The 71901-nt window shown below is 36.7% G+C and overlaps 3 protein-coding genes across 4 annotated transcripts; 2 read left to right on the forward strand and 1 right to left on the reverse strand.

The window, feature by feature from the left end:
* Positions 1-890: 890 nt before the first annotated feature.
* LOC584535 (thyroid hormone receptor beta) lies at positions 891-31149 on the forward strand. 2 transcript variants are annotated; one of them, XM_030973851.1, is made up of 9 exons: positions 891-1391; positions 7520-7567; positions 15041-15156; positions 16904-17045; positions 22351-22559; positions 24139-24255; positions 24886-25144; positions 25813-25940; positions 26313-31149. In XM_030973851.1, the coding sequence occupies exons 1-9, from the start codon at positions 1373-1375 to the stop codon at positions 26433-26435; spliced, it is 1161 nt and encodes a 386-aa protein (XP_030829711.1). In that variant the 5' UTR covers positions 891-1372; the 3' UTR covers positions 26436-31149. The 2 variants fall into 2 exon arrangements, with proteins under 2 accessions (XP_030829711.1, XP_030829710.1); XM_030973850.1 differs by lacking the exon at positions 891-1391 and adding an exon at positions 3162-3373.
* Positions 31150-35310: 4161 nt separating this feature from the next.
* Positions 35311-41179, reverse strand: LOC100893013 (transmembrane protein 41A). The gene is made up of 5 exons (XM_030974786.1): positions 41030-41179; positions 39392-39545; positions 38603-38764; positions 37561-37699; positions 35311-37059 (listed from the first exon to the last, which is right to left on the reverse strand). Exons 1-5 carry the CDS (start codon positions 41038-41040, stop codon positions 36881-36883), a joined length of 645 nt encoding a protein of 214 aa, XP_030830646.1. The 5' UTR covers positions 41041-41179; the 3' UTR covers positions 35311-36880.
* A 3431-nt stretch (positions 41180-44610) lies between these two features.
* Positions 44611-65574, forward strand: LOC581443 (rab3 GTPase-activating protein catalytic subunit). The gene is given in 29 exon segments (XM_030974547.1): positions 44611-44692; positions 44804-44856; positions 50529-50604; positions 51184-51346; positions 51563-51641; positions 52170-52289; positions 52705-52775; positions 52778-52869; positions 53133-53148; positions 53151-53231; positions 53684-53837; positions 54143-54216; positions 54642-54734; positions 55472-55656; positions 56425-56517; positions 56966-57113; positions 57116-57137; positions 57757-57811; positions 58230-58476; positions 58535-58581; positions 59194-59376; positions 59886-60023; positions 60989-61101; positions 61235-61265; positions 62133-62283; positions 62286-62327; positions 62868-62968; positions 63414-63647; positions 64112-65574. Coding segments are annotated over 29 exon segments (3156 nt in total). The 5' UTR covers positions 44611-44674; the 3' UTR covers positions 64388-65574.
* The last annotated feature ends 6327 nt before the right edge of the window (positions 65575-71901 follow it).

A 71901-nucleotide genomic window follows, 5' to 3' on the forward strand; every position in this document is an offset into this window, starting at 1 on the left:
TTATCACAATATGCCTACATGAGAATTGTTGCTATCTTCAATAGTCATTAATTAATACAATTTGAAATATTTGAACGAATTCTTGATGTTGCCCAAATAGTCCTCAGAGAATAGGAGTGATCATGCAGCCAATGTCGTGTGCCTAAAATAAAAGTAAGTGATGAAAGAATTCATATTACAAGTACATTAAAATCGGTTTTATCTGGTTTGCAGAGAAATAATATATCTTTCGTGTTGATATTGTAATTAATGTGTTGACAGCTTTTGATCAAACTGTCCTAGCTTGCCTCCCATTTTCTTCGCCATTTAGACATTTCCAAATGAGAAATAGATAAGACCTAAACATTATTTCACAACGTTAAGTGGTAGTTGACTAGTTGTATTAAAAACTAACTGATTTCTCAAAGTAGTTTGATGAATATGAAAGGGGGTTAAAATAATTCATAACTATCTAGTTACTGCTATCCTCAGATCAGTCGAGAGCCTAAAAGGAAAGTTGTCTGTATATAGACTACAAACGTAAACTATGCGTTAGCAGAGCGTGAGGCAGTTACGTAAGATTACGCAATAGGGAATTTACCTCAACACAACCTTTCGGGCCATGCATGATTACTAACTCGAAACCGAACAGTTTCAATTCATTTCAGCTCAGCTCATGGGGTGAAGACAACGAAATGAGGGACTAAATGAAATAAATTGTTCAGAAAATGATAATGATGGATTGAATTAAATTAATCGAAGCATACAATAGCCCAAGTGTAATTTTTTAAAGTTCTATATAGCTATTTTGTGTCATTTTAAGATTAAATAATATGAACTTATATCGCACATCTAAAAACTCCTTCCTTTTGATAATGGACTCGTCTCCATCGATCTTTACAATTAGTGCCAGTGAGTTGCCGTATTGACAAAGGGTATACCGGTAGAGCTGGCGGGCGCTGAGCTCTGGAAGAAGAGGATAACTTTGGCTGGGCTAGATCTCGATTGACCTGAAAGTAGGCAGGCCAAGCAAGGGAAACTGTCGGTTCTGAAATGGATGCTCATGCTCAGTGGTGAAAGTAAAATATATTGACTCTTTCAATTCTAGTTTCGCAAGATGTGCATATCATTTCGACCTTTTAACCAGGCAGAAATAATTGATGCCGTTTGGTTTGTTATCACCAATGCACCATTTCAATTGATTTGGCATTTATTTTGCTGAATAAATGAACTTGGAAACTCAAAACTTGACAGGAGCAACAGAATTCAAAGTACACCAGCGTTTTTATCATCATCAGCATCATCATCACATTCATTTCACCGCCTGCTTGTCCACATATATTTTCGTCAGAAACACGTCCTTTTTTGACAGATCCTTGAGAAGTCGTTCGACATGTCAAAGTTAAAATTCGGTGAGTTATTTGACAAAACTATTTCCGTAGTTAACGGTTCGGATGTTTTCATGTGCATGAATTAATTACATGAATGAGAGAGTGCAGTGCAGTGTGAGTGAGATCGGGTGTTGTCCTGATTCAAGGACTGTAATGTTGTGTCCTTGAAATGAGTTGAATGTTAACGAGCGCGTGTCTCGGTAATTTTCTCTTTGTGTTGACCATGGTTTGACAGAGCTTTTGACAGGCTTACACAAAATACACCAGTTGTGAAAGAAAGTGTGGAATCAGAGATTATCATATAATAGATTTTATGATAATAACAAAAATTAAGGTAGGAAGATAATTGATCAAATTGAAAATGAAAGTGATTTGGCCTTAGTCTTAGCTTTTATCTGACGTTTGTTTGTGTGTGAAGATTTGAAATGAATTAGGGCTCTTTCTTCACAATTATCATAAAGTAACTGTATTGGGTGGAATGCCTAGCTTTCTCTAAACTTTGTGCATGGTTGTTGTTTACTTTTCATGAACTTCATCATGTTATGATTATTTGTTTGTAATCAATTGGACATAATTGCACAACACCTGTTTACTGTTAGAACAAACTTCATTGAAATGTAATGCATTATGTACTTCTTCTTTCATGTCCATCATGATCTGAGCTTCAATTTCTGCCAGGCTAGTAAATTTTCTGTAAGTGATAGGGTATTCAATAAGTTAAGCTGCAGCTGATGAATATGATTTATAATAATAATTTAGTATATTGTGTTTGCATATTCACAGATTTGAGTAATGTATTGTCCTTTCTTCAAATTGTGAATGAATACAACAGTTCAAAACCTCATTTTTATTGTACTCGAGATTTCACAGAAATTGGAATTTCCCCCATTTTGTCTACTTTTATGTCTCTATAATTGTATACAAAAACTACTAATTTGTAGTATATATACATAGCCTCCCCCACCTCCCTCTATAAAACTGGTGTACAGTGTATTTATGATTTGATGTTGCAACAGACCTGTCTTCTATTATGTTCTAATTTACAAAATGCAATACAGTTTGTTGATGTTGAAGATAGGAGTAGCCCGGCCCGACAATAAGTGAGTTTTTTCTTTTTATTTACCTTTTTGTTTGGTCTTTCAAAGTTTCAAGCCTAAAATAAAGAGAGCGTTTTTTTTATTTGAAATATGACAGAATGCTATCATCCTAATTGCCAGCTAACTGACAAAAATTCATCTTATTAAGCTGTTCTAATTTCCAAATGACTTAATTATTCCTTTTATGAAGTAAAATGGTTGCATAGCTAGCTGGTAGATGAAGCGAACCTACTTGCAACACCCAAGAGCAGTCTTATTCTGTGAAACATACATAGTTTGAAAATTATATGTGTATCTCTCTGACAATTTAAAAAAAAAAAAATTAAGATTTTTTTTTTTCAACTCACATTTTACATAGTAGCACATGCAGAAAAAATATGTAAAATTAAAATGCATTAAAAACAGTTTTAAAACACTTTATAAAATACATGTTTATCAATTCCTTATAGTTGTTGACACAAAAACATTCCACTTTTTCCTATGTAATTTTATCAAATTACTTTAACGTAATTATTACTCTTTGACAAACTTGCAACTGTTCAATTTAGAACCAAGCTTGAATTCTTTCCTACTTTTTAGAAATTTTGAGCATATATGTGGTCAGAAAAAGTCACAAAATTCAGCCAGATAATACAGATTAAACATACTAAATGAGATACCTCACAAACTGTTTTTGTGACATTGATTTGGGGTCTGTTTTCTGAGACTACTTTTTCTAAGCTCTCCATTTCTGAAGCCCTCTTGTTTGTCCTTTATGGTGAGGGCCCCCTGTTCATACAAGAGCCATAGGGACAACCCAGGTCATGTGAAGTGTGGCTGGTTACTCAACAGTGGATTGTAATCTGCTTTGTGATGCAATGTTATGCAATGAGGAAGGTGATGGACTCTGGGGCTTATTATTACAAGGTTGGTGGGTACGCTCAGTAGTCTAGCGCTCAGTCTCAATTAATATGCAACAGTTTCATACAGTAGAAGATTTTTTTATATTATTTGGATTTAATAGGGGAGTGTTGAAGCATACAGTTCTTTAGTTGACCGCTTAAAAAGTGGTAAGTTTGGCATCAACTTTCCATCTCTGTCCAAATTTTACACCTCAAAGTCTCATACTTCATGTTTTCTAATATCAATCCTGTAAATTTGTAAAAGAGTAATCAAGGTATGAATAATGAGACTAATTGGCAGGTGGAGACTTGAGTAGTCCAGTAGGAAATCGAACAGAGTTCTGTTTGTTCATGATTCGATGCCATGGTCCACGGTTTGACCAGTCCATTAGATGACAAATCAACATTGAATTTGTTTCCAAGAATATTTAATGGTTGTGGTGATATAACTGGTCATTATATGTCACAATATGTGATTCAGTTTTTTTATTAAAAGAATGTAGGGTGCTAATGATAGGGGCTTTTTACTGATCAAAAAGCCTTCAGGATCATGGAATGTTTTTGTTCTGTTGTGACACTCTATGACTTTAATATTGGTGGCATTGTTAGCCTATGGCAACAAAAAGATAGTACATGTAGTAGTAGTAGTACATGTATTAGTAGTAGTAGAGGTAGTAGTAGTAGTAGTAGTAGTAGTAGTAGTAGTAGTAGTAGTAGTAGTAGTAGTAGTATATGTAGTAGTAGTAGTAGTAGTAGTAGTAGTACATGTAGTAGTAGTAGTAGTAGTAGTAGTAGTAGTAAATAGTAGTAATAGTAGTAGTAGTAGTAGTATAGTAGTAGTAGTCGTAGTATAGTGAATAAGATTTATATAGATAAAGAATTGTAAGAACTAGACAAACTATATTGTTTAAACTTTAAAGGGGACCCACAATATAGGCCTTTTTACTTATTTCCCACTCAAACTTCACATGCACTGACCACATAAAACCATAGATCTTTCTCTCTTCTTTTTGAACCCCCTACCATCGACCTGACCGTGACCTCGGCCAAGACCAGGACCCAAACATAATCCTTTGACCCCATATGAGGGTAAGACAACAAAAGACCAGACTGGACATGATAGACAATTAGTCCAAGATTAAGTGAAGATCTTTTTTGTATCCATCCCTTACCACAATCCCCTTTGTACACTCCGAGGTGGTGAGGTGACTGGTCCTGTGAAGAAGACTCTATTGGGGCTTTGTCCCAATATGAGATATACCTCTCTAGTCTTTATTATCAAACCTCAGTGTTACATCTTTGGACTTCTCTTATTTATTCAACACAGAAACTGTGAATCTCAGCTATGAATGAGATGTAAAGTTTTACCTTAATCTTGATTGATTTAATTTCCTGGAAAGGAAACATAATTAAAACAGAAATCAGTTGAATGCTGAATTGAGGAAAAGATGGGATAAATAGAGAAAACTGTAAATCACTGTATACATCATAATTGTCTGAATAATTGTTGTCTGTGCTTATATCATAAACAGATGTTATGATACAAAACATAATAAAATCCAATCATATCAGTTCATAAGAATGATTAATCTACTTCATTAATGACTCATATATTGACAATCAAATTGAAATACAAAGCATCACTTGCTTCAGTCATAAAGACAGATAAGCATTCATTATGTCATTCTTTGCTCTTGGATTTTTGCAATTTGAACAGCCTGCAGTTTAACCTGTGCAGTTATCATTTTGAAAAATATAGCTATTTCAGCCTTTTAGGGGAGGTCCCCCCCCACACCCCCCATGTTTACTGTATGTGAAGAGGTCTGTAAGAGGAGACTATCTTATTCTTGATTACGTAATCTTATTTGCATGCAAGACCTCCCTGTCTCTCATAATGGAGAAGTTCAGCTTGCTGCTTTTGTTAGTCAGACATGCATTATTGATCTGGTGCAGCCCATGACAGTATTCTGTGTTAGATATTTATATTTATAGGCTTGTAAATGCCCAGTTTTTGTGCTCAACTCTGCATTGCGAATTTCCAAATGATTTCTCTCTACTATGCAATTGAAATTACAGAGCTGCTTGTGTTTTAATTTATAAATTAAGTTAGTCCATGTAGTGAACGTCTTTTCAAGATTCAATATTCAAGATTTATTTATTTCAATATGTCAAGATACGAATATTGAATACATGTACAATACTTGAACAATGATGTTTTCTGCTGAATATTTATTGAAGCTGGTTTTAAAATTAAAAAGAATGGAAATCATGATGCATCATTCAATTTCATTATGTAGCTACAGTTTGATTGTATTTTTGTATTTTGCAGTATCATTTAGGAAACTGAACACTTTCAGAAGATAGAAACGTAATGTTGGAGACTGACAGTTGTTTATGGCACTTGCAACTATGTTCGATAAACCCAGAAAATCAGAAGTTTTGTTGATAACAAAAACTTGATACAGTTTATATAGAGTGGGAAAAGCATTGCTAAACACAAAACTGTATATTAAAAGTTTCATAAATTTCTCCTTAAAGATGAAGTTGAGTTCTGGTCATGCGATTGCATTGTAAAAGAAACGGTGTGGAATCGATAAGAAAAGGTTGATCATCTAGCATATAAGAATTTGTGTGTATTACAAGGTTCTGGAATCATCAAAATGATAAGAAATTTGGCCAAGTCTTGGTAAAGTTACAAACACTGTACACAGAAAGATGTATATGGGACTACACGAACACGCGGCGTAAAAATCCTACCCCCCCTCACCCCCCCCCCCCCCCCGAGTTTTACGATGTTATATGAAGGCATTTGAAGAGCCATGCTTTTCAGGGAACATGTCTTATCCGATGTTCTTCCACACTTGCATAATAAGAATGATAACGCTCACAAATTATTTTTCACCTCTTACCAGAACTCAACCTTCTCTTTAAACATCCTTTCAAGTAAAAAAAAATGTTGCTGAAAAGTGAAAACATATTAAACTAAACGTATATATGGAGACATACATCATGTAGTCCTGCATGTAGTACTGGGCTATGGCATTGTTTTATGGCACACTGTAATCATAGGGCCATGTTTATTCTGATCATACTTTAGCCCAGGACAAACCTTGTATGCATTTTCAGTGCAATAAATCAACTTCAGTTTATAGTAGTAGTACATTCTTGGAAGTGATTATATAACATTGGAATGCTCTTTGTAGTAGATAGGAAATTATACACCCTGTGGGGGTACTACATGCATGTGACCTGAATGAACCGATTCAAGGACATTCCCTTCCTCTATGTACACATTACAGCAATGTGACATTCAGCCTAGTCTTTCAGATCAGACCCCATACATGTATGTAAGCCGTAGGGTACAGTATATGAGTTGGTTGGAGTTGGTTGGATTGGACTTGGAGTAGTGGGTTTTTATGCGACTCCGTAAAGTCTTCACCAAACTATACCGTAGTTCACTAAATCTGCATTGTTACGTCTTGTTATTAGGAAATATTAACTTCATGCAAATTCTGATATGATTCTTTCCTTATATTATGAAAGTGTAGGCAGTAGACTGTAGTTGAAACAACAACAACAAAATCAAAATATTGTTGCTTGAAGCTTTCCAAGTGAGAAAGAAAACAATCTTGTAACATTTGATTTTGGTGCAAAATGAAGCATTTAGCATGTAATTTACTTGTAAGGGCATAAATATTTGTATTACTGAATGATTTGCAATTGTAAATACTGTATGATCTAAAATAATTTAAGTCAAATACCGGTAAAGAATATACAAATTGCTAGGGGAGACCATTTAACAGGTGAAAGTACAAGTGTGAATCTTCAAAAGAGTTTTATTGTTCCAATCCCTACCATTCAGGAAGTGATTTAATTTGCAAAGGGAATGACTTCATGAAGAATAATTGTCCTTAACATTTGCATCTTCTCTAGCTTTGACCTAAACCAACAACATCCTGTATTATGTAACATGATCATTGCTTGTTTAAAGCTAGACATAAACCATGTACATGTATAATATATTGCTTGTAAAACATGTAGAGTTATTAACATACATGTATATGCAAAGTAAAACATTACCTGTTGTCTAGTTTTTTTACAAATGAAATTAGAAAGTGAAGACATTTGTCATTTATTATTTCATTTGCTATTTTCTCTTTTTTTAATACAGAAGAGAGTCTACATGTAGGTGAAGGGCGGGCAGATGGTGAAGAAAAGAGTAAGTAATTGGACAATAAGTGCTCGAAATTAACAGTAACCTTTTTATCATTTTCTAAATCGATTGAAATCTTAATCAACTCTATTTAAAATGGGTAAAGTAATATTGCCTAGAATAGATGACATAAGTTTGACTCTTTTCCTACAGACAAAACATCATTTATCAGTTATCACATGTTGAAGGTAATCCAATAAATCAAAATCAAATCGAACATGTAACAACAAATAGAATCTTATTAAATCAGTTTGAAACTTGATGGGGAAAATATGAAAATTTATTTTATATTCTGTGAAGAAGATCTTATTAAGGACTTGGTCATTTATTTGGATTTAATCAACCAGTGGAATGATGTTGAATTACTGAATGACTTTGAACATGGACCTTTGTGTTAGGTCGATGTTTTGATAGAGGAAGAAACTGAAAGCAGAATCATGGCTCCCAATCTCATTAGAGACAAAGGAAGCCATACTCCTAGGAACATAAACCTCAAGATTGATAAAGTTGGTGGAAAATGTGAATTGAATCACAATTTTCCCAGAAATGTTGTAATCTTGACCAGTCATCTTGGGTCATTGCTCCCTGTGTTCCGTTGACCATTGATAAACACTCATGGATTCTTGGAAATATGAAAAATCACTTGTTTTGGTCACTTTCAGTTTAGTCTGACCAGGTCATTATCTTTGTTCCATTATTTAGTATATTTTTAAAATCTTTTAACATGAAGGAGGCCTTGCTTGCAATCTCTCTCTCTCTCTCTCTCTCCCTCTCTCTCTCTCTCTTCATCTCTCGTGGGCAAGTGACTTTTTTGTACAAAGTAATCCAAAGGGGTGGATTTCCTTGCTCAAAGACACCATTTTCTGCACTAGGAAACTAGTCTGACCAATGAGTCACCAATGAGTGAGTGACCAATGCGTAGGTGTTGTGCTGACCAGTGGATGTTATGTTTTCCTGGTTGTATGGAGTTTCATTTCTTGGCAGGTTTCCAGAAGAAACCTAACATGAAACGTCATGTGGGGGTGGGGAGAATAGGTCCATTTACACATCCCAAACACCAGTTTGAAAAAGCATTGATTTTGGGGTCTACTATTTACACTCCTGGAAAAACTCAGAAAAACCAACAAAGTTTGCTCATAACGATTTTTAGGTGAGTATACTGCGCATGCCCGACGCTGGTGCCCTGCATTTGTAAGCATGGAAGCGAGGAGAGCCATGTGAGCAAAAATGGGCCCATAGCGTAGTTTGCTTTCACCCTGCAAAAAATCAGTGAAACTTCAGCAGGCGTTTAATAAAACCACACTCCAGAGGTGGATTTTTCAATTTCGAGAAATGTTTCTTGATAAGATATTTCTCCATTTTTAAATAGAAGATGTTTAACAACCTATGTATTCTTTATCTGGAATGAAGGAGGCCTGTGTGCACATTAGTTTTCAAAGAAACTTCAATCAAAGATAATTTGATAACAAATTGTTAAAATTACTTTCTTATATTTTCACAAAAAGTGGAATGAAATATGATGAAATAGAATGTAATGTTAAATTTGGTTTAGGAATTTAGTTGAATTTTTATGGTCCTTCATACCACACCACACAAAAGGAAAGGCAAATTGTTATGCAATGAATAAGTTTGAAATGGATACTGCCAAAAAGAAAATTGTGAGAGAATGGAGTTTCAATATGACTGCATATTGTCCAAGTTCTATCAGTAAAATGTCATGAGATGAAAATATTTTCATGTATACTGTAGGAAATGCATGTAGGCTCTGGGGCATATTATGAAAGTTCTACATCTACAGGTAGATGTATATTAAATGCAGGATATTTTCTTCTCAGCCGCCAGCATATGGATACCATGCACTTTTAAATAGTGGATATTACCTGTAGGCCAAAACGTGGAAGAACAGTGTTAGAAAATAAATGCAATTAGGCTGTTAGTCTGTTGACTTTGGAATAATTTCACCTCTAGCTGTAGGCCAAATTTTAAAGAGAGATTGTTTGATGGTTTAATACAGCATAGGTAATGGCAAGGTAGTCATGGAAAATGATGAGGTAATATTGCATAATATCAACACACAGCAGATGTGAAAATTACTGGCAGGTATTTGGACTCGCCCATGTGATTACAGTTTCGTTGTCTCCATCTTCAACACTACTTTCGGTTGTTGCCATTTTATCTGTAGTTGAATAGCTTTCAGAGTTTCTCTTGCTTTACTTTCTGAAGCTGTTTTTAAGCTTGCTTCACAGCACCTGTGTAATTTTTTTTAATTTTCCATTCATATCTTATATTTCATTTGCTGTTCCTCTGAATGATTTCCCTACTTGAACATTCTTCTTTACATTTTTTTTTTGTCTTCATCTATCATAGCTTTCTCAAACTATCGTTCACAAAGGCTCTCATGTTTTTAATTGTGCCATGTATTTTTGTATAATGTACTAAATAATAGCAAATAGGGATGAAAAATGTAGCTGCTGTAATGAAGGTTCTTCATAAACTCAATTATATTTGTGTTATGAGCTACTATTAGTATTAAAAAGTGAAGCACAATGCACAAGTAATCAAGGAAACATTTGGTGAATTCCTGCATTTTACCATGACATTTGTGAACAATTAAGGCTGCACTACACATACCATTTAATCTAGTTAAACCGTGGACCTAATAGGTTGAACTCTTAGATCGAGTACCTATGGAGTTAGAAGACCTATAAAGATTAAGCTTGAATATTATGTACATGGACCAAGGAGGATCTCTTTGCATGGACTAATCATTTCCTTTGGTAGTTATGTAACTCTCTCTCTCCCCCCCTCTCTCCCCCCCCCCCCCCCCTCAGGCTCTCTCTCTCTCTCTCTCTCTCTCTCTCTCTCTCTCTCTCTCTTTCTCTCTGTCTATCTCCCTGAGTCAATGTTAGTAAGGTAAAGGTCATTGAGTCTTAGTCTTTCACTCTCAATTGTGCAGACTCGTAATACTAATAATTACAATTAAGCTTCTTGTTATCAGGTGTGCATTTGCAATAACTATTGTATTAAAATCATTTTGCATACTGGTGTAAAATGATGTTGAGATTAATTCCTTGAATTATTTATAATAATAATGACAATAATAATAATAATTTTTTTAAACCGATACTTGTATGGTGCATAATATTCTTAAAACTGCAGTGCTGTGGGGCTGAGTTTTGTAAACAATAAAAAGTTAAAAGGAGGATTTTTATTATTCTTCTTGTTTTTACAAGGGTATTGTGGATTTCAAGATTACTAGAATTATTTCATCATGCATTTCAAAGTGCATGTGGGATGAAAGGGTAAAATCTGATGAGAGAAGCATTTGAACATATATATATATATATATATTTGTTTTCATCACTCGTAAATTTCATGTTCCAAATATTTTGGATGATTGTTTTAAATACTTGCTCATGAATGTTAAAAAGTACCTTTAGGGTAAGGATTACTCAATGCTCTCCTGCAGATTTTGCTGAAATATATTTGTGAGTAAGAACCTGTCCTTTGTAGTATTTGTGATTAATGACAGCATGAATAATACTGTACTACTAGCAGGACCCGTGGAAAATCCACGGGATTCTAGGGGAGGGGGCCAAATAGATAGATAGATAGAGGCCTATGTGCTATCCAAAAAAAATTTAGATTATCTTTATATATAGAGAATTTTTATAATATATGCTGTTTGACCATGAATGGCGCATCGTAAAACAAACTACCGTATTTGCCGGCGTAAAGGCCGCACCGCCGTATAGGCCGCACCCCCGATTTTGACATTAAAAAAAAAAAAAAAAAAAAAAAAAAAAAATCGTTTTTTTTTTTTTTTTTTTTGGTTGTTGTTGTTGTTTTGTTGCCGAAAACCCACGCGGGGAAGGACCTTCATTTAACATCGAGGTGCAGTTAAAGGCGCTGATTTGTGCTTGTAAACTTGTCACAAAATAATAGTAACAATGTCGTTTTTAGAAGAATGTGTAAGATCATTAATGTGAATTAAAAACAAAAGAGTACTAGGTCCTAGGATAGTACCTTGTGGTACACCATTTGTTATATAAAAAAAATTGAGGAATTATTATTATAAACTACATATTGAGATCTATTAGAAAGATTACTTTCAAACCAAGATGACAGACAAATTTTAGTGTTGTTGTAGTTTTCGAGTGGTGAGTCAACACTGATTACTGAGCTGGGAGACATTGCCAGGCATAGCGCCATAAATCAAAACTAAAAAAAAAAAAAAAAAAAAAAAAAAAAAAAAAAAATCTTTTTTTTACTCTTTCGCCGCATAGGCCGCACCCCGACTTTTTGATATTTTTTCTTCCAAAAATACTGCGGCCTATACGCCGGCAAATACGGTATGTCAGATAGGATCTCGATAATTACGATTTATTTGCATTATTATTGTTGTGATTTCAATGTAGTTTCATGAAAAGACTACATACATGTATGCAGAGGCTTGGATTATGATTATGTTGGCATTGTTCACAAAATGTGTATAATTATTTTCAAAGGAAAGATTTTACGTGAAAAATCGGACGGTTTGTGCACAAATTGACTCGACTGTGTGTGGGACTGTGAGCGTAGAATCCAGTGAAAGATTTTTTTTTTCGGGGACTCGATCTATATCAAATTTTGGGAAAATTTTGGGGGCTACTTTTTTTTATCTTTCGAGGGCTAATTTTTCTTGGGCTAATTTTTCATTAATTCATTTAAAGATGCAGTTTGTTTAGTTTAGTAGCGTAGTGTTACGTAAAAAGGCGTACTTTCTGCGTCAAGTTTCTACGCCGAAAGTATGCGAATTTTGTTAAACATATTAAATTGTTTGCGTCCATCTTGCGTACTTTTTTGCGTCCCTCAGGGTATAGTAACGTAGGCCAGCGTACTCTCAGCTCAGTGTAGTTGGTACGCAACTCTACTATGGACCCCACGCCAATTAGTGATCGACCTGCCAGTGTCACAAATAAGGCATTAAAAATATGCTCATCTGACCGTAATGCCTAAAACCCCTGAGCTTTCGGGGGTTCAGCCCTTTGTACCCGTGGACACCACGCCTGCACTCAAATCGCTTTGAGTTACCTGACCCCCCCCCCCCCCATACTTTAAAAATTGATTTGATGCAAGAACTGTATCATACTAAAAGTATTATCATGTTTTTAAACGACCATGACGACCGTCTGATTTTCTTGTGAAAACTTTAATTTGAAAAATGATTATCGAAATTCAGTATACAACTATACATGGCCAGAATAATCACAATCCAAGCCCAGGTTTCATACATCTATTCACGAAACTATATTGAAATCGGGGCAATAATAGCAATTTCAAAGTGTTGTTTAGACTCTCCTCACACCACGGACAGACCTGGCTACTCCGGTCACCGCTACTCCCTGCTCACACACTCAGCTCCGACAGCACCTCCGACAGCAGCGCTCAGCTGCCGTGGCAATACACTGTGGACTCAAGGCAGTTTGTAACTGAACTGTCACGTGAAGGCGTACTATCACAGATCTATTTGCGCTATTCTTGTTGTGATTTCGATGTAGTTTTCATGAAAAGACCAATAAAACAGAAGCTTGGACTATGATTATGTTGGCATAGATCACAGAATTTGTATAATTATTTTCAGAGTAAAAATTTTACGTGAAAATAGGTCCATGGTTTGCGCCAGTTGTCGCAATCGCCTCGACTCGAATCGACTGTGGTGTGTGCATGTGTGTGACCTGAGAGCGTGTAATACACGTACACTGTGGGCGCCTGGCCTTCAAAGCATATCCTATAGAAAGACGCATAACACGGGTAAGCCGAACCCGTGAGAGCGTGCATATTGGCTACATCCCCTCACCCGGGTGAGTCGTCTGTTGATATGTATTTCTCTTACATGCTACAAAGCATATCCTACAGCAAGAGGCCTTACTCGGTATACGCCGCAGCCCTTTACAATGAGACTTGCTACACCCGTTGACGCGAGTGGATTCTCGTCCATCGTGTGTCTCTTCGTCTCTCTTTGATAATTAGACAGAGGGCGGGTGCACGCCTTGCCGACTCGCTCTCGCGGGTTCGTCGCCTCCTCGCAATCCACGACGCCCGCCGTGCTCTCGTCCGCCCGTCCTCCCCGGCACCCCGAAACCGCGTTTAACGGCATGGACGTCGATCGCGGGGTCGACGTGGCACGCGGGTTACGGGAGACAGACCTCGTGGAATTGTGCCGCCCTCCCCGCGCCACGGCGGAGGCGGGCGGGGTCGGGGAAAGACGTTTTTGAGGAACCGTTTTGTACCCGTTTGGACCCCCCGCGGCGATTTTGCGTATTAGTAATATAGATGTAGTACAACACGGGTGGGTACCTAGTTATGAGATCCCACCCAAATGGAGATCCATAGTCTTCAAAATCAGACATAATACAATTAGTGATTGATTTCTGAAGTCAGCAACTCAACATACATGTACATCAAAAAATTGGCTAAATGTCTCTGTGATGTAGAGGCGGACAACTTTCCCAATTGTTCAAACAAACATAATGACTAATTTTTTCAAAAGTGTATGACTCAGGGGGTCATTTCTCTTTAGAGGACATAGGCCTATGGTGATTTGTTATCCATAATATATTTTGTTTTGAGTAGTGCCCCCAAGGGGGAGACATTTAAGAGAGAAACAGAAATCTCAAACATTCATAACTTTCTCATTATTGGTCAGATTTATTTCAAACTTTCACCATCTTATTTTCTTCTGCCATACACATAAATTTATTTCAAGGGTTGGATCGCCCTTTGATTAGTTTTATTCACCATTGCAATATTTGTCAGTCATTTACCACGTCATACGTTAATAGTCTTCAGGATGTAATGAGAGAAGATGTGGAAGTGACCTACATGTAAACCATGGACAGAGTTCACCTGATATATACTTTCCTTTGATTTGGACTAGGGTCAGTTGTTATGCAATCTTACATGATAACCTGGTACTTCTTGAAGTGAAGTCATGTAAGACTTTCCTGAGGGTAGTGTTATAATCAGCTCAATATGGCCTTTCCTTAAAGGCTTGTTGGCAGTGAACCAAAAGTGTTTTTCTTTTCTATACCCTTGTTTTGCCCGGATTTCTTAGATGAGCTAGTTTTTCTCCGAAATTGCAGTATTATTCTTAATTGTACCTGAGCCTAAATCACTGAAGAGGTTCATCTGTTTGGTGGTAGAATTTAGCTCTTTCTTCAAAATCAGTGATTGTGAAGTAATAACTATAAGTTACATTTTGTATATTCAACATTTATCTGAGCTTGTTTGATCTTCATTCACTTTCCTACACTACCTGCATGTAACCGAAATCCTAACCCTGAACCGAACCTACAAACCCATTGCAAACTTAACCCTAACCCTATACTTATGACGAAATATAGCCTGAAGCACTTGTTTGAACACTGGTTTAGCCGCTTTAGGTTTATGTAGCCATGACAATGATAGTGGTGGCATTGTTTGTTTTATTTTGTATAGAATCACCATACATACCAAGCTACATGGATCTGAGTAATGGTCCTGAACCGTGTGTAGTATGCGGAGATGCTGCTACTGGCTATCACTACAGGTGTATGACATGCGAAGGATGCAAGGTGAGTTAACTGTAGTTGGTGCTTGGAATTTAATAGGGACTTTTAGATTTGCACATCAGTCGACATAGTGCACTGCTACGTGTGACCTCCTTTTAAGGCACCGTGACATCCTTTTAAGGCAGTGCCTTAAAAGGACGTGACACGTAGCAGTGCACTATGTCGACGTGCAATAGTCCCTATTGATGCCCTCCCCTCAGGAAACAATATACAGCAAAAAAACGGAGGAGGAAAGAGAAGAGAAGAGAAGAGAAGAGAAGAGAAGAGAAGAGAAGAGAAGAGAAGAGAAGAGAAGAGAAGAGAAGAGAAGAGAAGAGAAGAGAAGAGAAGAGAAGAGAAGAGAGAGAGAGAGAGAGGAGAAGTGAGAGAGAGAGAAAGGGAGGGGGAGGAGTAGAAGCAGGAGAAAATTGTCATAGTGCCTTGATACTTGCTGATAAGTAAAAAGATCTTTATTTAAATGTTCAATAGTTTCTCAGGAAAAAGAACAGTAGAAAATAGAGAAGAAGTTTGATAATAGTTGATGAATAAAAGGATGTAGTTGTAAATGGTCAATATTTTCAATTTTTTGTGGGTTCTCATACAGCATACTAAAGCCGTAAGATATACATGTGGTGGATTTGGTTTGAAGATATATGTTTAGAGTCTACATAAAAACTGATTTATTTTGATTAAAATGCTATACTTTTAACTACAGTGTACTGACTGATTTGGCCCGCAATTCTGTGAAGCCCACCACACACTATACAATCAAATTTTTGAATATTTGCAATATAGCATTGGATAAATACACATTCAAAATTCTAAGACCTTAATGATCAAGGATCCAAATGGTCATATGATTAATACAATCTTAATTTCAATGATTTTCATGCTTCCTTGGAGGAGGTAAAGCTATACGGCTTAGAATCATAGTAACATCAGCATATTATACAACTTGATATCGATTCAGCTTTTATTCTGACTAAAAGGTGTAAATACTCTATAATTATAGTTATCATTATTCAGAACACTGATCAGGAAGAATATATCTGTTTACATTTCCATATCCTGTGCAATTTCTTTGAAAAGTATGTTACAGATGGGTTGTATAGTGTGCAGTGTGCATTTGTGGAGTCTGTAATCTGAGACTATGTCTTGGGTAAGATTAGGCAGGGAAGATCTAATGAAGATCTTGACATAGACATATATTTGTAAGATTCTTGAAAACATAGAACGTTATTCAAATGTCATGGATATCCATGTAGGTCATTGTAGGGTTTTGGTATTGTCAGAAGACTGAACTTTGACGAAAAATGCTCCAAGTCTAGTAGAGGTTGACCAGGTACACAAATTGGACATGATTCAAAGATAATCTTGAATCTTGAATCATTATAAATAATTTATGCAGTGTTTTACAAAAAGTCAGTGAATAACCTAAAAACTAGCCAAAGATTGTATATTGCAACAATGCAAATGGCTTATATACAACATGGAGGACAGTGTATTGTAAATGACCAGTTATAACTGAAAATCTGAAGTAGACCCCAAAACTCACCAGGTGAGAATATTTTTCATAAACCAAACTTTAGATGAGAACATACACATCTTTGACTTCGCTATTTCACAAAGTAGGATATCAATTAATTGATTTAAACTGGAAAACTTGCATGGATGAAGAAATGGTGATACACAGATCTTCTGATCTTTCAAGTATGTAGCATTTAAGACTTTCAATTATTCTGAAACCCTTCTTCCTGTCCTGTCTACACAGGGTTTCTTTCGAAGGACGATTCAGAAGAAGTTAAGCTATTACTGTAAATGGAATGAAGAATGCATCATAGACAAAACAACCAGAAATCAATGTCAGCAATGCCGTTATAAGAAATGTCTTAACGTGGGCATGGCACCAGATTGTAAGTAACTACCATTTATTTTCTTATTTAATATGCTCAACTCGTTATTAAAAGTGCTGGATTTTTCATGAACGTTGTTTGTCCCTTTTCTCTCTATCCTGTACATTTCACAGAAGTTGATTTTTAGTTTTTACATGATAATTTCAACATATTTTCAATTGTTTTTTTTTAAAATGTTTTTTCTATAAGTTTCCCCTTTTATTTTATTTCTAATGTACGAGCTCAGTCAACATGTTCCAACCAGCAAGCATATTTCTGTATAAGCTGTTTTCTTTATTTTGTTTATTTTGTTAAATACATCTCTTATAAGACTCCAATTGAATACATTTAATGATATATAAGCAGGGTATTCATTAATTTGATTGAATTTGATGAATGCCTAATCCTCCAATTCAATTCCCTTGAGCACAAGGTTGAAAAAATAAAAATAAATCAGTTTTGGAGAAAGTTTTTATTGGATAAAAAGAGAAATCCTGGAATGTTTCGTCTGTTTGTTGGCTCAATGCTGCATGATTTATTTTTAGAGGCTTCTGTTAGAAATTAAGGTAAAGCATTTGTGAAAGTAGAATGTCTAATCCTCCCATTCAATTAATTGGGAAGAATTTTCTCCCTTCTCGTTTTTTTGTCTACTGGTAGATTTTGATTATTTGTATGTAACCTTGTTATCCTTCAGTCAGCATGCTCTGTCTGCAATCTTCTCATTATAGAGCTGTGAATGTTCCAATAATTCTGTCCTTAAAGGTATTATGTCCCATTTGCAGGCCCAAAAAATGAAAAAGTTAAATTCCAACTGCATTTGAAAGACAATACTAATTTAGAACTTCCCTAAAAAGGTGGGGCTTGAAAATGTCTTAAAGTGGGAAAATAACGAATATTAGTTGTCAAATCGACTTTAGGGCTATAGAGCCCAAAAGTAATAGTCTTGATTTCCAGACAATTGTACCGAATGGTCATACGTTTTATGCTGCGCAAAGATTCAATCAGTTTAATCTTGGCCATCACAAGAAGTGGGTTATTGATGTAGACAAATGCTCATGTACCCTTTACAACTCTTTTCATGCATGTTATTACCAAAGAAGTAAAAAAGCCCGTCAGTCACTCAATAGTGTCTGACAGTGAAGTCTAGCAAGTACAAGGGTTTCCTTGCATAATTTGAATATGAGGACACTGATAACGTTTAAATTTCACAGATAGGACATACATGACATATTCATAATTCCTGCAAAGTTCTACAGCATTTGAGGTTGGCTGCAAAAGGGACATAGTACCTTTAAGGCCAAACAGAGATCCTTTCTCTGGCTTCAATTGTCTAATTTTGAGCCAAATTCATCATTTCTTTAAGAAAGAAAAGCTTTGGTCTATCTGTCTGTCTGGGGTGGTGTAAGGTCTTCTCGTTCCATTGAGGGAGGCAGGCAAACCCAGAAGTGAGGTCAAGAAAATGGCAAATAGAGCCCAGGACAAAGGGAGGGGGAGAGGACGGTCATTTTGGGATATTCGGAAGTGTTTACGCTGATGTGTTGTGGAGTAATGCATTGAAAGGCAGGATTATGGGACCATCAGTCTACTGTATTGGATCATGAGGTCACATTACTTGTGCCTTTGTTACACCAGGTGAAAGGATGAAAAGCTCTCCCTGTCAGCAGGGACAGGTTGCTGACAGTTCTCTTGACATGGATCTTCAACCAAACAAATGTGAGAGAGAGAGAGTGAAAGAAAGATTGGTTGCTGAGGACAAGATAGCGAATGACCTCTCATCCTAAGGTCACGATACTTCAAGAAATGAGACACTTACTTTGTATGAGCTTGTCAGTCAATGAGAAAAAGAAGATCAAGCACCTTTTCTGTCATACATGTTGTTTTCATGTAACAAATTATTCCTTTTTATAAGTCTTTCCTTGTGATAACTCATGATTTAGCATACACCCCCATAGTAGGATTTCCCTTTTTAAAATGAATTAAATGTAGAATAAATAACAAAAAATGGTGAGCTGTGAATTCGAGAAATACTGAATAATTCATACTTCTAGGATTCTTCTGAATCCATAAACAAGAATAAATTGAACCTTAAATTCATTAATTTAACAAATGAAGTCTATATAAATACAGTGAAATATTATTTCAGCACGTGATGTGGGACCAGTCATTGTCTGAGTTTGTTGCTATATAAGGCAAGGCTTTGAAAGCTTGTGGGGTCCTGCAGAGCAATCTTAAAGTGTTGACAAATGAATGCAGGAAGACATCAATAGTCTTATTTTAAATGAGATCTCTATCGGAATGGTTATCTTTTCAAGTAGAAAATGTGTTTATCTACAATTATGCTCAATTACATTATAATAAGGGCATGCGAATAGAAAGAAAAGGGGTTGCAATCCACACACAATTTTTTTCTGTACATCTATTTAGTAAATACATGCATACATGTATGTAGTTTGATGTTGTATGTTAGTATGTTTTGCACCAAAACAGCATTGGTTTTAACTGGGCTGAGGTTAAATCATGTCATAGAGCCCATGGAAGGAGGTTAGATAGTAAAGAAAAATACTTTGTAATGTTGTATAATAAAAGTGATAAGCCTATAATAAGAATGAAAGGCAGTCCTGGTAGAACGGTTCTCTTCTTGGCCGATGGATTAGGAGAACACTGCTGAGGGCAGTCCTACATTGTTTGTCAAATCAACAGATGAGTAGCTCCTTTTTTTAAAGAATTATCCTCGTCGCCTTGCCTTGGAGAAATTGTATAATAATAATAAGCCTGTTTTCATCAGCTCGAGATTGCCAAATATCCCGCTATTTCAACTATCCTGCCTGCAAATTATCCAGTTTATTTGCATCTTCATCAGCCCAAAGGTGCAATTAGCGGGATATTTGGTCGAGGTAATCATCCCAAGATATCTTGGACTAGATTGCAAAATATCACACTATTTGTCCGGTGCGTCCTCACCAGCTCGAAGACTTGCACTATGTGCCAACGCTGAGCAAAATATCTCGAGTTTGGAGGTCAAGTCTCGAGCTGATAAAGACGTGATTTGTAACTTCAGGATTATTTCCCAAATCAGAAATAGCGGGCTATTTGGCAATCTCAAACTGATGAAGACAGGCCTAATAATAAATGAAAGTCTCTCAAGGTCTTGTGATAAGCTCTTTATGTCACATGAGAAATGGAGAGGCAACTATGGAAGTAAAATGGCAAAGAAAGAACACAGGCAATATTATAAGACTCAATACAAATGTTGTTCCCTCGCTAATTACAAGGTATTAATATCGTTGATGATAGAGAGTTTGTTCATTTTAAGGTCTGCATTTTCATGACAATGGAATGAATGGATAACCTTTATCTCAGAGCATCCCCTACCCAGCAGCTCAGAAACATAGCAACGCTAAGCCAGGGCCAGGAAAACAAAAATAGCAAGCGAAGAAGAAAATATATTCTTGAAGTAACATGAATAAATTGTCACGTCTTCGGGCTGGCCGAGTAACCTTGCTCCATCTTTACCGCTGTGTGCATTGAGCCAAAGAGCCAAAGGATGTGAATGTATCTTTTAATCAATAATGTTGAAAGGATATGTAAGGTGATGTGGGGTTACGCAACCTGTTTGTAATCGGTTTTCCTTTGAAGTTTTACCACCAAGGCATTTGCATGGGTATCTTTTGTGTTGACTGAGGACATGAAGTATCTCAAACAAGGACACGTAAGGACAAGAGCTGCGGCTTAATGGAGAATGAATTAGAAAAGAAAGATGGAAATGAAAAAATAGATCAGGGACATCTTGTTTTTCTATCTACTCTAAGGTTGAAATGCTTCTTGTTTTGACATACTTTCAATTTATCGTTCATCAAATAATTTCCATTTCCATTTTCCTCCAGATATTGTAGGAGGCCCACTTGTAATGGCCTATACTGATATTTATGTTTAAACTTATTCCATGTTTCTTTTTATCCCTGTTTTCTTCTTGCTGTCATTCATTCTTTCTGTACAGTTTGCATGGTCTCCATTTCTCTTCATAATTTTCTTTCTCCCCCCCCCCTCCTGTGTTATATAATACATTTCTTATGGTTTGCCTGTTCACTATGCTGCTCTCCCCACCCCCCCCCCTTCATGTTCACACTTCATATTTTCTTTTCTCTCACTCTCACGTTTTCTTCCTTTTCTTACCTATGTACCTGCACCTAATATTCTGCTTTACTCACTCCATCTCCAATTATATCTTCTTTCTTTAATGTTCTCTTCTCATTCTCAGATCTATTTTCTCACCTATGTAGCTTTTATCATATTTTCTTCTCTTTTTTTCCTTCATATTTCTTTATTATCCTACTCATCACTCTATTTTCTCACCCATTTCTATCCAATTTTCTCATTTTTTTCACACATTCTCTCTCTCTCTCTCTCTCTCTCTCTCTCGCTCTCTCTCTCTCTCTCTCTCTGTGTCTCTCTGTGTGTGTCTCTCTCTCCCTTCCTCCCCTCTTTGTCCCTCTTTCTCTTTCTCTCTCCCCTCTCCATTCATGTTAAGATTTAATCCTTGTTGAATAGAATCAATGATAGTAAGGTCATAAGATGTCCTGAAGGGATTAAAAACTAAGGTCAACCCACTGAATGCTATTGCTCGACAAACATAAACCTTTTAAGGAGGAGAATAGTCGGCCTCCTCTTTCTCTTTACACCATCTCTTCTGTCTATGTTTTCCCTAAGGGGAAATTAGAAATGATCTGCAAAACATAGTTCCATCCCAATAATTCTTTTATGTGTATGTCTGATTCAACCTGGAATATGTTATATGTGTGCAATTACTCAGAAAAAATCCCATAAAGATTGAATTTAGAAAGATACTTTTCTTGATCTTTACAGCCATTATGAATACAATTTTCCAATTTTGACAAATTAATAATGGAAGCATAGTAAAGTAGCGAAATTCTTGTTTTTAATATGAAATGATCATCATTTCGTTTACAAACTTGGTATTCCTAAGACTTTCAAAAGTGTTTAACAATATCTTTGAAATAGTGACAAGTGTTTGGATCAGAGTTTGCCTTACTTGAATGTTTTGGGAATGGATGTAATACTATTGAAATATAAGCATTATTTCAATTAGTTTGCAATTGTCAGATCGCGTGCATGTATGAGGATATGATAGACCTCTATAACACATGTAATGGCAATCAGTGGTGAATTCATAATTATGTTATTGTAAGAAGTTATAAATGATGCACAATTCTACTATGAATATGATAATAACGACAAGACTTGGAGATCTGATGTGTAAAATGCTTTGGCTTTAATCTTAATTTTGTCTTGTTCTCTATCTCTATAGTGGTACTCAACGAGAGTCAACGCAAAGCAAAGAGAGCGCTGATACAAGAGAATCGTGAGAAGCGAGGCAGAGAAGAAATGTTGAGACAGACTGGTCTAATTGCTAATAATCAGCTAACAGATCATGAAGAGGCTTTGATCAGAGCTATCTTAGTAGCTCATAAACAAACAAGTCATATGTACAGGAGAGAATCTAGCTCAGGAGAAGAGGTTTGTATCTTTAATATATAATAATTCTTTGTTATACTATATATAACTACCACAAACCCCCCCCCCCCTTCCCGTCTGTTTGACCTTTTTCCTTGGTCCTTTTTGTCGAAATATCTCAAGTTAAATGTAGTCCATCCCCTGTGTCAGAATTTCACCTACGTTTATAATCTGTAGGCATAAATAGTGACATACACGAAACGAGGGTCCAACCATTGGGGGAGGGGGCACTGGAGTCATGGGGATGAGGGGAGGGGGGGGGGGGATCGGGGAATGGGGTGGGGGATCGGGGAATGGGGTACTGGTCTGATAAGGTGGATAATAATGAGAGGGGGAGGAGGTTGTGACTTCGTCTGTATCATTCTCCCCTCCTTTCTATCTCTAATTTATTTCTTCTTTTATTTTTTTCCATTAATGGAAAAGGTTGGTTGTGGTACCCATTGTATTTCTGTTTTTAGTTGGTATTAAATTCAATATTGTCATACGAAACAGTAATCTGATGAGGGAGCTTTTTTTTAAAGTAAATACTCTTGGTGCGGAACCTAGAGGAATTCATGTAAAGAAGGATTCCTTAGTCATTTTGATAACCCAAATAAAAAATCCAATTGAATTCCATTACTTCGATACCTACTTTCACTTCACCACAGCTGTTGCCATGGTAATTGAATGTTTTCATCAGTTCACAGATTAATGTATAGATTGATGTTACCTTAGAGACTGTTTACATTGCTATACCTATCATCTAGGGCCACATGTTAGCCCACAGGTTTACCCTAGGGATTGTTTGCATTGCTAAGCCTGTCAGTTCAGGCCAAGGCAACATCACACATGCTCATGTGAAGTTAAAGATATTTATGTCATCTTAAACAGCTCATAACATCCCCCATTCAAACTGGATATTGAGCTATGTGGGGGTTAATGTCAAAAAGCAAAGTGACCATGGGTCATCAAAAATACTACAAGTGTAACTTCATGAATTCTTTTGTTTGCTGATTTTCATAGCATTTATTAACAGCGCTACATTTTACCTCCCATATTGAAATTGATTTTGTTGACCTCTCCAGAGGAAGTTCCTAGAATATATTCTAAAATCAGCATTTAGAATACTTGTTTTTCTTCATTCTTGTTTGATACGTATTAGTCTGCAGAATAACAAACATCTCTCACAGGAGTAGATTCTTCCTGAGTTAATTTCCTTAAAATAGGTGAGATGACCATTCTAAAATTGAAGAATTTCTTGACAACATTCATGTAGCTGCAATGTAACCCTATTTTCATTCTTACTTTTGACTCTTGTCAAATCTTTTCATCTGGGATTTCAAGTATTCTTTAGGGATTACAATTTACAAGGTTTTCCTGATTATTAAGACCCTCTCCATTATAATCGGCGATCCTACATTTACTCCAGGCTTTATTTGTAAAATGATATTTGGGAAGGGCTAGGGTTCTAATTGGACATACAGTAACCCTGCAAGGGCAGGGGGGGCAAAATTCACCCCCCCCCCCCCCAGCTCGACATGCACAATAGATTTCAAGGATGATTGCCATCATCATCATCAACATCTTTATCTCCTACATATAGAGTGAACCTGATAGCAAGAAACAGAAGTTGGAAGATGAGAAACCCTTGTCCGAGATTATGACGCCCTCTATAGTCAAAGTGGTGGAGTTTGCCAAGAGAATACCAGGATTTACAGGTGTAAGTAGCATCTCAATGTGATGTCAAAGACAGATGATATTTGTTCATGTAAAGTTTGCTTGTCTACAAAATTAATTGGACTCCATGGAAGAACAGAGCCATTAGGTTAATGGCTCTGAAATGGACTATCCAACCATGTTATCACTCTATTATGTTATATAAGTCTTTGATTTTATATATTGTGTTATTGTTTTTGATCATGATTCTTGGAAATGAAACAAACAAACAAAAGTTACAAAAGTACAAAAGCAGTACAAAAAGTGTCAGGTAATGCATCACACACAGAAACTAGAAATTGTGAGCAAAATATTGATCGTTTCATAGCTGTTTAATGAGGAAAATACAATTTACTGCTTTGAGTATGTTATTTATCCTTTTATGAATTGTTTCTTACAGCTAATTCCAATAAAAATATTTTATAATAATAACATTTTTTGTAAAGAGAGATCAAATTGTAATTTTTCAGTAATGTCACCAATCTTTATATACATAAAGACAGTATCGTCTAAATCATAAGTAATTTTTTTCACACGTTTTGTCCGGGTGTGTGGGTCACAAATATTGTTAATGACCATGAAATCATAGGATTTAGAGAGTAATATATGCTTTTTCTAAAATGCTCTTTTCCAGCTCCACCATGATGATCAGATCTTATTACTAAAGACGTGCTGCATGGAGATCATGTGCCTCAGGGTAGCACAGAAGTTTGATCCAGACAGTCAGAAGTTGATCCTATCCAACGGTCTCAGGGTCGGCAAGTCCGACATGGATCATGGTGTCCTCAGCGAGCTCATCGAGCCCATCTTTGATTTTGCAGTCAGTATGTCTAGATTACAACTCACAGAAACAGAGATGGCCCTACTAGCTGCTGTATTACTGATTGCAGGAGGTGAGGAAGATAGAAACTATGCCATTTTAACATTTTAAATTCCACTGCTCAGTAACCAATTACCATTGAAGTATCCCTAGGTTTCCATCTATTGATATTGGCAATGAGAAATGCATTTTATACAAAATTTAATCAATCCCAACTTGTGAACATTTTTTAATAGAAAATTCTTATCAAATCGATATGGGTAGCAAGGGTGCCAAAGATATATAACCAAAATATTGAATTCTTCTTAAAAGTCATTTTACCGAATCTCTTCAATGTATTTTTCCAAACATTTTGAAGTAGCCGATGCATGATTAAAATAAAATAAAAGACGTCACACAAACATTTTAATGATATTTATAAATGTGAAATATAGCTATTGCTTAAGCCATAGTCAGAATTCATATTAACTGGGACCTACCTAATACAAGCTTTTTGATTGATTTATATGATTGTATCCTCTGTTCTAACTATTATCATGTACATTATGTTCCTATATTGTATGTCTAGTTATAGTTATTAACAAGTTCATTATGTTCAATTATGTTATCTTCGATAAAGGGAAGTAAATTAACTTGAAACTTGAATACTGAGATAACAGTGACTTTTAAAGATTTATAATCTTCCACTTTGCAGTCAAAATCAATGAATATTCTTGATATGCTTGATCTCCTCACACACAGACCGACCAGGTTTGAAGGAGGCTAAGTTGGTGGAGACATTACAGGACAGCTTGCTGACTGCCTTTCAACATTTCATCAATGAATCCAGGCCTAAGACACCTGTGCACTGGGCTAAGATTCTCATGAAGGTAATTTAACAAGATTTACAAGTATATTTTTGGCAATATACATACTGTAAATACAATAAGACCTATTAATATCTGTTTTCCTAGTAATTTGCCTGTCATTTGGAGGCCTACAGACATATTGACTTGTAAATATGTCTGTTGCAAAGTACCAGTCATTTGATGATACCACTTAAATCACATTATATCACTGGGGAAATAAATATGTTTCAACAGGACAAGATATTTCACTGATACAAAGTGGGATGTTGTTCTAGGGTTTAGCTCCAGCTATCAGAAAATATATTTCAGTTGAGTATTGTCTTGATTTAACAAGTACAAATCAATCTTGATATGGATAAAATATTAATCAAACTTGATCTTTGTACCTTTCAGATAACTGACCTGAGGACAATCAGTGCCAGACATGCTGAGCGCATCATGTGTATCAAGTTGGACCGACCAAACGAGATTCCTCAGATATTCCTGGAGATGTTTGATGATAATGCTTTGGTCTGAGTCACCCTATTCCTCCTACCTCAAATCCAACCCTTGAAATAGATAACCAAATCAAGCAGAAAGCAGTCTGTCCTCTTCATTCTGCATAGAATCTACTACATGATATCCCTGTCACACCTTCAGACCTATGGATAACCATCTAAACTTTAGCTACCGGTATTCAGGTTGATTGGAGTTTAAGTTTGGTCTATCGTAGCAATCCATGTCGGTCTCAATGTTGTGACCGGAATAAGAAGGATGAAGCAGGATCCAAATCAACTCAATATTGCAGGGAAGTGTGAACCATTCACATGCATCCATTTGTTGTTGAAGGAGCAGAGGGTATTCCTAGGTATGACTGCTCTATCCAGGATCAGGTAGGGTTGGGAGTGGTCTTTGAGAGTAGATGATGTGTCTGTTCTACCATTGCTGCCTATCCTTGATACCCTCTCCTCTTACCTCAACGGTCGTCATACTACTCCATCCACACTTGATTCAAGTTTTCTATATTTAATTCTGGTTAAATATTCTTTTCAATTATTCATGTTTTAGGTTTTATGAAAGGATATGTTGGCTAGACTCATGCTTGTAGATATGTAAACACGTTAGTCTCAGGAATATTATGTTTATTATTATAATGTATTTGGATGAGAAGACTCCATGTTATCAAGATGTGAAGTAGTTCCATTACTCCATGTGGTGTATACACAAACTTGTTTGATGGATGAGCCACGTGAGAAGTGGTATCTCAAGAAATATCTTCATGTGTTTTCGTTTACTCTAAAGATTGTTACATGTATATCGGTAATCCTTTCCATGCCAAACAATCCCCTTGTTCATGCAGCAGTAATATAATAAAATTTGCTGAAATCACCCACATCCTCTTATAATTTAGAATAATTTGATCATACATGTGAGAAAATTCTTGAAAAGTCTTGTTAATTTAAAATAAGTATAAAGTAGGTTCCATTATGTTTCACCATCATAATGGAGGGACTTGTATTCCTTGCTAAATATCTTTATCCTTGTTTAATGTTGATATGTAGATTACAAAAGAATCTTTTCAGGAGTAATACCCTGTAAGAAGGAATGAGTAAAGGAGTACAAACAGACAGCAACTATAAGCGCTGCTCAATGCAAGAAGGATGTTAATTCCTATCATTGAACACAGGTTTGTCTCCTTTCTTGCTCTCAAGAGACAATTTACTAGAGCTGAATCAGACCCTCTGTCACTGGCGTGGTTAGGATTAACCGATGAAGTATCTCAGGAAAGTTATATTCTTATCAGGTGATCAGATGATATTATTAGTTTCCATGGTAACCTATACCTCTCAGGGAGTGGTCAGTTTGAAACGATTTCTGATCATACTATCTGCAGAGAACCAGAAGGATGTTAACTTTATGTAAGTCACATCAGCTAACACCCTTCTGGCTCTCTGCAGAGAACAGAAGCATGTAAAGAAGCATGTTGTATGAAATATGAATAGTATATACATACTGGTGGTTGTCACAAATTGTATATCTTCTGGTGACAATATTTTGGTGATTTGTATTTAAACAAAAAGTAACAAAATATTGGATGGTTATAGCAAGGGGATCATTTATTGTAAATTTTGAACTACTCTATATTTATAAGTAATCTTGCCAAATAATCCCAACTGTTAATTGTTTCAAGTTCAAAGGGCAAAAAACAGGGTTAAACAAAAACAAAAACAATATTTGAAATGTTTATACATGTAGGTTTTGCTTGATGGAGTCGTTTTTTGTGGGCCACTGCCCACAGAACGGCAGGCTCCGCCTTTGGATTTGGGAATATTGACTCGATTACCTTCGCCAAAGGGGTGTGACCAGATTTCTGAAAGATCCGGGCCGATGCCTTCGCTCGGAGTGGAACTACCCTAGGGTTTAGGATCAACTGCAAGGGCCAGTCCTCCTTACCAAGAGTGCAAAGACACGAAGGCCAAGGTGGAGCTCCCTGCGCAGATGCCTTTCGCCGACCCGGGCTGCCGGTCCCGAGCACCGCGTCAGGCCGCCACGATAGACAATTCATCCTTTTTCGTGTGATCCCATTTTGATCAATCGTGTTGCAAGGTTCTAGGTATGATGGATATAGAATAGATCATTAATGTTAAAATGTTACACCCAAACACCTTGGGTGAAAGTGTAGAACAGGGGTAACATAATTAAGTTATTTTCTTGCCATTTTTAGGCGAACAATATATTCATCAGTGACATGAAACATGTTTTTGATTGGGAAAGTGTCAAACATTTGTGTAAATATTATATTATCTATTATATATTATTACATGTATCTTCATGAGTGTTCTCACTCGTACAAATGAAGAATAAACTTCCAGTGTGTTGTGTGTGAATAGTTTGTTTAAATATAAATATATAATCTAATCTCTATGTTTTGACATTTGAGATAAGAAAATCAATCATAAAAAAAAACAATTTTCAGGGATTAATATCTTCTAATTTTGCCTTAACATTCTATAAGTAGTTAGTATTATATGGAGATATGCCTCTAGATACTTACTCAAAAACAGATTCGTATGGACAAAAAAAGCAATTTTATGAAAACAAAATATAAAACGGATTGATACTGGGTATGTCAAGTTTCTTACATTGTGTGCTAGGTTTAAAAGAGCTTCATGTATATAATATGTAGAATCTTTGATTTGTATTTACCATTTTTACTCTTCTGTACAAAGTCTAACAGGAGAGCTGTAAGCATGGATTCAAAACAGCAGTATACAGTGATGTAGATCTTCTTAAAAAATATGAACCTCTGGAAAAGATATTGAATTTTTTTTTTGACAAATATAAAGCGGATTGATTCAGTAAGGTTTCATAGATGGCTTTTAAGCCAATTTATCATGTAGGACATTTTAGTTTGGGCTTCAATGGAATTACTTACAATTGTGATTTTCTATATTCAAAGTTGGTAACCATTGCCATCTTAAGATAATTTGTTTAAATTTTTTGGAGATAACGATGTTAAGTCAGAACACACCTACATGTAGTAAGATTTGTTCCAAGTTGTACAGAATTTTTACATGAATCACTTGACTTCATAAAATTATACGAGAAAGTATGATTTTAGATCAGTGGATTAGTTTGATTTCATGTTCATTTGAGCATGTATCAATTTGGACAATGATTAAACTATTTATCTGAATGTATGTCTGTTAAGGAGAGGTATCATCATTGTTGTAAATGTTATCTGAAAGTTTTTTTCTTGAAATCCTCCATAATCTACCTCATAGTTAAGTAATCTACTTTGAATTCTTTGTTTGCTATACCTCATTTTATTATACCTCATTCTATGTGAAGCTAGGATAGAAATAGTTATTATTCTTCTCTTTCATGGAACTGTATCGTCAGGAATCAATGGTGAATGTGGGCAAGTCCAGTGGTCATGTGTAGTCCCATACATTACTAAATAGTTATTGTGCTAATATGCACATGAACTGACACCATTACTATACATATCGTCGCTGTTTTCACGAAGTGACGGTAATGAAAAAAAATTGCATTCACTTTGCGTTACGATTTTCCTCACTACCGTCACTTCGTGAAAACAAGGACGATATAATGTTGCTTTGTTAATGGGCTGATCAAAGCTCTAGTAGGGCTCACAAATTAATACCATCGTCAGAATATTCTAAATTCTAATTATAGGACAAAATAGCTTGGACTTACCCCATTAGTTTTATGTTAATATTGGGTATATTTAGGAGAGTATTATACAGGTTTGTGTTTGACGAGGGAGTGGTGATTTTGCAACTTTCTATTATTTTCTCAACTTTATTGTCATTAATATGCCATGTTGGGTCAACCCATCTTCTTGTTCTCCCTTGAAGTGGATAATTGTATATATTATGAGGGAATGAAAAATAAATGTGATGGTTTGGGTCCATTTCGAGGCATAGCACCATCTCTTGACGTTATTAGTGTAAAACGTAACTGAAAATTGTTTCATGGAGAATTTAGTCAATAATTGTTTTCTGAACATTGAGATCATGTGTTTGCACAATTCTAAAATAAACCCATGGAATATAAAGTATATAGGCTTACTTATTAGTGCTCATGTAAGTGTGAGGGGAAATCATATTGTAAAAATCATTGAAATTGACTAGTTTAATACACAATTCAAAAGTGACAGTAATTTAAAGACAGTTGCATCAGATTATCTTGATGATAATGATGTCAAATACAGGGTACAGATTCCAGTGTTTATGCACGTGTGTGATTATCATCATCATCATGTATTCAGTTTTATGTTTTTTATAAAATGGCCAAATCTTTTTACCCACCAAAGTATGTAGGCTTGTGACATCAATAAAGCAATTTTCTTAATTTCATCACGTTACTTGTCTTATCAGTAGGGTAAATGAAGACCACAGCTTAAATTTAGAATGAGCTTTTTAGATTCATTTCATTATGCTTGGTTTATAAGAGACATTTATCTATCACAGTATTTATAGGCCTCATACTTGGATTAAAGATGTAATGAAGAATGCTTGCCTTTGATAGGCTATGTGTTTATTACCATGTTATTTATACCATTTATGGAGAGATGCGGTTCAGAGTTTGTTTAACTTTATGACAAGTGTGATCCCAAAGAATCTTGAGCAGCTGAAAACATTTCATAAACAAAATTTTGGATTCTAAAAGTGTGTGCTAAACATAATTGTATCTTGCTGTGTGAATCGTTAGAGGATGAAAGTTATTACAGTATATTTAAATTCTTGTTATACCTTGCTTTATGTTCTCCTTACCCCTGCCTAACAACCCCCATTCCCTTACCCCCCCCCCCTCTCTCTCTCTTCCCCCCCCCCCTCTCTCTCTCTCTCCCCCCCCCCCCTCTCTCTCTCTCTCTCTCTCTCCCCTTCCTCTCTCTCTTTCTCTCTTTCTTTCTCTTTCTCTTTCTCTTTCTCTTTCTCTTTCAAGGGGGAATCAGTAATTAAAATAAATTTATTTAACAAATTTGAATTCAGTCACTAAATTCGCTATCAGTATTTTACGCCACAGATATACTGTAGAACAATGTATAAAATGTAGTGCTTCATGTGCTATTAATGTATCACATCATAGTTGAAGAAATTAATATATTGATTGCACATTTATTTCTTTACAGCAGAGACTTGTAATGTAACAAAAATACAATTTTTCAGAATTTCAAAATATAAGCACATTTTAATCATATTTTACAAATGTGTACATTAATTAAATCTTACAAGGTATTTGTATCTTGAAATCATTGTATTTGTATGTTGGAATATTGAGTATTTACTTCTTTTCTTGTATTAAAACACACAAGCAGCTGCAAAGATAAAGTTGTTATTATTGGAGTATGTTATGATCCTGACAGAACATGACAATGTTTATGTTCACACACCAAAGAAAGTGTAATCTAGTATGTGGGCTATGTTATGGCGGGAGCATTCATTTATTTTGAATGAAATATAGGCTTAACTTGGCAGACAAATATGATGGAGCTTTAAAGGTGTTGATTATGACTAATTTTGTCTACCTATCAACTGGGCTCCATCTTTCTTTGTCAATTTAATTTTTTTCACTTTGTTTTATTTTATGCATGCTGTTATTAATTCAATTAAAAGCCAGTGAATGATGACATCAGTTTTCATCATGGAATGTTTGAGGAATTAACTATGTAGCCTACATTTGGACATACCTGGTCTGTAGGCTATTCAAGGCCAGAAAATTGCCTCTTTTATCTTTTTCAATTTTCCTTTATTTTAGAAGTATAAACAGCTTTCTAGTAAATGTGGAGGTTTGGGGTATTTTAATTCTTTTGACATTTTTTGTTTGTAATAATGTCAAGGAATATTGTTTTTGTCTCTCACAGTTTGTTGGTTGGTTATATGTTGTTGTTTGAAAACAAAAAAAGATATACCTCATTTTTGTACATAATATAGAAAATTATTATGTGTGAAAAGGGAAATTAGTAGACCAAAGTCTTTGAAAGAATTGTTCTGTTGGGTATATAACTGTGTATATAGCCGTATATTGTTGTGTTTCTACACACTTTGCATGTTATGTATCAGATGTGTGATTGTCTTGTGGTCAGTTATTTCGCTGACCTCTATGTAGTGTTATAGATGTCAACAGGGGTTGGGGGCAGCGAACTAAGACGATACGGGTAAAATGTTATAAGCTGCTGCCTGTCTGATTGTTTATTTGACTATTGTTTATGTCTTGTAAATTGCTTGTCGGAACTATATAATAAAGTCTACTTGGTGAAGAAGTATATGAATCTTATTGCTTATGTGTGTTGTTGAAATCACATGTGACTTGCTTAAGCCTTGTTGTTGCAATGTTATGAGAGTAGAATGTTGGTTAAAGATCAAGGAAACAAAAATGATATTTTCTTAATTTTCCCATTTTTGGATATACTGTACCTGTGAGTGATTACAGAGAAACCTACTTTAACAAATACCTTTCTATAAAGACTTTATTTCTCATTTCCCTCCTTAAAAAATTCTCATTGAATCCCAATCCCACACTAAGGTTACCTGTAAATAAAGACAGCTGCCTATAAAGACCACTTTTTTGTCTCCCTTGAGTGGTCTTTATAAACAGGTTTCACTGCATTTCCTTTTTTTTTGTAATGGTTTTTCTATAATGATACATGTAAAAATTGTGATTTGGACGATTGACTTGAGGAATTAAGGAAGAAGAAATTTTACTTATAATACACATGCTTTTGTTCATGATCCTATGTCTCAAAATTGGGAATTCCCAAAGGAGTGTTGAGTATATAGAGAAAGAAACAATTTGTAGAGACAAGTCAATGTTTATAGCTTTCATAGTTGATAGAAAGAAAGAGGGAGAGGAAGGAGGGGATGAGAGAATGGAAGGGTGAGAGATGGGACCAAGGGAGAGGAGGGGATGGGGGAGAGAGAGAGAGAGAGAGAGAGAGAGATGAAAAGAAAAGAGACAAATAAATTTAGTTTTCACATTAAGAGGGTACTCGCAAACTCTGTATAATTGTCCCCGTGATTGTTTGGCATATATGTGTAGCACATATGTCTGATGCCATTGTATATGAAACAATGACTTGACCACGATTCCTTCAACAAACAGAACCTTCACCAGAGACTTCTATGATCTGCCTATTTCATAAATGCATTAAGGTCATACTCATATGATCTCTCTCTTTCTCTCTCTCTCTCTCTCTCTCTCTCTCTCTCTCTCACCCTCCCCTTACCCCCCCCCTCTCTCTTTTCTCTCTCTTTCTCTCTCTCTCTATCTCTCACCCCTCACTCTCTTTCAACTTAGAAAGCTATCAGCATCGACCTGGCTCTACTCAACTCTACCCTCATTTAGCTTTAAAGGTACTTTTTAACTTTTGAAATAGAACTTTTGAAAATAATCTGCCCTAGAATTATTATGAGAATGGTATGAATTTCTTTTGAAATTATGTCTGTAGTAGTGATTGCTAGTTCTTATTTCAGAATTATTCATGCCGGGATAAAGTTTGACTTTCTATCATTCTTAATCTAACATGAACATTGATTTTTCCTTACTAACGGTTGATCTTTTATCTCTCATGGGGTTGTTTTTCTTGCATTCTAAACTAACCTCTTCCCGAACTACAGTTACATCGGGTACTCTTGAAATAAGTCACTTATTCACACAATTAAGCACCAAGTAAAAACCAACAATTCTTGTCATGTAACAAATACATGTAGATATAATTTAATGACATGTGGTAAGTTATAATGGAATGAGAATCTTACTCATGAGCATGCCCAATTAAAAAAAAAACGTTCATAAAAAAAATACTTACATGCAAGTCATACCTGTACATGTTATATAGCATGTCTTCTCTTTTATCATCATCATACAAAACAAAACTTGAAATATGGTATTATCTGCTCAGTACAGTAGGGCAGAAACATGTGGCAGTAAATGAGTCACTGGATTTTCTATTTGAAGGTTTACTGTTTTAACGTCAGTTTGGTGAACTTACACATGACAAACTTCCTTGTAATATTACGTAGTGTCGCATTGTCTTACAATGTACAATTCTCACACACTAAACAAATTATGCAACGCTAGTGATGTAATTAATGTAATTTGAATACCGGTAATACATACGAACGTCATCAGAAGAAATACATACTGTACTAATTTTGGGATGCACTTCTGCTAGACAAGGACACGTACAGTTGAACCTGTCTATTAATTTCACTCAAGAGAAACACAAAAAGTTGCCACTGCAGACAGGTGGTCTCTATAGAGGGGTTGTTCAAAATACTTGTCGCTCTCAAAGCACTATTCCTTTCTGATAATTATTGCTTGTAATTTATTTGCACAAGAAAGGGACCGGGTAGATAAAAAAAATAGTATGAAGTGAAGTGATTCCATATATATATATATATATCAGGGCTTGAATTAATCCAAGGCCACCAAGGCCATGGCCGTGGATGCCCCTTTGATTGGCCTCAATGCCCCTCTCAATGGTCTTGGAAATTTTTTGTGCCCTTTCCAATTCTTCCTATTTGTTCTGTAATATAGGAATGTGCCCTACAGAAAAGTGGCCTTGCCCTAAAAATATGGAAATTTAAGGCCTGATATATAGATATATAAAAAAAAACTTTAGTACTTGTAAAAGATTCAAACTAGCCATTCTACATGGGATACTAGATATATGATGCATATATATATATATATACATGTACCGGTATGTATATAGGAAATACATGTATAACCCTTACAACATACATGTGTAGAATTGCATGTATTATAGATAAATGTACATGTATTACATTTTCTTATATGAAATCTAATGCAGTTAGTGCCTAAAAAATGGCTGCCTCATTGGCAAATTTACATCTCACTTGAAAAAAAAAAATATATAGTATTCTTTTGGAACTTGGCTGACATATACATCCATGCAGAAAATACTGATGGAGAGATTATGTACACTTACATGTATATCTCGTCTATATCATCTGGTCATAAATATACCATGTTTTCTGTTTAAGAGGGTAACTGTATAAGGACTCAAATACAATCACCTTTATATAAAAAGGATAACATTTCAGTATTCCTCTCTCAGTTTTATGTGTTGCAGGTGGTGTGCAAGTTAGATGTCTTGTAAACCACGCCAATGACACAATTGTATGTATTGTGCCACGAACCTGAGTTGAAATTTAAATACTTTATGTTATGATCATTACATTGATTACAGATATATAGGATATAAAAATGTAGTAAACATACAAAATAGTACAGATTTATCAACAAGATATCCGCACTATAGAACAAACTTATTGCATAGATGTAAAATGTGGAATGAATCAATATCACTTTGAGAACAATTTGCAATCAAATATACTTATAATTTGAGCTACATGAACCCTACAATCATATATATTAAAAGAGCCAATATTTGCATTCTTCTTACAGTTTCATACAATTATTACTTTAACAATTGATTAAATACAAGTACTCAAAATATGCAAATGAAATAATAATTTTCATTCAATGCATATAAAGAATTACATATATATCAAATAATATAGTTCTTTGATTTCTATACAATTCAGACCTGACCCGTACATAATTTTGCTTACCGGTATTGCACGACTTCAGCTAGTTTATATATTCAGTTATAATATAACATTAGATGAAGATGCAAGCAGCTCATTTGGTAAAATGCTTTTAGGGTAACTGTTCTTCAGGGATGAGCTTAGGATAGCTGGCAAGAAATTCCTTAATTTAAAGGCAGAAAAAATAACTGCTACTCTACCCAAACTCAAATAGTGTGTGATATCGATCAATTCAGTTTCTAATTCAAATGCATATTCCTTTCATTACTTAAGATTTAAATGCATGAGTCAAGAACTCAAGCTAAATCAAAAGTAATTTTGGTAGTGGCACTCGAAGATGGTTCTATGATGCAAAAGGCATAATTGTTTGTGTGTGGGTGCATCTGAAGGCACTATCTAAGTTATCAAAATGACAATTACTGGTAAGTATTATTTAGCCATATCGATGTAGGAGGGGTACATATTTGCTCTAGGTACTTGTGTATAACAAATCTGCCTGTGTGCCATAAGATAGTGATTTTAATAATTATGTTATCAAAGCTTCAAGCAAAGAGAAGAATAATTACAATATTTTGTACCTACAACTTCACCTGAAAATACCCTACATATTGGAGTATACTCTTACAAATAAATGCCTACATAGCACCAACAAAATTAACAGTTATAGAGGATTTTGACTGATATCACGTGATTTTAAGTAATACATAAAACTGATAAAAGCATAATATTTGTTTCTAGTTCAACTGTGCAAAATCTGCAAATGCTACAATGCAACATATTCGGGAGTTAAGTTTCAGCATACTTTCAGCATACCAATTCATAACAAAACAAAATAAAACAGACCTAGCTAGAGCTGAGTCCTTCTCTAAGTCACACATTTCATGTTTCTTTCACCATCTTCTTTTTCTGCTTCCTAAACACTATACCAGGCACAAGAGCAACTACTGCCATAGTTGCCAATTTGAGCATCGTTCCAGTGGTTAAAACATCCCTTACAGATGTGATTTCAGACAAGAGAGAACCCGTCTGCACACATATGAAGTTATACGGCATCAGACCTAGAATAAAATGAGGGAATCAAGAAGGAAAAAAACATAATAAATGCTAAACCGATTATGACACACAAAAATAAATCAACATGCCATAAAGGCACATGAATTTTACATAGTATTTTACATTACATAGTATTTGCAATCATTGAAAACAAAATAGAAAAGACTTTTAGTAGCATCTGAATTGGGAGAAATAGAAGCTAATAAGAACAACAACAAAATTCTTTTTCAAATCAAGTTTTAAGGGAACTTTGAAAAGAAGACAGAATATAGAATAAATGATTCAAAGACACAGTAATAATATTTCAAGTCAATTTGATCGCGGAGACTTCTACAAAATCAACTCAACTGATATGCAATATCCTGTTGTATTACCTATGATACAGATTTTATTCTGATTATATGTTATTGCATTGCTCTCACACATTTCAATAGGAGGTGCACAAAAACTATTAATTTTGCCCTCATGTTGATTTTATGAAGCCTTGGCCGTTATGCTAGTCTCACCTATAAGAACTGAGAAGAAAAACTGGATGATAGGTACATCAAGGATGGGGGATGCCATGTTTAGAAACCAGTTTGGTGACATTGGAAACAACCTCAGGAAGAGAAGAAAGAAGAACAGGCTCTCGAGATTGTCTTGAACCTGAAATTAAACAAAACCATGTTAGTGCCAGAGTCACAAACTTCACATTATTTCTGAAAGTCAAATTCAGGTTAATCTGATTACGTGTCTACAAGGTTCAGCAAGTGATATTACACATGAATATTTGCTACTCAAGGGTTGCATTGATGAAATTTTACAGAATTACCCACAAAACTCACGGAACAGTATTTTGTATGGCATACACAGAGATGAAATGTTTACTTCCTTGCCCATGAATGACTAAAATGATTAGTATACTACAGATTTATGAAGAAATGCTCCTCCATTTTTTTGCTTCATTTTCTAAGAGTATTTTTCAAAAATACACAAAGATGCATTTAATCTTTGTGTATTTTTTAATTTTTAATTTTTGTAGTAACACACTAATCAATACACATTCTATCATCTCATCAGTGGTTTGACTCAGTAAAGTTATATAATATAAAAAATGTCCAGCCATTTTATAATATATCTTATACACTTTATACATGGTGCTTCTGCAGTTGAACAAGTTTTTCTGCCCAACCGAGATATATCATATGAGATAGTGTCAGATTATCTCTAGGTAAATACTATTACAAAATGAACTGAACAAAATAGGTTCATTTTTCTTGATAAAAATTGACTTAATAGGGTTTTTACGATTTTCCATAGTGATTATATGCTGTATGCTCAATACACACAACTGAGTCATGTTTATCTTAAATGCATGCTCTTATAAAAGTGAAAGGAAGGACAAGAGAAGTTCCCATTTTTCAGACAAACTAATTATAGAGATAACCCAATCAGTTATATCAATAGGAGCGGCAAGAGAGTTTAATACATGGATTCAGTTTGCTTATCCCCTCTCACACAAAGGTGACACCAATAATTAATAATAATAACAATAATAATAGTATTTACCATTTTCTGAAGTGGTTTGACCCTGTTTGCAGCATACTTCATGATAAGAGCTCTACCAAAGAAGTGAGAGAGTAGATAGCACAAGGTTGCACCAAATGCTGATAACACACAACACATAGGGAAGGCTAACCATGGACCAAATAAAGCACCTCCTAGAAGATTCTGAAAAGAAAATTGACAAAAGAAGTCATTGGTTAATGAAATAACATGACCATAACATCAGCTAATTTCTACTATCAAGTCTTTACTAATGTTGTTACTAGTTAAATTATTGAATAACATTACCAATGCTATGATCAAGGAATATGTGATTCATCGATATGAGATTTGTACTTATTTTCCAACAGTAACACCACCATAATGTTGACAGTGGTCCATGGCAAAAGACATACATCATCATTCCTATCGTAATAGTCATCAACTCCTCATCATCATCCCCACCATCATTGCCAACATTATCATCCTCACAATCACCATAATTCTCACTGTTGTCATTATTATTCATCCTCCCCATTATTTATAGTCATTAACAACATCAACATCATCAAAAGTAGCATCATCACTATCCTCCTCCTCTTCCTCATCATCACCATCATCACCATCATCACCATCATCACCATCATCACCATCACCATCACCATCATCACCATCATCACCACCATCATCATCATCATCATCACCATCATCACCATCATCAACACCATCATCACCATCATCATCATTATCACCACCACCACCACTACCATCAGCATCATTTTCTTTTAAATCATCATCATCAGATCAACTCACCATGAAGACTGATCCAGGAATAGCAAAAGTTTGCTTGTAGAGATATGCACTACAGAACAGCAGAAGGATATAGCCAAAGTTATCACTCTTATATTCCTGTAGAATATCTACCACACTTCTCAGCTGCTCAAGATTACTTGGAAAGCTCAGCTCACTGTTCAGTGTAAAGAAAGAAAACCAAATATCATAAGGCTTCTCTTTGGAATTCTCTTTGGGAAAAAAAAATTATTTCAAATTATTTACACTCATTTATTCTTCTTTCTTTATTTACTGTAATTCAATATCCTAGATTAATAGGCCTAAAATAATCAATGATTAAAAAAAAGATTCTAGACTAATTTCTCAACAACAACGGGGGGGGGGGGGGGGGGGGGGGGGGGGGGGGGGGGGGGGGGGGGGGGGGGGTGGGGAATGGGTCCATATCGCACATGCACTAGAATAATCTTAATTTTGTTTTCTTTGATAGGGACTGATTTGGGGGCGCCCAAAGGGGAAGGGGGGAAGGAGGGGGGAGGAGGATGAGGAGGGGGAGGGGGAGGGGGAAGGGGGAAAGGGGGAAGGGGAGGGGGAAGGGGAAGGGGGAAGTGGAAGGGGAAGGGGGGAGGGGAGGGGGAGGGAAAGGGGGAGGGGGGAAGGGGGAAGGGGGAAGGGGAGGGGGAGGGGGGAGGGAAGGGGAGGGGAAGGGGAAGGAAGAGGGGGAGGGGGAAGAAGGGGGGGGAAGGGGGGAAGGGGGAGGGGGAGGGGGAGGGGGAGGGGGAGGGGAGGAAGGGGAAGGGGGGGGGGGAGGGGGAGGGGAGGGGGGAGGGGGGAGGGGGAGGGGGAGGGAGAGGAGGAGGAGGAGGAGGAGGAGGAAGGAGGGGAAGGAGGAGGGAGGGGGAGGAGGAGGGGGAGGAGGAGGAGGGGGAGAGGAAGAGGAGGGGGAGGAGGAGGAGGGGGAGGAGGAAGAGGAAGAAGAGGAAGTGGAGGAGGAGGAAGAGGAAGTGGAGGAGGACGAGGAGGAGAAGCTACATGAAGCTACACGAGGACAGCAACAAAACCTGGGGGAGGAGGAGAGGAGGAGGAGGAGGAGGAGGAGGAGGGGGAGGAGGAGGGGGAGGAGAGGAGGGGGGGAGGAGGAAGAGGAAGAAGAGGAAGTGGAGGAGGAGGAAGAGGAAGTGGAGGAGGACGAGGAGGAGAAGCTACATGAAGCTACACGAGGACAGCAACAAAACCTGTTTAAAAAAAGATATAATAGAATTACAGCCCTTTGAAGATACAGCTTCAGTCAGAGAGTGGTCGAGTCCTGAAATACGAATAGTCTTCCTTCATTTGTCAATGTGTCATCTCATCTCTGCACCATCACTGTTATTCAATTTTTGTTTTATTAGATTGAACAAACACTAAATTCTTCCTAATAAAACGTGCGTCTGCCCACCGTGCATTCACAATAAGTACGGTGAAAACAAATACCAGTCGATGGAACGACCGGAAGTTTTCAACAGGATAGGATGACCTTTTCCTTCCGTGCTAGTGCTGATGCTAAGAAAAAGAAGATCTCGTTACAAAACAATGAGCATGTGGGACTGCAGGGTAGATCTGCACCTACAACAAGTACATTCATAGAGGTCAGTCAGATCAGAGTAGAATGATTATACACACCTGGAATTCATTGAATGAGATGGCAGGTTGATAGACAAGACATACAGCCATGACGAATACAATGCAAAAAATCCCTCCAATAGCAGAAATAGCGATAAACAATCCCATTTTTATTGAATGGAATCCGTTCGAACGACAGGAATTATAGTGTCTCCAAACCGTCCAATCAAAAAGGAAAAGGAAAGTTAAATCACAAATATAGTTGTGAGTTGACGCAAACTAATATAAAAACAGGCATGAACATGAAGAAAGGAAATAGTGGAATTTCAAACTTGTAGGTAAGAGGTACCATCTTTGTACCTTAGACAAGCAAAATTGAAATTATTGAGTTAATAGAAATTGTTATTGTTTCGACTACTAAGATCTTTAAAGAGGAATTAGCTGCATGGTCAGGAACTTTATTTAAGGGTAGGTGATAACATTTCTCTATGTATATTTCGATTCAGTGATCATAAATTGGCTGTGGTTAAATGCCCACTTTCATCTTACCAACATATCAAATATATGCTAATTTCGTCGTCACCTTCCGGTACAGGGTGATGAATTTCGTTATGTTTTGGTTTACCCCTCTTTCTTTTTTTAATTGATATCCGTAAGCAGTATGCTAAGGAATATCGTTAGTTTAGACCGTTTGTTATCACATTTCATCAGATTTTCAACGCTTACTGTTTTAAGGGCATGGTGGCTCAGTCGTTAGAGCGCCCACCTCATAAACGGGAGGTCGTGGGTTCGAACCCCGACCGAGTCATACCAAAGACTTATAACAATGGGACATTCTGCCTTCTAGCTAGGCGCTCAGCATATTAGATTGGAGAAGGGTAGTAATAACATATTATGTTATGCAGGGCCCGCTGGAAGAACAGTTTCATAACTGAAGTGGCTACCCTGGGTAAATAAATTTATAAGCAGCTAAAAAACGTTTAAAATTTTTGCAAAATCGTTATAAGTTTTTTTTTTTAATAGATTATTCTTTTTAGTAGCATAATGAGCGAAAATGTTGAGAGGGTTGAATCAGAGAGAATTGTACGTTTTGTAATTTTGAACTTTTCCTTTAAGGGCCGCATTTAGTTAGAGCTTATTATATTTTCCTTCTCTCCTCTCTTATGGGAAAGGGCAGCTTTAAATCACCATTTTGGGGTCTTCCAATTTCGGAAGACCAAACCTCTGCATTCATATAATTTAGGTTTACAGTATCTTTTTTTATTTTAAGTTATTCTGCGAGGGAGCTAGCCAAAAAAAAAATTCTTCATATTTTGGTAGCGAAACATTGCATTATGAGCACTTCAGAACCTAAATATTATGCTGTAGTCTTAATTTATTAATTACTTACTCCATAATACATTATAGGCCTACTTTATTCCTTTTTTCCCTTTCTCTTCTTTTTCTGTAAGGAGAGGGGTAGGGACTATCCATCCCTGAAGGAAAACAAATCTTAGGACTGATGTCCTCCAGGCGCGTACGCAGGGGGGGGGGGGGGGGGTGTTGGGGGGGTAAACACCCCCCATTGGTATTTTTATGTGTATAAACCCCCCTACAAAAAAAACCAAACCCCCCCCCCTTTTTGTTGTTGTTTTTTTTTTTAATAATAAAATTTAAAAAAATAAAAAGTATTCCCATGGCTGACCTAAAAAAGGTGACCTTACCCCCCCCCCCCCCCCCCCCCCCCCACCAACGGAGCAAAATGTCAAATTTTCAAATTTCGAGACCAAAATCTTTTTTAAAAAGTGTCCTCTTACTTACTTATCCTCTTATTGTTTCAAATTGATTTTGAGGCTCAAACCGCAATTATAGTGGAAGTTATAAATTATTTCCCGAATATCAAACTATTTGTAAACCGTGCGAGCGAACGATCGAGTAAAACTTTATTTATATTCTATGTGGATATCTAACTCATTAAATGTATTTGACCGGGACAAGATACAAAAATAATTATCAAAAGACCACCCACTGCCTGAAAATGAAGTGGTGCTGCAGGGCATCTGAATATGGTCAAATTTTCGGGAGGGGTGCAGATCACCCCGCCTCAGACAATTATGCACATGCACTTATACAAAAGTGGACTATCTAGGGGCACATGCATCAATTACCATTTATTAACATTCCCTGACATTATTCTTCTATCAGTATATTATTTTGAGATGTTTCTCATTTGACGTTTCGATGGTAAGAGATAAGCATGGTTTTGCTTGCATTCGGTAAGTACATATAGCAAGGTACATAATTTTGTGTTCCTTGATATAATTATTTTGCGAGCCATATCAAGTCTTGCACTATAGGCTGAACCTCTATTTAGGAATGGTAGGGTGGTATAGGCATGCTGTCTCGAAATAGTATATCCCACATTTAATTAACCCTCTGTAGGTCCCTATGTGTCCATTGTTTAAAAAAGAGAACTTTTTAAAGTGCCCCCATCACAACAATAACTTTTAATTCATATTACGACCAGGGGCGGCGATTCCTTTTCATGACCGGGGGGGGGGGGGGACGAAATGCAAGGGACGAGGGAGCAGTGGCATAATGGGCAACAACGTTTGGGGGCAGAAACAAATCCGCACCACCACCACTCTTACATGTTACGCAGGCCCTGGGAACGTTTTTCAAAGTGGGGGGGGGGGGGGGGGTAAAGTATTTACGATCAGGTAGAGCAAAGCAAAGCAAAGTGGAGCGTGCATTGGCGTGAGGTCCTTAGGCATCTATTAAGGTCAGATGAGCATCCTTGGGGCGGAGCCCTGAAGCTCAGGGGTTTTAGGCATTTAATTACGGTCAGATGAGCATATTTTGATACCTTATTTGTCACTAGCATGCAGGTCATCATATTGGGGTGGGGTCCAGGGGACAGAGCCCCAGAAGCTCAGGCGTTTTAAGCATTAAATTTCGGTCAGATGAGCAATCAAGGGCCCGTGGTGGGGTCCAGGGCACCCGGAAGGTCAGGGGAAAATCATGCCATTTCTATAACATTTGTAAATCACTGGTATCGAATTAGAAATAAACCATGTTTGAATTTCTTTTTGGGGGGATCTGCCCCTTAAGCCCCCCCTCCCCCCGCCCCCATCAGTACACAAATGCGAGGGAGCATAGTGAATGAGAGGGGTGAAACTGACGGAAGTGAGAACCCCTTCACAGGTTTTTGAAGTTTTGTTGTATTATGCGAGGGAGCGTAGCTACCGAGTGAGAATATTTTTGCATTTTTATTTGTAAACGCTGCACTATGGGCCCTCTAGAGCCTAAAAGTGTGTTGCAGTCGTTAGTCAGTATTTGCTTTACATTATGTTTGTGCACTTTTTCAAATTTTGAGGGGGGACGATCAGGCTGGGGATCCCCCCCCCCCCAAAAAAAAAAAAAAAAAAAATCGAGGGGGACGCGTCCCCCCCCCCCCCCCCCCCCCCCCCCGGGATCGCCGCCCCTGATTACGACATTGTGCTGAACTACGATTTAAGTAATTGGATTTTAAAAGTCATTTTTGAGTTTGGCTGGTCTACTACAGAGGCTTCTAAATTTATGTTACTGTTCAAGTCCGTATTTCTTTCAGAAAGTTGACATTCGGGTGCCATGACGCGTATAGGTCCAGCTGAAGAGGGAGCTACGGCGCGCCCCTACGATCTCGATTCTCACAAAATATAGACGACAGAAAGAAAACAAAACAACATGGCAGATGACGTAGAGGTGAGTACACTTTGAACGTAGGAATCGTTCGACTATATTCACTATTTTACCGTAGTATTTAAGTACGAATTCTTTATGTTACACTTGCTTTTATGTTTGATTACCCTACAGGAATCTGAGGTTTTCGAAATTACAGATTTTACGACTGCTTCAGAATGGGAGAGGTAAGAAATATTACATTGTAGTCCCATGCACCCAGTTTTGTGTCACCCCAGCTGAGACGGTGTCAGAGCTAGTAATTGTGAAAATACAGACCAATGGCTCTTGCACGTATTCATGTACACGTTTACCTGAAATAAGCTTGTTCTCCTCTATATTACTTGTAGAATAACATATGTTTAAATAGGTTTTGTGTGTATCAGGGGTCCAGGATTCATTATGATGAGCCTCGGGCTGAGGAAAGGCGAAAGAGGAAAAAAGGTTTCAAAATCATAGACATAGAGTAAAGGAGCCGGTTTTCGGCCACTTAAAGGGGCACGTTCCCGCCAGTGTAGTATCGCTGCTCTGGTCATCGCCATCTTGGTTCCGAAGATCGACTTCTAATTTGCATACAGCTGTCAATCAAAGTCCGCGCGGCCTGGCCTGCCTTCGCCAAGCCAGCTGATCGCTGCCGATAGTGACGTCACGAAAGTGGGTGGAAAACAGCAGCCGAATCTTAGAGCCGAACTGCGATTGATATGACTTCGGCACATGTATGCGATAATCGGCATTGTGCGGGCATTCGGAACATGCCATCTGCGTAAGGGCCGTATTCTGTTGGTGTCAATAGTCAGCTAGCACCGTCCGCCAGTGGTACGTATTTTGAACGCCCTCTGGAATACGGGGAACATGCCCCTTTAAGACAAAATCCTATTTTTTGGACTCTTTACTTCCTATTTATTATCATTTCTTGTTCAAATCATGAAGCAAATATTATTATTATTAAACAAAAAAAAAGAATCCCAGAAAAAAATCACGAATTGCCTTGACAATATTCATTTCAATTTTCACTGTTTTGGAGCCAGTTATCGGCTGAGCGTTTCAGTTTACGGCCGCATGTACAAAGTCAATAGGAAGCGCTCGCGCGCGCCGTGCGTTTCCGCGCTGATGTACAGGACAAGCGGGCGGAGCAGGTATTTATTTATTTATTTATTTATTTATTTCACATCTTTAAAAAGGGTAGCCCGATCAGCATGAGCTGGTTTTCATCAGGGCCCTTTACAACATACATGGTTCAATAATAATGTCAATCAAAACAACAATAAATGCACATTATAATATGAGAGATAATTCGGACATGCAATAAAAAGGCGATACAGTACATTTCATAGTATACGAAGTTCAAATTAAGATAAGGTATGCTATAGATATTTATAAAATTGTTGCGAATATTTCAATGTTAAAAAAAGTTTACCGTCACCATTGAGTAATTATAAAATGTATACAATTAAATACTTCCCAGTTTATAATTAAAACTATTGTAAACAAACAACAACAAAAACCACAATTAAAATATATATATATATACATGTAGTTGACATTTGTACGCAATAACACATAGTATTAGGTTAAAGTTAAAAACAAAGTATGGTATAAATATCAAAACAAATTATTGCAATATATTTCAATGTTAAAAAAGTTTGCCGTCACCATTACGTTATACCATATATACTATTAATACTTTCCCATTTAATAATTTAAACTATTAATTATAAAAACAAATAGTTGACATATTATGCACATAAATAATAACATGCATATGTTAGTATCATAATCAATTCATAACATGGTATTGCTTAAGTACATGAAATACAATTTCAAAGATTCCTTGATTGAGGTTTAAAAAAAAAAAAACATCAATGATAATGTTGTTTAGCATATTGATAAAATAAGTAAGCAAAATTCATTATTGGCGTGTGCTAATTAAAATAAAATGTTAAAGGAGATTGCAGCATTCATATTGCACGGCAATGAACAAGAGCGTTCCAGACTCAGTGTGATAAATTGCTTTTGAATACGTTCAGATTGGGGGAGAACCTGGTTTCTATGGGTAGATTATTCCAGAGTGTTATTGCAGAGTTTACAAAGGAGCGCTTAAAAAATTCTGTATTGCACCTATTGGATTCCAGCTTAAGTTGATGGGAATTACGTGTCATGCGTTGTGCTACATCATCATGTAAAATAAATTTGTTTGCCAATAAGGCAGGTGCAAGATGGTGAACACATTTAAATGCCATAATCCCCATTGCTCTTGAATACAATGCCTCAAGTGTTGACCAATTAAGTTGTAATAAAACCTCGTGTGAAGGAGTTGACCACGAACATCCAGATATAATATATGCTGCTCGTTTATGTAATTTATTTATAGTTTCATAATTATGCAGGGATCTATTTGTCCACACAGTGCAGCAGTACATAGCATGAGGTAGAATATAGCCCCAGTATATCATACTCAGATAATGTTTATTGAACGTGCCTTTGAGTCTTCTTAGAATACCTAATTTCTGTTTCATTTGTAAAGCTACTTTTCGACATGCTTCGAAAATAAGAGATTGCTGTCTACTATAACACCGAGGCATTTGTACTGTGTCACACATTCAATCGGTGTTGTCTTTATACGCACATTTAAATTATTTTCGTTTAGCGTCTGTAACTTTTGCTTCGACCCAATAACCATTACCTTTGTTTTAGTAGTATTCAATAGAAGTTTATTTTTTTGCGTCCACGAATACACTTCATCTAAAGCAAGATTTAGTTTCGTTTGGATCTCAGATAATGTTTTGCCTTGTACCGACATGGTCGCGTCATCTGCAAATAAAAACATGTCCGCACTATGAATACTAGTGGGCAAGTCATTAATAAATATCGAGAATAACAATGGCGCTAAGACAGAACCTTGGGGTACACCGTAATTAATTGTTCTCGTTGATGACTTTTTACCTTTAATAGACACAAACTGGCTCCTGCCTCCTAGATAGGACCGAAACCATTTTATGGCTCTATCCGTGCAACCAACGTTTTTTAACTTCATTAATAGAGTTGAGTGATTCACTGCATCGAATGCCTTCCTCATATCAATATACGCAAACACCGTTTAAGTTGCCTTTGTCCACGTTTTGGGCCCATAAATCTACCATACAAAGCAGGGCAGTTTCGCATGAATGGTTGGGGCGGAAGCCAAACTGCCTTTCTGTTAATATCTTATTTACTTTTAAATATTCTTGAAATTCCGTGTTCACAGCTTTTTCCAGTATTTTGGATGGTATGGACAATAACGAAACTGGTCTATAATTTTCAACGCTGAGTTTACTTCCAGCTTTATAAATAGGTTGGACTCGTGCGATCTTCCATTCATCAAAAAAAAATTCCCTGATCCAAAGATGAATTAAGTATATAAGTAAGGCTTTGTATTACATTTTGAGAATTGCATGCAAATTTTAGTAATTTTATTGAAACATCGTCTGGGCCGGTGGCTTTTTTAATTGGATACGTTCGATTTCCTTCATAACAAATTCATCTGTTATAACTGGGAGATCAAACGAATTGACTGGAGGAACGGTATCAACAGTATCGCTGTGTACAGATGGTTCACTAGCTCTATCAATGGTGGAGTTGTTAACATCATTTTCAAAGTTAAGAGGATTAAACATAGTATCAACTGCGTCCACAAAGTAATTGTTAAAGTGATTGGCTATCTTCTCGGCATCAATTACTTTCTTCACCATCTACTTCCAGTTTAAGGTTACTCTCTTTTTTAGATGATGATATGAGTTTCAAAGTTTTCCACATGGCGTTAGGAGTTCCGCCGTTCTCATGGAGTAGAGCATTTATATAATCATTTTTGGCATTTCTGATCATACACGTAATTTCGTTTCTTAATGACTTGTATTCTGACCAAAATTCAGAGCTATCGGGATTGCTAGGCTTAGTTGCCATTGTGTAAAGCCAATCACGCCTATTCATGGCCTCTATTAAATCGCCAGTAATCCACGGGCACAACTTGGATCTAATACGTTTACTCTTTACTGGTGCGTGCTTGTTGACGGCACTTATGAGCAAGTCAACCCAACATTGCCAAGCATGATTTGGATCCTTATCATTTAAAATCTCGTTGAAAGGCAAGTTCTGTAACATGGTGACAAAATTATCATTAGAAAAATGTCTAAAGCATCGATACTCAATAATATTATCATCATTCTTTTGCTTGGCCCTTGCATATCCAAAAACAGTGAATATTAGATAATGATCACTTATATGAGTCTTCACCACTCCCGTGTGTTGGTGTTCCTCTGGGATGGATGAAAATACGTGATCGATCAATGACTTTGTGTGGGGCGTAACACGGGTGGGTACACTAATGAGTTGATGTAATAGATTAGTATCCATTAATGACAAAAGGGCTCGGGAAATGGAGTGCAGATTTCTGGTAATAAATCACAATTAAAATCACCAATAATTATGATTTCTCCTGCATTCTCACTGATCGAGTGAATTATTTCAGATAGCTTATCAAAAAACTCATTTGGTGAATTCGGAGGTCTATAGACAACTCCCAGATACAAAGGATGTGTTTGTTTTTGTTTAACTTTGACAAAAATTACTTCTAGTTCATTATCAAGTTGACTAATAACTTCGAAACTTATATTATTTTTTACATAGAGCGCTATGCCTCCTCCGTGTCTTGATCGATCTTTTCGAGTTACACAAAAATTATCTAATGATATATCTAAATCCGTAATTGTGGAATCACAATGTGTTTCTGAAATTGCAACAATGTCAAATGGATCGTTACCTAGAAGAATTTTCAGTTCATCCATTTTGTGTGGGAGAGAGTTTATATTTATATGACATATCTTTAAACCGGTTGAACAGAGTTCCGGAATCATGCCATCAACAAGTTCATAATATCCTTGTGTATTTGTCACATTGTGTCCTTCATTTAGTTCACTTTCATCCCACGCCGGAGCTCCCTGGTGCTCGCCTGGCCGAAGACAGGCACAGCGGTGATCGGAAGTTGGAATCTGAATTAGACAGACATATCGTGTGTGCGTGGCAGGGTCCGGCTGCATTGATTTAATACATGTGATGAGATACTTTTGAGCTTGCGACTAACACAAAATCGGGCTCTAAATCTGAAAAATACTTGAAATAAAGCTGATTTTATGGTACCCATATTTCTTACATACACGCGTAAGAAACTCGATTTTTCAGATTTGGGTAGCGGGACCGCCGATTACATCGCTAAAATGTGATATTTTAGGATATATTTTCCATTGCAAATGTGGTTCTTCAGTGACTCTGGCATGGTATGGAATGTGTGGGATATGTGTTGTGCTATTATGCGATGTATTTTATGGGATTTTACCATGCATCCAATGGATCAGCCGAAAACTGGAGCTGTCCGATTACCGGCTCCTTTACTCTAGCTAAACTTAGTATTTGGGACTTTGTAAAACATTCACTGCTGTATATACTAGTATTTAACGAGCGACCTACTAATTATCAATGTAAACTAAGCAGAATTTAATTCTATCTTAAATTTGTGCAAAAAGTGTTTGATCTTGTCGGAAGCTTGTACATGTAGATCTAAGCTACATGATCTATATATAAGTGAAAAAGTATCAAGGACTGCACAATAGTAGTATTTTGTTTCAAGAAGAGGAAACAAATCTTTTTCCTAAAAACGTTATCCTAGAAAACTTTGAATATGAATGTATGGTCATGAGTCAATTAGTTTCAGTTGGAATCACCAATTTGTTTTTTGTTTTAAGACACGATTACCTCTGTCAAATTTCTGTGGTTATATTGAACTTTGAAGACATGACAGTTGATCTCATTCGTCATTTGATTTGGTCAGATTCATATCTCGGCTGGAGCAGGTCATTCACGATTGGAGGCTCCCATCAGCTCATTTAGGACCCCCTCTTAAAAAGGTAAACACTACTATTTATAAAATAGTACAGTGATTGTTTGAGTCTAGAACTAATGGCTTCATTTGTAGTCTAATTTGCAACTATAACTTCTTTCACATTTATTTAAAGGACACTCCTGAAACGCTTCTAATTTTTGCTTTGCATGAATTGTGCATTATGATTCTTTACTATTCACCAATTCAATGCATATCTTACAATCTGTTTCACAGGTTCATCTTTTTTGTATTCATGACTTTATGATTATGTTTATGTGTGTTATCTATTGTATATTGCAAGCTTGATATCCTTACTCTTCAAACTACAATTATTAATCATATTTTTAATGTTTGTTATGTTACTAAAACCATACAATCGTCCTTTGTTCTTTAATGGGATGATGATTGCATATTGTGTAAATAAATAAATATATAACAATTTTTCAAATTGTTAAGGGCGCTGCCTCCCTAGATACCCATTGTGTGATAATTAAGAGAATGTAATGACACAAAGCAAGTGAAAACATGGCAAGAAATTTAAAATTTAGAAAGGAAAAGATAGTGAGTGAAAAGTGCTGATGACTATCTTCTCATTTTTACATAGGGTGAGTTCACAGCAGGCAAATGGGAAGAGAAATCAGAGAATGTTTCCTTTGCAAACTTCAACTTCCTCATGAGTGAGCATCGCCTCAAAATGGAAGGAGAAGAGGAAGAAGGGGAGGAATCGGAACAAGAGGATGATGGAGGCAAGAATGTAGAGGAGGATGGTAGGTTTTTCTTTACAATCTCTGCTGGATACACAAGCTTTATGTAGGAAAACACAAACAAATATGACTTTCATGATGAAAATTAACGAACAAGCTACATGAAGAAATGACATTTCCAATATAAATAGCACTTTGACGGTTGCAATGGTATTAATCCTTATCTTCCTGTAGTATAGTTTCCTAGTAATGCTCTTTAATATATCCTTCTGCTTTCAGATAAGATTCCTCAGCCTATAGAGGATATGCTTGCATCTGGAAATGATTTTCCTCCTCGAGCACATTGCCTTTGTAGATGGTAAGATCATTCTCTTTTTATAATTTAAGTTGTTACTGAAATTGGAATGCCATATTATTCCCAGCATACCTCATAATGTAACAGCTCACCAGGGAATGACAACCATTACTACACAGTTTCAATTTATAAGCTAGAGACATATTTATCAGCAGACTTTACAGACATGGTTCTCATATAAACATAGTTATTTTGGAAAGAGGATGTACTGATACTTATTTATGTATTCGTTACTGCCATTTTATCATGTATACTTGATTTAAATTTTATATTGTACCCAAGATAGGTGTCAGTCTTTGGACTGTTTGTTCTTGGTTTTTGATGTGAATTGCTCTATTTTCAACAAATGCTATATACCGTACATAAAAAGAATCTGATTTTGACGAGACAGAACACAGGCAGAGACAGACTATTTGAACGTAGTGGCAGAAATGTGAGTTTGAAAGGAGTTTGTTCAGAGATGCTTAATGGTATTTTTGGCACTGGTCACTGTATTTCACTGCTTTTGTTTCTATTTGTCTGTTTCTACAGGTATGGTTTGAGGCACTTTGTGGTCCTCTCTCCCGCTGCAAACACGGAGGCTATTCTTAGCGAGAGCAAGTGCAATCTGCTTTTAAGCTCACTCACGATAGCAGTTAACAACACCAACTGGTGAGTCCAAAGCATTGTATTCATCCTCAAATGAATTTAATCGATTTATTCTTAAGTGTTGAAAATAATAGACAAATTCTGTAATGTGTAGTCCATTGTCACAGAGGCAGAAGTTATTAATAACATACGTGCTATGGGCAGCAAATGCAGCTCAAGAATGTCAGTGGTTTGCTATATATGCTTGCACTAAAGACAGCCTGATTTTCTTTTCAGGAATTAGAAGAAAGAAAAAAAAGTATACTACAGGTGAGGACTGTTCCTTAACAAGATGTTTTAGCCCTATGCTGACACTGAAACAAATTCAAGTGAGCATTTAAGTGATATGTTGTCATAATTATAAACTTTGACTAAGAGCAATTTATTTTACTTTGTCCAACATGGAATGTTTATTTGTTTGTTCATTTTGTTTCTTTAGTGCTGTGCCAATGTTTGCCCAGATACAGCAGAAATGGCGACGGATGTACACGGGGGTGTGTGAAGCCCCTGGGTCCGCACGACCTTTGACATTGTACACCTTAAACGGATACCTCATCAGTACAGCCATCTTGAAGGGCTCGTCAATGTTTTCAAATCAAAACTGGTTAGAAGTCATTTCATCCTTTATGTCATAAATGTTCTTGATCTTGTCTGGAAAAAGAGCTCTTTTTTTAACAGTGACGTGTGATTTTTTTTTTTCTTTGCAGTTTATGAGATGAATTGCCAATGCATGTTTCTATAAACAGTTTCTGTAATGTAGGTAATCATTCATCTGTTTATTATTTATCCAGTGTGCATTTTGCTAGGATATTTGCATATTCACAGATCTAATGCTCATACATTGTCTTTGTTCTTTGTTCTGTGTAGGCTTGCCCTGTTTCACCTATCCTCAAGTCAGTGTTGCTGTGCGGTTCACCTATGTACTTCATGACTGGACTCAGTTCTCATGGCCTCTCCTCCCTCCAGGTATGTAACAATTGAATGAGGAGAATTGAGTTATGCCTCTCTCATTGCAAGGTTTTTCAATCTCTCCATGATGGTTTGATTTGAAACACTGTTTTTTTTTTCCAGCTCCTGTTCATTTTTCTTATTTCACTGCTTCTCTTTCTTTCTTTCTCTGTCTCTCATTTTTTTCCCCCCTCTCTCTCTCTCTCTCTGTCTCTGTCTCTCTCTTTTAGCATTTGTTGTTTTTTCCTCTTTTTATTCCCTCATATCTCCGATCATGTGTTATAAAATGAGTACCTGAAAGCTTATCTATCCCCCCCTCTCTCTCTCTCTCTCTGTCTCCCCCCCCCCTTTCCTCTCTCTTCTCTCTCTCTATCTCTCTCATTCATATGCTCATGTAATCAAATGAATATTTGACATCTGATCTGTCTCTCTCTCTCTCTCTCTCTCTATCTCTCTCTCTCTCCTTACAGACCTAGATATGATGGAAGATGATAGTGATGTTGGATACCCTGGTTTCACCACTCTGCCCTATGGTGCTGTAGAAGATCCTGTCAGTGAGCTTCATCTAGCAGCCACCTGGCCCTCTATAGCTGAGGACATGATAGTTGATAATGACGTCTACTCGTAAGTTGAATGGCAATAATCTGTTCCTCTTATACAAGAAAACAGTGTTATATACTCAATATGAAAGTGATTTATGAAAGTGACTTGCTTCAACAATGTTCTCCTCTATAACAAGCAGATTATGTTTGTTTTTTTTAAGTTCAAAATTCACCAAAAAATAAGAAATTTATGGAGTGCTATTGTCTTCGGGAGCATGGTATTTTATGACAATAACTTGTTATCATTGCCCTTTTTGTCCCCATTGTGCTTTTTTTTTCATCCTTGCATTTGATTCTGATATTTTTTTTGTTTTTTTGTTGTTGCAGTGATCTTGACCCTATCCAGGCCCCTCAGTGGTCAGCTAGAGTTCATATGACAGAGAACCCTAGTAGCTTACTTGGTAAGAACCCAGTATGCATTATCATTCATTGTGTATTCTGATATTGTGTAGAGTCGAAGAGCACTCATACTCTGTTTTAGCACTGAATTAATGACTTTCTTGCTCTAAGCTGATGATAAGAATGTTATGGTTTGTAATTTAGTACGTGAATTCACCTAACTTTATACCATAACCACATACCAGTGCTAAAAATGGTGATACAATTTAGCATACATGTAACAAACCTGGTTAATAAAACCTCTTAAAATTGAATGGTTTATATCTTTTCATTCTCATAGGTAGCTCCTATTTATTTTATTTTAAGTTCAATTTTGTTCTTGAAATTGGTAATTTGGTGTTATCGTATGAAATACGTACGTTATTTGTGCTGGTATTCTAAGCGTGACAAGAAAACTCCTAATTTATCTCTTTCTCTTCTCCTACAGATGACTATCTAAAAAGTTTTGCCAAGCTTGCCCATAGTAAGGAATCAATTGATCAGCTCCTCGGTGGAGGTGCATTTGAAGATGATGATGATGGTAAGTGGTAGTAGAGATGATATGATGACAATACTGGTAGTAGTATAGTTGATGATTGCTGTGAATAGTTATGATACAATATAATTTCTGGTAATATCAATGTACAGAGACATGCATTTCATATTGAAGAACTTCTTTTACATGGGAATCAGTAAATTTGTAGCCTGTAATTGGAGAGACATTCCATTGTAACATCCGACAATGCCTGTAACTTTATGTAGAATTATTGTATCCTTGATATTTTATAACTTGTGGGAGACATTAGAACGCTTACATATTTTGACTGAAAACCAGTCTGCGATGAAATACTTTAAATTCAAATAGTTCTTTGAATTCTGGTGCTATTACTTGATATGCAGGACAATTAATTATTTGGTTACCCTTTAGCCTATAATTGGAGAGCCCTTTCATTGACACATCAGGCCACATTTTTAACTTAATGAGAATATTAGTATACACTTTAACAGTACTTTATTTATGACCTGCTACAGATATCAGAATACAGAATGCAAACCCACTACTCTAGATTTTCAGCTTCACTGAAATTTCTGGTGATATTACCAGAGACCCGTTTCAAAAGCCTTTTTTCAATGACAAATGACAAAGATCAGTGACAAATCTGTTGATAACCAATCAGAAGCAAGGATTTCAGTAGCTTATAACAAAATACTGGATCTTTAGTCTTTCATACCTTCCACTAACATGATGACTTGAAACATCTTCTTTTTTATTCTCAGATACCTCTGAGCAGGTGAGTTTAGCCCTTCACAGGTTGACTGATCCCGCCCGTGTTCAGTTCCCCACGCTGTCCTCAGTGATGAGTAGAGCCCAAGCGGCTCAGCGTAGGATACGAACCCAAGGCAATCAGACGTCAAGACTGGAGTCACCTATACCTGTGAACATCCTCAATGATGTTCTTGTGGTAAGAATCTCTGATTTTTTTGTTGTTGAAGTGATCTTGACCCTATCCAGGCCCCTCAGTAGTCTGCTAGAGTTCATATGACAGAGAACTACCATTTAAGAATCTCTTAAAACATTTGCATGACCTATGACATTGGCTTCAGAGAGCAATGAACTTCCAAGTTGTAGCCTCAAGACCAGGTGGTAGACTTTGCAAGACCTGGAAGGAGACACTAGGAGAAGATCTAAGAGCATCTGGCCTTACCCATGTGGATCCTGAAGACTGTAAGGCTTGGAGAACTCTACAGCATGGGAAAAACATATGCTAAATGATAATGATGATAAGGATTTTATGATTTTTCTAATTCTCGGTCTCTTTTGGGGGAAAGAACATTCACGACTCATTGATTTGCTCAAGCACCAACGGTGTATGATTTAGATCTGAGCGAAGACCGGAAGCTTTTGTGACTTTTTGCAGCAAAAAACTTTGGCAAATTGCAAAACTTCTAGATTGTAATCAATCTTCAGTGAGGAAGAAAAAAAGGTCACTTGGGCTAGATCAAAAGATGTCAGATATCAGAAAAAATCCAAGGCAATTAACAAGATACTATGCCAATACAAAGCTTGACAGGTGTGCATGGGTATGAAACACAATGTTCAGCATATGGATAGTTATACCAAGATTTGTATGGACCTTTTTTTAATTATCAAAAGTTTTAACGCAATCTATAGTACTGTGAAGTGATTGCATCAAAGTAATGTCATGTCACAATGATTGTACTTTCTTTAGTTTCTGTTTCCTGATGCGAGTGCAGCCTCTACTCCTGCTGGTGAGAGTGCATCTACACCGAATGAAGACACAGAAAAGGACTTTGATAAAAAGGTACACCCAAAATGGTTTAGATAAGTATTCAAACTGCCATTTCAATGAATGACATTAATGCTAAAGTAAGACCTTATAGTGATGATTAATATGTTTAGGTGCTTAATCTGATGTAGATCAAGTATTTCAAGCAGCAGCAGCAGCAGAAATGAAAAAGATATCAATAAGGGAGCCTGTGCAGTAAGAAACACCAAATAGATATATGTTATTGCTTTCAGATACTTTGCATTATGTTCTTGTCCGAACAAAGAATTAAATAATGCTAAACAAACATGCGGCACAAATATAAAATAATTGGTAAGAAACCTTTTGACATTGACAGATAAATTTATCCACATCGATGTTGATGTGCTATTTCAAAATACCTGCTCAAAGCAAAGACTTGCATGCTCCAAGCCTGTGATATAGATGTGTAACTGGCTATTTTGTTGCATCTTATTCTTTCCAGGAGAGATATCGTCACTTCAAGACGGCTCCAGAGTCCAGCTTGACCTACAAGCTAGCCATCAGTATGTGTGTAGTCAACCAGTGTCATGGAGGTCTGAAAGGGGTTGCGCATCTATGGCATGAGTTTGTTCTAGAGATGAGGTACCCTTGGAAAACAACTACAATATACCTGGGTAGGTCTATGTGTATGTATAAAGCAGAGATGCTTGTTTCAGTGTTTTCACATGAATTCAGGCCCTGTCACATCACTGTTTCAGGCTTTTTTCACGCTTCATACTGAACAAAATGTATAGAGCTCCAACATGTCATGTTCTCTTTCAGGCCAACTACCGGTAAGTAAAAGCAACTGGTAATCATACACTTTAATCAGATGGTTCATTCACCATGTCTCCAGGGGGGTGTTACATAAAGCCGTTTGCAAAGTTACGCATGACTTTACAAAACAACTTTTATTTGAAAAGCCAAATGGGATGCTCAATCATTTTTAACTGCATCAACTAAAGTTGAACTGTGCAGATGTAGATTAATATTCTTTTAATAACAAACATTTTTAATGCAAAGTATATTTTTTGCCATAATTAATTGAGGTTATTGGAAATATAATCACACACTTTGTTAAAACATCAGGAAAAACTTTGGGCATCCTATCTGGCACTACATATTCAAGTCGTTCGTAAAGTCATGCGTAACTTTACGAACAGCTTTATGAAACACCTCCCTGGTTGTAGAGTTCCTGAGTACGTGTATTTTCCTTAATGTCTTATTTTTACCTTTTCCTTTGTCTGTTTTTAGTCTTGGATCAACAGCTCCTAACATGGGTTGCTGTCTCCTTCATCAAAAGTTACAGGTTAGTGAAATGATGGATAATATAGAAACATGAAGTTCAAGTGAAGTTGAACATCAGAAATCACACCACAACAACAACTGATGCACATAGTTATGACTTACTTATTAAGTTCCTGACATAGGATGGTGTATCAATCGCCCATTCAACAAGATAGAGTCCATTCATTTCAGCCTTTGCTTTGAGCGAATACTATCCATCTAGGTATGAAAGTTATTGTTATCTGCACTTTCATATACTCCCACACCATCCTTGTGCACTCTCTGATATTGTATTCCTTGTGGTCTAAGTGTTTTCTTCTAAATATTTTTTGTGGCTTTCTACTTGGTCTTGTTCTGTGTTTCCCTTCCCTTATTCACTGCCTGATTTTCTTTTCTTTTCATTTAAATCCTTCTTTATGTATCTCATTCTCTTTGTACAGATGCTTAATTGTTGCATAGACCGTAAGAAGGCAAGGGAAGAGAGGCGGAAACAGCAATCCTCTCCAACAAAAGACTCCAACCTGCCAAAGACTAGTCTCACATCTGACCAATCAGATGATAAAGTGAGTCCTACCGAGAATCATCATCATCATCATCATCCATCAATCATCCAGGGGGGGAGGAGCTCCGTCTCACGAGGCCGTGACAAGGATCGTGAGAGCTGCATCATCACGGAGCAAGGACAGTGATGACAGTGAAGATGAATTCTTTGAATGTGATGATGCCACACCCCTGGATGATGCAGGTGCACAGGAGCAGTCTATCAATCAGGAGTATGCAGAGAAGATGATGGTAAGCATCTCGTACAGTTTTGTTTCGTCGTCTTGAACTATTTTATATTTTAACTGTATATACCATGTGCAGTGCACCTACAGTTTAACTGATTATGTGTAATATTTGGAGCTAGCACAAGGAGTGCCTTAGCTGGCAGATAGCAAAGCAATTGAAGACATCATTGTTATTGTTATTATCTGTAATATATTCTGAGGTTAAACAAGGTTCATTCTCAAATCTAGAAAAGAAATCAGAATCATTAGGTTTCAAAATATATTATAAAGATGTAAAATGTATACGTAGAATCAGCAAAGAAAGGAATTTGAGCTACTTGTCCTGATTGTGTCAAGCAATAGAACAAGCAATGATTTTTCTTTGTTTACAATTTGCTTGCTCATACCCATACTACCAGTCTTATTCATGAATGATCAAACAATGCAGATTTACCCTAAAATCCTGTTTTTTTCTTTCTTTTTTCATGAAAGCCAAAAGAACTTAAGATAAGCTTTAACTCATTGCCAATATGAACATAGAGACAGCTGTATTGGGCCTATTGGAATGGGAGAAGTCAGTAGTCTACAGCTTAATATTTGACCATCCTCTCTTACTTTCCTCTCCTGTCTCTTAGAGCATGAAGACATGGACGTCTCATTAGAAGACGCAGAGAATAAAGATGTTGGCAATGAGAAGGGTCAAGGATCAAGAAAAGAAGATGGAGGAAAGGAAGAGTTGAAACCTGAAGGAAGATTAAAACAGTGCGGAGAACTCAGATTACAACATACCAATGAAATTCTGTACATTCCAGTTACGCAGGTATCTAACATGTTTTCACAGTTCTTATTTTGTTTCCCAAATTATGTCCTACACCAAGTGCCTATAATGATCATCAACCTGCCAAACCTTTACTACGGTCATTTATTCACTAGTACTCTTTTGCAAATATAAAGTAAATTGTACTCTCTCCAAAACAATGTTAATGGCATTATGTTATTTGGACTTAAATACAATGCGAATTTCAAGACTGTGGCTCTTATTGTTTTGTGTGTGTGAAAAAATGCTGAGACCAAAATATATTTGTTTTAGTGATAGTACTAGTATATACATGTTGCGTTGGTACATACAAATTGTACAGAGTATATGCACTTCTAAAGTACTTCAAACTATGAAAATTTACAGATTAGCCATTAAGTAATTGAGAGAGGAGAAAACTCTGAATTTTGTTTAATGAGTTATGCAAGATGATGTCTGTGTCTTGTAAAAAAAAAAATTGTTTAGAAAGGCCTTTTTAAAATCATCATTGCTTTTAACATGGATGTTGATAGGACCCAGCACCGATGACTGAAGATATGTTAGAGGAACACGCTGAGGTGTTAGCCCAACTTTGGACCTCATCAGAAGGCATGGAACTCAGAGCTAGGATGCAGAGTGCTTGCCTTCTATCTGATATGGAGTCTTTCAAGGTAAAATTCAAAATGAAATGCAATCATAGTCAATGATATGGTATTGCTTGTTGAATCAAATTTTTCAAATTTGTCTTTTTTTGTCAAGAAAAAGGGTTGAAGCAAACTCATTGAAATGCTAGCTTACATTAATTTTTTCAGAGGTTCGTCATTTTACCTTGAACACCAGAGAATGATGAGTTATATGACTACATTCATGTACATGTAGGTATTACAAATATCATGCTGATCTTGTTCAGTGTACTGCTGCATAATAATAAGCCATGGGTACTGTAGATTCTAGAAATAGAATCCTGGAGCTCCTTGTCATGACTATTTTAAGCAGAAATAGCAACTTGTTAAAACAAAAATGATAATGATAATAATACTCAAACCCTAATGAAAGTACTGGATCTAAAGAACTCAACTTGATAGTTGTGTTCATATTCATCTTAAAGCCCATCTGTACTAGTTTAGCTAGGACGAATTAGACCACCCAGGAAGGTCACTGACAGGTTGCTATCTCATCATCTCAGCTCTCAATTAACATGAGAAAAAGAGGATCATGGGGGACAATGGTCACTGGTTAGGCATTGTTTTCTATATAGAGGGAGCAAGTAGCTACAGGTAGTACAGTGGGCCTTTAATGTGTTGCCTACATGAACCTGATGACACTATGAACATGACAGACAATGAAAGCGGACAAATATATACAGTTCCTCAGGAAAACAAAGGAACATCCCTTCAGCTATTATGTAAAAATGTGTAGAACAGGTGAATATGCATGTGACACCTGTTCTACACATTTTTACATAATAGCAGTGAAGGGCTGTCCCTTTGTCTACCTGAGGAACTGTATATTTTGTCCGCTTTTATTGTCTGTCATGTTCATAGTGTGATATGTGCATTGAGAATGTGGAAAGAAAATAATTCAGTAGCCAATGGGTTAACTTCATGAACTGATTCTCTATTCCTCTTACATTCAGGCTGCAAACCCAGGCTGCACCATAGAAGACTTTGTGAGATGGTACTCCCCTAGAGATTGGGTCGATCAGGATGACCCTCTCATGCCCGCTGATGAACAGGGTCAGAGGGCAGGGTCAGGGGTCAACTTAGCCAGAGAATGCAGGTAAGTGGTGATGGGAAGACTTTGTGAGATGGTACTCCCCTAGAGATTGGGTCGATCAGGATGACCCTCTCATGCCCGCTGATGAACAGGGGTCAGAGGGCAGGGTCAGGGGTCAACTTAGCCAGAGGATGCAGGTAAGTGGTGATGGGAAGACTTTGTGAGATGGTACTCCCTAGAGATTGGGTTGATCAGGATGACCCTCTCATGCCCGCTGATGAACAGGGGTCAGAGGGCAGGGTCAGGGGTCAACTTAGCCAGAGAATGCAGGTAAGTGGTGATGAGAAGACTTTGTGAGATGGTACTCCCCTAGAGATTGGGTGATCAGGATGACCCTCTCATGCCCGCTGATGAACAGGGGTCAGAGGGCAGGGTCAGGGGTCAACTTAGCCAGAGAATGCCGGTAAGTGGTGATGGGAAGACTTTGTGAGATGGTACTCCCCTAGAGATAGGGTTGATCAGGATGACCCTCTCATGCCCGCTGATGAACAGGGGTCGGAGGGCAGGGTCAGGGGTCAACTTAGCCAGAGGATGCAGGTAAATTGATTATGGTGGTGATGGGATTGTAATTTTTAGAAAAATCTGTCACAATTTTTTTGTGAGGACATTTGGTACACATACCACATGTGCTTCAACAAAAATAACCCAATTCATGTATAAATTTTTTATATATTTCTATGTTTAGTATACAATCTTTGACAAAATGAGCAGTTACCTGAATATTTCATTTGTAGAAAGAAATATGTCACTGGTATTTTGTTTTTTCCTGGCTGTCTTGCTGTTTGCATTATCGTAGCTTCTTTGTAGCCGTTGTTCATAGTCCCAATTCTAGAACTTCAAAGTTTCAATGGTAATTGTCCACAAAACAAGTGAATACATGGTCATAACTTTAACATTGATGGCTGTATCACACAGAATAGATAATGTTTAAAATGTTATTTTGAGTTTTTGTAGGGGAATGAATGATTTGATAATCTTTCCTTGTTTTGATTGTGTATGTCTAGTTGCCAGGTAACACATGGCAGGAGGTGTGGAGTCAATCAAGACCTGTTCCTTGTCATCGTCAGAAGAGATTGTTTGATGATACCAAGGAAGCAGAGAAGGTGCTTCACTTCCTAGCGTCTGTGAAACCTTCTGAGCTGGTCTTGCATCTCCTTCGGTCCTGGTGCACGCAGCTCTGCAGAGACTCGAAAAAGCAGGTATGGTGGTGGTGGTGGTGGTGGTGGTGGTGGTGGTGGTGGTGGTGGTGGTGGGGGGGTGGTGGTGGTGGTGGTGGTGACATGATGGTGGAGATGGTGGAGATGAGGAGGAGGAGGAGGAGAATTGTGGTGGTGATGATGATGATGATGATGATGATGGTGATGGGGATGATGGTGGTGATGATGATGATGATGATAATAATGTTGATGAGGGGGTACGCCGAGGAGCAGGAGGAGAATTGTGACAGCGATGATGATGGTAGTGGTGATGATGAATACCAGAATTTTCTTATATATATGATGGGGTGGTGTTGATGATAGTAATAATAATGCTGCTAGCTATTATGATGTTACTTTTGGTGAAGATGATGGTGTAGATAATGGTAGGGAGAACAGCATTCTTCATGATCACAATTATAACAATTATCTTAATGAATTATCAGGGTTTTGATTGATAAATGTATTACCTCTCTACATGACAACCTCAACCCCTACTTCCTGGGAATAGAAAACATTTGTTGTTTTTGTTGTCATTTCTAGGTGCAGAGAAAGTGCCATCTTTGAAGCCTCATTTTCCTCAGCTTCTGAACACAGCATCAAGGATGACAAGAGCTCCTGTTCAGGATATCAAGAAATATGAGGTTAGTGTTCATCAAGAGGGATGCAGAGAAGCATGTTTACCTTGCTTTTCTGGACATTGATATTTTTCAATAGGCCAATATTCCCCCCCCCCCCCCCCCCCCCCCCCCCCCCCCCCCCCGCTTTAATTCACCTGCCCATGATTGAAAACTCATCATTGGGAATACAAAGATATAGACAGATAGATATATAGTTTATTGGTTTCCACAATATAGGTATGATTTTAGAAAGAAATATAAAATATGCTATCTTTATACCTGACTGCTCTGCATTTGTTAATGCAGGTACCGGTATTGAATTACCAGATTTATAGGTTCAATGTTGCAGTGAAATGCATGCAAAATGTAAATGGCACGTATCTCATCACCTATAAACACATAATGTTATGCTCACAACCTTTATAATCTCTGAATTGTTTCCTCATTTTTGTTTTTCTTTCTGCCACAGGAGATAGTCAAGCAGGTTGGGCTTGTAGAAGTCATTATCGCCAGAGACCAGTCCCTCCGAGCTAAGTTCCTCCCCTCTAATGAGAGTGGAGCAGACCATCTTAGCCATGCTGCTGTGCAGGAACTGGAGGAGTTTGTGACCAAACTACAGGAGCAACCGGAGGTGTTTGTACACAAGGCTGGGAGGGGTGTAGTGGGAGGCATTATTCATAAACTCTACAGTGCGGCTCAACGGGTTAGTCCAATCATCTCTGCTTAGATAACATTTTACATGTTTTCAGTATGGCAAATGTTGTTTTTAATTTGTTAGTTTTCAAGTGTAAGCCACCTATTAAATTAGTGGGAGCAAGTGAAGCAGATGGTTATTATCATTGATATGATGGTTTTAAATCACGCTTTTATAAGATAGACAAATTTAGGATAATTGTTCTTTACGTTTTATGCATATATCTCCAGCTCACCTTGTGATTATAAGTAGACATTTTCTCTATACTTTCTATGCCACAAAAGTCTAAACTCTTTTCCCAAACCCCATATCTTATTGGTTATTTATATTATAGAATTTACATTTATGTGTTTTTTTGTTGGGACTTTAAGTGTTTATTGAATATGTAGAACTGAATGATAAAAAGAAAAGTTTGAATTCCTTCCTCCATCTGTTGATGTTTTTGTAACCAATATTGACCTTTGTTCTTTCAGTCTGCACACATGTTAACTGATGGATCATCTGACCAGGAAGCCAGCAACGGTGAAAGCTACTCAGCACTGACCATCTTAGAGAAGGAGAAGACCGGTGGATCCTCATCATCGGTTCCAGACTTCCCTCGTCCAGCTGGTAGAGAGTTCATCCTCCGCAGCATGGTGCCACGCCCTGCACCCTACTCCAGGCCGACGCCCCAGAGGATGTACTGTGTTCTACTGGACGATGATTTCAGACTAGCTGGAGGATTCACAGAGGATACATCTTTCCAGTGAAGCTGATCTCAAGCCACGCCCTGCACCTTACTCCAGGCCGACGCCCCGGAGGATGTACTGTGTTCTACTGGACGATAACTTTAGACTAGCTGGAGGATTCACAGAGGATACATCTTTCCAGTGAAGCTGATCTCAAGCCACGCCCTGCACCCTACTCCAGGCCGACGCCCCAGAGGATGTACTGTGTTCTACTGGACGATGATTTCAGACTCACTGGAGGATTCACAGAGGATACATCTTTCCAGTGAAGTTGATCTCAAGCCACGCCCTGCACCCTCCTCCAGGCCGACACCCAGCATCCTACTCCAGGCCGACGCCCCAGAGGATGTACTGTGTTCTACTGGACGATGATTTCAGACTCGCTGGAGGATTCACAGAGGATACATCTTTCCAGTGAAGCTGATCTCAAGCCACGCCCAGCACCCTATTCCAGACCGACGCCCCAGAGGATGTACTGTGTTCTACTGGACGATGACTTCAGACTAGCTGGAGGATTCACAGAGGATACATCTTTCCAGTGAAGCTGATCAGGGGGGTGTTTCACAAAACTTGTCATCAGTGACAAATGATAGTTTTTGTTAAAATCTACTGAAATCCTTGCCTCTGATTGGTTATCAGCAGATTTTTCACTGATTTTTGTCATTTGTCATTGAAAAGGGCTTTGTGAAATGCCCCCCTGAAGTCACAGTGGTTTCTCACAAGGGCATTTTGTACACCCTTTTGGTCAAAATTGAATGAAATTGGCCTCTCAAAATCCCATGGGGCTGTATTGAAAGACCAAAACATGTTTAAGTACGAGTTGACATAGTCGTTACCCTTGTTGCTACCTATGTCAGACCATAGCCCTAGTAGGTCCATGGACAGAATGTGCCCTTGGTTTTTTAGTCTGAAATCAGCCACGCTTAGTTGTTGCACCAAGTATTTTATCCACTGGCAAGAATCCTGGAGTGACCATTATTGTCCATTCTTACATGTGTAGGTAGAGATGTAACTTAGATCTGTCAACGAGGACTGTAATATGAGTAAAGATCCCGTGATAAGGCACCTCATGTCTTGATGTCCATCTAGGAGTGCAAGGTTTAAAGTTCATCATCTGGGGGTGTTTCACAAAGATCCTAAGTTGAACTTAACTTTAAGTTGGACTTAAAAGCTATGGAGAGCCATTTGTAGCCTTAAAATAAAATAAATCCAAAGGAAATACCTCAGTATTTTAGACTTTTCATAAATTCTGCATTAAAAACATGAAATCTCCTTGACAATAGAAAATATGAATGATTTGAATCAACATTTTATGCCTTTGAAAATAACTTTTACAAAATATTTTCAAAGATTCTAATGGCTTTCCATAAATGTTAAGTCCAACTTAGAGATAAGTTTGACTTGGAATCTTTGTGAAACACCCCCAGGTCAATAATGCAACATGCATACTGCCATCATGAGTCTGATTGCACTCAAGCTCCTCTGGGGCAGGCAGCCCAATAGATTACAACTTCTGTTAGTTACCTAATCTTCTTGCTTGTAATCCCCAGTTTCAGAAGTTAAGTTGTGACTAAGAGAACGAGGCAATATACTGATTCTCCCCATTAATATTTTTATTGCAGTAATTTCTTAAGATGGGTTGGTTTAAACCAAACTGCAAGGAAGAAAACAAGCCTTGGAAACAAAGACTTTGTTTTCTTAGCATAGTAACGATATTAATTATAATATAGCTTTTTGTAATTTATCATTCGTGTATTTAACTTTTGAAAGGTAGAAGATATTTAAGATGATAATCTGAGGTAGCTGATTACGCGATATATTATAATATGTCAATCAGTTGATCTGCCATAGCATTACTGAAACACAAATGATTTTGATTTGATATTAATCCTCAGAATATTTTGTTGAACAGATATTCAGTTGAAATATAGGATGACATTGTATTGAAACATATGCTATGAAAATCTTCTTTCAAAGACTCTATATACATGTATGCCAATCATATTTTATATGCTACCAGTAGCTTACACCCAAGATTTAGAGAGGACTTTAAAAACATATGTTCTAAAACATGATGCAATAGTCGTTTTGGAGTGACATTGATAATTTTTTTGATATATATATATATATATATAGAAGCAAGTTTTTTTTTTTTTTTTTTTTTTTTTTTACAGTCTTTGATCCCAGTAAATGTATCAATCTTTTATGTTATTATCTGCGACAACTCATAAGCTATGAAATGTCTTTTTGGACATAAAATTGGTCCCTTGAATAGAAAGTTATTGCTCTTTAAACATCAATTATAATGAAAATTATAATGACTGTAAAGGAATTTCTCTTGTAAAGTAGTTGATCTTGTGTATGATCATTGGATGTTGGTGTGACAGAAACTGCCAGGTTGCTTCACGTCATCAAACCAAACCACTGAAATGGTCAGTCTATAAGCCAGTGTTATTGTAATTTACATTGTTGTCTTACAGAGATCTATTTTCTTCTATCTTCATTTTACAACACCCCTCCTCTATGTCATGAAATATGGTTGGAAATATACTGGTACTACTTAAACTCAGTTATAATAATTTTCTGTACTAACTTAGATGCTCAGATTAAATGCTGATGACTTTTACAACTGTAACACTTATATGATATAATGGTGCAATGTTCTTCTAAATAGTTAGCTTCCCATTCTTTGCTTAGAATTATCTCAATCTATATCATGAATGTGATGACATAGATCTTTTTATCGTTTTACTAGTAATTAGTCAATATTTATTTTCATCGGAACCTTACAAAAACATGATTCAGTGGCACGTTTTAACTACAAGTGAATGGAATACAGCTTATTGTTTACCTTATGAACTTGAAGCTCTTCTATAATTTTTTTTTTTTTCATCATTTCAATGTTGATTAATTTACTGCATTTATGTTGTTACTGATGTTTTCTTCATCATACAACTACATGAATAGCCCATCAACTGAAGTTATATCTCAATTGATTAAATCAGTGTCACAAAATTTTTAGCGGACGTGCAAAGTAATGTTTCATCACACCTGTAAAATATTGAATATACATGTATTATGTGCTAATAAAATACCAAAATACACTAATGCTTCAGTCTTTATGTCTAAGTATGCTCTCAAAAAAATTTAATCATTAACAGACTAAAGAATATAAGGTGTATGTCTATGATCTCATGATGAACTTCACAGCAGACAAGTACCTTGCTGCAACTTGGTACTCATGGTGTTAAAGATACTATGTCCCTTTTGTAGCCAACATCAAATTATGTAGAACTTTGCAGGAATTATGAATATGTCATGTATGTCCTACCTGTGAAATTTAGACGTTAGCAGTGTCCTAATATTCAAATTATGCAAGGAAACCTGTTTACTTGCTAGACTTTACTGTCAGACACTATTGAGTGACTGACTGGCCTTTTTTCTTCTTTGGTAATAACATACTACATATAATGAGCTGTAAAGGGTACATGAGCATTTGTCTACATTCTAACCGAATTCTTGTAATGGCCAAAATTAAACTGATTGAATCTTTACGCAGCATAAAACGTACGACCATTCGGTACAATGGTCTGAAAATCAGACTATTACTTACTGGCTCTATAGCTCTCAAGTCGATTCGACAACTAATAGTCATAATTTTCCCACTGCCGTTGGAATTTAACCTTTTCATTTGTTGGCCTGCAAGTGGGACATAGTACCTTTAAAGGTTACAACCCAAAGATGATGATAGTGATGATGATAGTGTTGATGATGATAATGATTATGATGATGATATTTATAATGATAATGGTGGTGAACTGGTGATGATAATGACAATGAATGGTGATAGTGATGATGATGATGATGACAATGAATGGTGATAGTGATGATGATGACAATGAATGGTGATAGTGATGATAATGACAATGAATGGTGATAGTGTTGATGATGATAATGATTATGATGATGATATTGATAATGATAATGGTGGTGAACTGGTGATGATAATGACAATGAATGGTGATAGTGATGATGATGATGATGATAATGAATGGTGATAGTGATGATGATGATGATGACAATGAATGGTGATAGTGATGATGATGATGATGATAATGAATGGTGATAGTGATGATGATGATGATGACAATGAATGGTGATAGTGATGATGATGATGATGACAATGAATGGTGATAGTGATGATGATGATAATGAATGGTGATAGTGATGATGATGATGATGACAATGAATGGTGATAGTGATGATGATGATGATGAATGGTGATAGTGATGATGATGACAATGAATGGTGATAGTGATGATGATGATAATGAATGGTGATAGTGATGATGATGATGATGACAATGAATGGTGATAGTGATGATGATGATAATGAATGGTGATAGTGTTGATGATGATAATGATTATGATGATGATATTGATAATGATAATGGTGGTGAACTGGTGATGATAATGACAATGAATGGTGATAGTGATGATGATGACAATGAATGGTGATAGTGATGATGATGATGATGATGATGGATGTGAAGTTGATGATGATGAAATAATGGCTGTATTATGACGATGATGATAATGCAGGAAATCTTCAACATTATGAGTGACTATTGTAGATGTAATTACGATGAAAAAGGAACACTCGCAGTATTCCAGACATTGTCCATGTATTTTAATTATTTCTTACATGGTTAGATATCTATTGTAGATATGAGACCACAGTTTACGATCCGATTTGAAATCTTCGCTGAGAGGTGTCAAAGAAAACAGGCCCGGATTCTCCAGAAAGAAAACACCGTGAAAACATCAACGAAAATATTTTGATCAGACTTTAGAATACTCCTGCACTATAATTGAGGTTTTAATCCCCAGGGCGCATCCTTACTGATCCAATTTTCAAACAGAGCAGCCTTTAAGGTTTTCTCACCAATTAAAAGTACTCCTATTTACACATATACAATTGAAATATCAAGAAGTACATTACCAGAAGAGGGAGGTAATTTCGAATTGTCAAGCACCCATTGTCCCGAAAAGCCTGAGAGCTTTTTCACAATTCCGAAGGGATTTAAAGTGAAAGGCAGAGAAACGAGGAACTATTGGTATTTGTCGCTTCCACGCCATCTTACCTATAAACTCAACAAACTCTCTTATTTGGGATCTTTATCAATAGGATCTTTTACCTAGTCCTTTTTTAAGAAAAATTTCGCCTCGATATTCTAACCTACACAATTTTATAATGAAGGCCTACATAAATGTGTAGTGCCGTTGGGAAACTTAATTTCATCTTATTGCGTACATATGCAAAGAAGGGTTTGAAACGCTAACATTTTTGTTAAGGTACGTTGAAATATCAACAATTAACAAAAAGAAAGTAAAAAAAGAGCGTCGCTATACCAGCTTGGAACGAGGGGGGGGGGGGTCACATTAGAAAAATACCCATTATTAGTCGAAAAAAGTACACGTTCCATATTTACAGGGTACACTTAATGTATATTTAATGTGTCATAATTATGTATCATATTTAATATTTGTAAATATGAAGGAAAATATCTGATTAGATCGCAAAAGAACATGTTTCGGTTATTCACGACATTGCTTATACGTGTATTCTGAATCTTCCATGATAAGTTATTTACTTGATCTCGAATGAAACCGATCTTCCTCTCTGGTTGAAATGCTCATTAGTAAAGGAATGTTTGTATACAAACTTGCTTCATTTCCCTAAAGCGAAACCCCTTTAGTCAGCCTTTGTTCTGCCGACGATAAAAAAGAAGCTTCACAAGAATACAAATCATGGTAATGATAATGGTGGTCAGGCGCGTACGCAGGGAGGGGGGTTGGGGTTGAACCCCCCCCCCCCTTCAGTTTTGTTTATGTGTGTATTTTGGAGGACCCCCCCCCCCCTTTGTAATTTTTTTTTTAATTTAAAAAAAAAAAAAAAAATGTATGGCAATGGCTGACCTGAAAAAGGTGACCTTACCCCCCCCCCCCCCAACGGGGCTAAATGTAAAAAAATTCAAATTTCGAGACCAAAAAAAAAAGTGTCCTTACTGAATGGTAATAGTGATGATGATGATGAAATAATGGCTGTATTATGACGATGATGATAATGCAGGAAATCTTCAACATTATGAGTGACTATTGTAGATGTAATTACGATGAAAAAGGAACACTCGCAGTATTCCAGACATTGTCCATATATTTTATTTATTTCTTGCATGGTTAGATATCTATTGTAGATATGAGACCACAGTTTACGATCCGATTTAAAATCTTCGCTGGGAGGTGTCAAAGAAAACAGGCCCAGGGGTGTTTCATAAAGCTGTTCGTAAAGTTACGCATGACTTTACGAACGACTTGTATATGAAAAGCCAAATGGGATGCTCAATCATTATTGATTATTATTTATTAAGTTGAACTGTGCAGATGTAGATTAACATTCTTATTATAACAACCATTTTTAATGCAAAGTTTATTTTTTGCCAAAATTCAATTGAGGTTATTGGAAATATCAGAAAAAACTTTGGGCATCCTATCTGGCACTTCATATACAAGTCGTTCGTAAAGTCATGCGTAACTTTACGAACTCTGTATGAAACACCCCCCCCCCCGGATTCTCTAGAACTGAGAAAACACCGTGAAAACGTCAATGAAAATATTTTGATCAGACTTTAGAATACTCCTGCACTATAATTGAGGTTTTAATCCCCAGGGCGCATCCTTACTGATCTAGTCTTCAAACAGAGCAGCCTTCAAAGTTTTCTCACGAATAAAAAGTGCTCCTATTTACACATATACGATTGAAATACCAAAAAGTACATTACCAGGAAAAGGAGGTAATTTCGAATTGTCAAGCTCCCATTGTCCCGAAAAGCCTAAGAGCTTTTTCACAATTCCCAAGGGATTTAATGTGAAAGGCAGAGAAACGAGGAACTATTGGTATTTGTCGCTTCCACGCCATTTAACCTATAAACACAACAAACTCTCTTATTTGGGATCTCTATCAATAGGATCATTTACCTAGTCATTTTTTGTTTACATTTTCGCTGCGATATTCTAACCTTAATGTACCTACATAATTTTATAATGAAGGCCTACATAAATGTGTAGTGCCGTTAAGAAACTTAACTTCATTTTATTGCGTACATATTATTTTGGCCGGCAATGAATAGACGGATGGATGCAAATATGGGTTTAAAACGCAAAGATTTTATAACATACGTGGAAATATCGAAAAATGCACACTCAAAAAAGCGTCGCTAGACCAGCTTGGAAGGAGGGTGGGGGTCACATTAGAAAAATAACCATTATTAGTCGAACAAGCGCACTTTCCACATTAACATATATTCAATGTGTCATATTATATGTATCATATCTAATATTTGTAAATATGAAGAAAGAATATCTTATTAGATCGCCAAAGAATATGTGGTTATTCACGATATTGATAATACATGTATTCTGAATCTTCCATGATAAGTTATTTACTTGATCTCGAATGAAACCGATCTTCCTCTC

Source organism: Strongylocentrotus purpuratus, unplaced genomic scaffold, assembly GCF_000002235.5.
Source record: "Strongylocentrotus purpuratus isolate Spur 01 unplaced genomic scaffold, Spur_5.0 spur5_scaffold_7, whole genome shotgun sequence".
NCBI classification, from domain to species: Eukaryota; Metazoa; Echinodermata; class Echinoidea; order Camarodonta; family Strongylocentrotidae; genus Strongylocentrotus; species Strongylocentrotus purpuratus.

Coding starts and splice junctions, on each gene's coding strand:
- LOC584535 (XM_030973850.1), top strand. CDS start 3,325: ATGTTATGCAATGAGGAAGGTGATGGACTCTGGGGCTTATTATTACAA. Junction 15,157..16,903: donor TGACATGCGAAGGATGCAAG/GTGAGTTAACTG, acceptor CTGTCTACACAG/GGTTTCTTTCGAAGGACGAT. Junction 25,941..26,312: donor GGGCTAAGATTCTCATGAAG/GTAATTTAACAA, acceptor TGTACCTTTCAG/ATAACTGACCTGAGGACAAT.
- LOC100893013 (XM_030974786.1), bottom strand. Junction 37,700..38,602: donor TCAAACCACTTCAGAAAATG/GTAAATACTATT, acceptor GTTTAATTTCAG/GTTCAAGACAATCTCGAGAG. Junction 37,060..37,560: donor TTTCTTCTCAGTTCTTATAG/GTGAGACTAGCA, acceptor ATTTTATTCTAG/GTCTGATGCCGTATAACTTC.